The sequence below is a fragment of the Lycium barbarum genome, chromosome 8 (assembly GCF_019175385.1).
Source record: "Lycium barbarum isolate Lr01 chromosome 8, ASM1917538v2, whole genome shotgun sequence".
In the NCBI taxonomy this organism is placed as follows: Eukaryota; Viridiplantae; Streptophyta; class Magnoliopsida; order Solanales; family Solanaceae; genus Lycium; species Lycium barbarum.
The window spans coordinates 130,953,573-131,023,781 of NC_083344.1; the positions used below are offsets into that span (position 1 = coordinate 130,953,573).

At 37.2% G+C, this 70,209-nt stretch overlaps 2 protein-coding genes, 1 long non-coding RNA gene and 1 other non-coding gene across 4 annotated transcripts; 3 read left to right on the forward strand and 1 right to left on the reverse strand.

The window, feature by feature from the left end:
- The first annotated feature begins 7,314 nt into the window (after positions 1-7,314).
- LOC132608522 (small nucleolar RNA R71) lies at positions 7,315-7,420 on the forward strand. Its single transcript, XR_009570435.1, has one exon. It is a non-coding gene; the product is annotated as a small nucleolar RNA R71 (small nucleolar RNA).
- Positions 7,421-28,731: 21,311 nt separating this feature from the next.
- LOC132607471 (uncharacterized) lies at positions 28,732-30,094 on the forward strand. The gene is made up of 2 exons (XR_009570293.1): positions 28,732-28,859; positions 29,249-30,094. It is a non-coding gene; the product is annotated as an uncharacterized LOC132607471 (long non-coding RNA).
- Positions 30,095-32,242: 2,148 nt separating this feature from the next.
- Positions 32,243-41,085, forward strand: LOC132605499 (villin-2-like). Its single transcript, XM_060318632.1, has 22 exons — positions 32,243-32,427; positions 32,625-32,724; positions 32,820-32,888; positions 32,972-33,208; positions 33,308-33,485; positions 34,090-34,222; positions 34,531-34,690; positions 34,765-34,912; positions 34,996-35,096; positions 35,186-35,344; positions 35,475-35,543; positions 35,622-35,690; positions 35,785-35,922; positions 36,537-36,665; positions 37,128-37,275; positions 37,379-37,389; positions 37,472-37,612; positions 37,701-37,826; positions 38,690-38,752; positions 39,470-39,716; positions 40,350-40,534; positions 40,620-41,085. Exons 1-22 carry the CDS (start codon positions 32,372-32,374, stop codon positions 40,731-40,733), a joined length of 2,781 nt encoding a protein of 926 aa, XP_060174615.1. The 5' UTR covers positions 32,243-32,371; the 3' UTR covers positions 40,734-41,085.
- Positions 41,086-44,684: 3,599 nt separating this feature from the next.
- Positions 44,685-46,495, reverse strand: LOC132607472 (uncharacterized). Its single transcript, XM_060321447.1, has one exon. The coding sequence runs from the start codon at positions 46,230-46,232 to the stop codon at positions 44,889-44,891; it is 1,344 nt and encodes a 447-aa protein (XP_060177430.1). The 5' UTR covers positions 46,233-46,495; the 3' UTR covers positions 44,685-44,888.
- Between the last annotated feature and the right edge of the window lie 23,714 nt (positions 46,496-70,209).

Genomic DNA, 70,209 nt, shown 5'->3' on the forward strand with positions numbered 1-70,209 from the left:
GCCCTTTTTTCACTGAGTTGAATACAGCAGCCCCATATGAAGCGTAAAATTCCCTAACAAAAACTGGGATGTAAGACCCAACGGGGTTTTTCAAAAACTCCAGCTTGTGGAATCGGATAGTATCACGAATGCCTGGATATCCCTCTATACCATCAAAGAGGACGTTCCGTTCCTCGAAAATACTCCACCTTGGGTCCGTTCCCTCACCTTTTACCAGCTCACACCCCTTGTTGTACAAATCTTCAGATCTCTCCACTGAAAATCGGAGGATCTTCTCAGTCATAGCTTGCAGTCGAATGTCAAGTTCTCTCCTTTCCTGTTCACGCTCTTTTTTGCGCTCCTCCGCAGTAGGCTGTCTAATGAGTGGTTGAGGTCGGTGTGGTGGTGTGATAGCCCGCTGGGGTTCACTTTGGCTCGACAAACTCGACGAGCTTGACTCTCTGTACTCCTCAGCCGATGAGGAACTTTCTGATTGTGGGTATGGCTCGCTGGGTTCGACTGGTGGGGCTGGCTTGCTAGGTGCGACTGGCCTCTTTGTAGGCCTGGCGTTCTTGATTAGATCGTCGTCGCGCAGCCGTGAGGTTACTTTGCTTGCAGCACGACCTTTTCCTTTTTCCGCCACCTTAGGTGAAGCCTTCTTTGATTGACGTGGTTTACCCATACCTGTGGAAGGCAAAGTTAGATATGATGTATAAGAAATTGTTCAATTAGACACGTTATGGATGGAAGTGAAAGACTTCATTAACTGAGCTACTGTAACATAGTCGACGGACCGTAACTCATGTTACAGTCCGTAACACCTCACCGTAACATGACCCAAATTTCCAGAAATGTTACTGGAATTTTGAGAAGTGTTACGGTCTACTGTTACGGTCCGTAATTAGTGTTATGGCCCATAACACCTCACCGTAACATGACCCAAATTTCCAAAAAAGTTACTGGAAATTTGAGAGATGTTACGGTCTGAGGTTACGGTCCGTAACATCCCATCGTATCATCAGCCAAATTTCCAGAAAATTGACTGAATATTTGATAGTTGTTACGGTCTGAGGTTACGGTCCGTAACACCAATTACGGCCCGTAACACAGAACGACGGACAACGTATTCTCTTACAAACTTGTTGGCCAAATTTTCTCGTTTCAAGCACGAGCCAAAATTTTCAACTTTATTCTCCATGGGTATGGTGTAAAACAACATTTTATCCCCTCACTTACCTCGGGTTACTCAGACTTCACCCAATTTTACTAAAGTTTTCATTGAGCACTTTTATCGAACAGTTGGTGGGCAAACCGATTTAGTAATTTTACGAATAAAACTTTCAATCGAATTTGCCCTCCAATTCATTGGGAAGCAATTGCTTGTGCCCACGAATATTTTAAACATCAACAATACCAATCCCAACCCCCAACCATTGTCAAATCCCCCTTAAATTATCAATTGAAATTCAAATTAAATCAACACTGGCCAAAACACGAATTTCAACACATATTATACGAAATTACTCATGAACATCATAGAACTCGCATTGATTGCTAAAAGAAAGGAGTCAAGACATGTAATACATGATTTCTGGAGATTGTTAGGATGAAACTGGAACTAAAAAATTTTATTTTGATAAGAAAACAGTAGTGAGACTTTAGAGAAAAATTAAGGAGAATGGGAGATGTAGAGATGGGAGATGAAGAGAAAAAGAGAGCAGTTATGAGGGATAGGGAATTATGAGAGGGAGAGGGAATTAAAACGTGAAAGAGGCGGTGGTTTGACTTTAAAAAATTTTTTAACCATCGAGTTATGTATTTAAACATAACCGACGGTTACGTTTCCTGTTACGAACCATAACACAGGATACGGTCCGTATCACGTGTTACGGTCTACCAAACGACCCCGTTTTACTTTATTCATTAATGACCTGGCATACAGCCTACGGACCGTAATCTGTATTACGGTCCGTATCACATGGCGTAACATGGTCAAAATTTCCAGTGAATGCCCAGATTTTGTATCAAAGTTACGACCATGTATTACGGTCCGTAACCTATACGACAGTCCGTAACTCAGACCGTAACACTATGCCTCCATCCTTCAGTGATTTCTGGGTTTCGTCTAGCCTGTTACGCTAAGTGATACGGGCTGTAACATGAGTTACGGTCCGTAACATGGAGCGTGTCGTGCTGGAAACATTCAGTAGGTAATCTGCCTCTTCAGTGCTCCAAATCCTACCACATTAGAACCTCAAAAACACACAAGAACAAAGAAAATACAAACTTTAAACTACTTACAAAGCAGTAAATGTGGGTTGCCTCCCACACAGCGCTTGGTTTAGCGTCACAGCTCGACGTGGTACCTCATTTTCGAGTTCAGGAGCCATATTTCAAACGATACCTATCCACGACCTTACCATCATCAATACACCAATGGTAATGCTTAACTCTTTGTGCATTCACCTTAAAAGTCCGAGTGCCATCCTCGGATTTCACCTCAATGACGCTTCCATTTGGTGATACACTTACAATTTCAAAAGGGCCAGACCACCGAGATTTTAACTTGCCCGGAAAGAACTTTAGGCGCGAATTGTACAACAAGACCAAATCATTTGGCTGAAAATCCTTTTTTAGGATCTTTGAGTCATGATAGTATTTCATCTTTTCCTTGTACAGTGTTGCACTTTCGTACGCATTGTACCTAAATTCATCCATCTCGATGATTTGAAACAACCGCAGCTTAGTTGCTTCATGCCAATCCATATTCAGCTTTTTCGATGCCCATAAGGCTTTATGCTCAAGCTCAATAGGCAAATGACATGCCTTCCCGAATACCAACTTATATGGTGAAGTCCCTATAGGCGTTTTGAATGCCGTGCGATATGCCCATAAAGCATCATCCAACTTTTTAGACCAGTCCGTGCGATTCACATTGACCGTTTTTGCCAAGATGCTTTTTATTTCTCTGTTTGAGACCTTAACCTGACCACTCGTCTGAGGATGATATGGAGTGGCAACCCTGTGATGCACGCCATATTTTTCAAGAAGATTATCAAATGATTTATTGCAGAAATGAGAGCCACCATCACTAATAATAGCTCTAGGAGTGCCAAATCTGGTAAAGATGTTCTTTTTGAGGAACGCATTGACTCGCCTACCATCATTGTTAGGCAAGGCCACCGCCTCCACCCATTTGGAGACATAATCCACCGCGACAAGAATGTATTTCAGGCCATAGGAGCTTACGAAGGGCCCCATAAAATCAATTCCCCATACATCAAATAGTTCCACCTCAAGCACAAAATTCATCGGAGTTTCATGCCTCTGACCTATTGTGCCCTGGCGTTGACATTTATCACAAAAACGTGCCAACATATTTGCATCACGATATATGGATGGCCAGTAGTATCCACACTCTAGCACCTTGGATGCGGTTCGATTTCCACTGTGATGTCCACCAACCGGAGAATCATGGCAAGCCTTCAAAATATCCATCACCTCAGATTCCTCCACACATCTCCGGATCATGTTGTCCACACACGTTCTGAACAAGTAAGGCTCATCCCAACAATACTGTCGACAGTCTCTCAAGAACTTCTTCTTTTGATATGTCTTCAACTCTTTAGGAACGATGTCAGTTACTAAATAATTGGCAATATCGGCATACCATGGTGCCACATCATTGGAGATTACCAAGACTCTTTCATCCGGAAAAGTGTCATCAATATCCAGCACATCACTCGATCTCCCTGGTGCTTCAAGTCTGGAAAGATAGTCAGCTACTTGATTTTCTGACCCTTTTCGGTCTTTGACTTCAAAGTCAAATTCCTGTAGCAACAACACCCATCTTATCAACCGAGGCTTAACATCCTTTTTCTCCATCAAATAGCGCAATGCAGCATGGTCAGTGTGAACCACTACCTTGGAACCCAACAAATAAGCCCTGAACTTTTCAAAAGTATAAACAATAGCAAGTAATTCTTGCTCTGTTACTGTATAGTTCAGCTGGGCTCCATTCAATGTTTTGCTGGCATAATAAATTTGGTGCAGGATTTTGTTTAGCCGCTGACCAAGCACAACACCAATTGCAATACCACTGGCGTCACACATTAATTCAAAGGGAAGTGACCAGTCTGGGGACACAACAATAGGTGCGGAGGTTAATTTCAGCTTCAACTCATCAAACGCCTTAATGCACTTCTTATCAAAATTGAATTTGGAATATTTTTCCAAGAGTTTGCACATTGGATTTGCAATTTTGGAGAAGTCTTTGATAAACCTTCTATAGAATCCGGCATATCCCAGGAAACTCCGAACTCCTTTTACTGAAACGGACGGAGGGAGTTGTGAAATCACATCAATTTTAGCTTGATCAACCTCGATTTCTCTTTCTGAGATTTTATGGCCAAGGACAATGCCCTCCTTGACCATGAAATGACATTTCTCCCAGTTGAGCACAAGGTTGGTTTCCTCACACCGTTGTAGCACCCGATCAAGATGAATCAAACATTCATCGAATGAGTCTCCCACCACAGAGAAATCATCCATGAAGACTTCAAGAAAGTTTTCAACCATATCAGAGAATATGGACATCATGCATCGTTGGAAGGTAGCTGGGGCATTGCAAAGACCAAATGGCATCCGGCTGAAAGCGAATGTCCCACAGGGACAAGTGAAAGTAGTCTTTTCTTGGTCTTCCAATGCGATATTGGTTTGGTTGTACCCTGAGTACCCGTCCAAGAAACAGTAATAAGATCTTCCAGCTAGCCGATCAAGCATTTGATTAATAAAAGGCATAGGGAAGTGATCCTTGCAGGATGCGGTATTCAACTTCGGATAGTCCATACACACTGTCCACCCGATGACAGTCCTTGTTGGAATCAACTCATTTTTAGAGTTAGGGACAACAGTGATACCCCCTTTCTTTGGCACACACTGGACTGGGCTTACCCATTGACTGTTGGCAATGGGGTAAACCACCCCAGCATCTAGCCACTTAATAATCTCCTTCTTCACCACCTCTTGCATCGGTGGATTTAATCTTCGCTGATGTTCAACACTTGACGAACTTTCCTCCTCCAACTGTATGCGGTGCTCACAAATTCCGGAGGGAATCCCCCGGATGTCGGCAATAGTCCAACCCAAAGCTCTTAAATGCTTTCTCAATACTGCGATAAGTATGTGGATTTGGCCCTCATTCAGAAGTGATGACACAATAACTGGGAGGGTGGCATCAGCTCCAAGAAACACATATTTAAGATGGGATGGAAGTTGTTTGAGGTCCAACTTCGGTGGTTCAATAATTGATGGTTTTGCTGGAGGAGTTGTTCATTTCTCTAAATCAAGAGACAACTTCTTGGGCTCATAAGAGTAAGACCCTAGACCGATGAGTGCATTCACTGTCTCAGTATATCCCTCCATTTGTTCAGTATTAAAATTCACCAAGATGGCCGATAGTGCGTCACTCAAGCATTCTTCCTCCATTTTGAATTCCACAGCTTCATCCACCTCATCAACATAATTGATGACTGAAATACTTTGATAAGGACTAGGTAATTTCATACCTCTGCTTGCGTGAAAAGTCACCTCCTCATCGTTCACCCGGAACTTTATTTCATACTTCTCGGAATCCATAAGAGCCCTCCCTGTGGCAAGAAAAGGTATTCCCAGAATAATAGGAATTTCTTGATCAATAGCACAATCAAGAATCACGAAATCTACCGGCAGTAGAAATTTCCCTATTTGAACCAGCACATCATCAACTACCCCCACTGGCCTCTTTATAGATCTGTCAGCCATCTGCAACCTTATGGTAGTTGGCCTTGGCATAGCTAGCCCCGATCTCTTGAAAATTTCCAGGGGCATAAGATTTATGCTAGCCCCGTTATCACACAAAGCCCTGGCAAAATTTTGCTGCCCTATGGTGCATGGAATTGTGAATGCTCCAGGATCTTCCCTCTTTTGCACTGTGGTCTTGGAAAGAATGGCACTAACACGGTGAGTGATACCCACAGTGTCGTGTTTCAATGGCTTTTTCTTCTTTGTTAAGAGATCCTTCAAATACTTAGCAAAGCCAGGCATTTCTTGGACAACATCCATGAAAGGAATATTCATCGTCAACTGCTTTAGTTGATCATAAAACCGTAAGCATTTCTCATCTTCTGTTTTTCTCACTAGCCTTTGAGGGAAAGGCGGTGAATATTTGAATAATTGGCTCAAAGGGCGAAGAGCACCGAAAAGTTTTCCGCCTGTGCCTTGGGGTTATCAATATTCTGCTCTTCTTTGGCTACAATAGAGACTTATTCCCCTGCTTCTTCCTCCACAATATCATCCAATACATCAGGCTGTGCTTCTTTTTCAACAATTTGTTCCTGATCAATCACCTTTTTATTAGCACCATGGAGTATTTTTCCACTTCTGGTGCTAATAGCAAGTACATTCTCCAACGAGTTCACTCCATTACCTTTTGGATTAGGAACTGTATCACTCGGTAATTGTCCCCGTTGAGGAGTATGCACTTCTCGGGAAAGGTCTCTTAATTGTGCTTCAAGCTTTTGAATGGAAGCTGAATGCGATAGTTGGACCTGAGACATTCCCTTGATCGTGCTTTTTGTTCTGTCTTGATTCATCAGCATTTTCTGCATCATACTCTTCAGTTCCGAAGAATCATTAGACGTGTTGCCAACAGAGTTATTAGCTGAATTGTCTCTCCATGGTTGGGAATTGGATGCTTGCCCCCTAGGTGGAATGTAGGGGTTGGAGATCTTGTTGCCATAAGTATAGTTATTGTAATTCCCTTGATTGGGAATGCCCTGATCATTTCTTCCATAATTATTCCCTTGGAATTGTTGTTAAGGCCTTTGCCATGGGTGATTACCGGGACCTTGATAGTTTTGTTGTTGATAACCCCCTTGCGAGTTATTGACATAATTCGCATCCTCATATTGAGGCTGCCCCTCTAGATAAGTATCATCAGAAACTTGGTACATTCCGGGAGCATGAGGTGGCATCTCGTCAACAACATTCACACCTTTTGCTTCTTTCTCCATAAGCCTTTTCGATAATAAATCCACTGTGGTTTGCAATTGAGCGAATGCATGATCTCGCTCATGATTTTCTTTGGCCACCGCGTCTATAGAGGGACTACCATATGATAGGATTTCGCTATCACTTGAATGTCAGGCTTGATTGTGGGTAGTAAGCTTTTCAAGCAACCTGGTGATGTTGACAAAGGATTTGTCCATGAAACATCCCCCAGCTGCAGTGTTGACAGTAATTTGATTCATGGTGTCTAGCCCTTTGTAAAACTTCTCAGTGAGGATTGTATCTGGAAATCCATGAGTCAGGGATTGAGCTAGACAATATTTAAAACTCTCCCACGCTGCATATAGTTGTTCCCCCGGAAGTTGTTTAAACCTAAAAATCTTGTCCTGAAGCTCAGCCTTTTTCCTTGGTGGGAACCATTTCTTTAGAAATATATTGGCCAACTCGTTCCAAGTGTGAATGGTATTGCTCGGGAGCTTTTCATACCATTCCCTTGCTTGGCCAGCCAAGGAGTATTTAAAAACCCACAGCCGCAGTGCATCAGCAGGAACAACACCTTGGGATTGTTGAGAGCATACATGCAGGAAGTTCCACAGGTGTCGGAGTGGACAATCCTTCGAAGAATTTCGAAAATAGCCTTCAAGTTTCAATAGCTGATAGATAGAACTATCAATTTTGAAATTTGCATTTCCTGTTCTAGGCGAAAATACAGCTGAAGCATAATCAGCTTCGTCGATGAATTCCGCAAATACATTCTCATCCTCCTCTTCTTCTGGTGCATGATGGTTTACTTGGATTCCCCCTTGGTTTACTTGGTTGCGTCGGTGTCTTCCTTCCATGTTCACCTGGTTCACTAACACAGCAAACAAGGTATGATGGAATAGAAGAAGTTTTAAAGAATAGTGCACAGCAATTAGTAATTTCTGAACCGTATTCCCCGACAACGGCGCCAAAATTTGATATGCTCAAATTACACCTATTAATGGCGTAAAGCGGACGTTGTCAAATATAGGAACCCAACGAGGTTGGGGTCGAATCCCACAGGGAATATGGAGAGAAGAGAGTACTAATCGTATGCGATACCGGTCTTTAAATGCTTTAATTCTATTCCGGATAGTTTGAATTGATTGTTGAATAATGTAATTTAATACTTTGAATTAAAATGTAATTAATGTGAGAGAAAGACTAAGGTTGTGTTCCCCAATTTGATTAGATATTATGCTTCAGGTTTCAAAGTGATATACTTCTAATGGTTGTTCTATGAATATGCACTTGGTCTCTTAAAGACTTCTTAATGTTTCCTAACAGTTAAGCAGTATTTCTTCTTTATGATTCTTCCAAATATAAAAGAGTTACAATCGAAGAGCGACCAATAATGCCAATTTAGACTTATTCTTATTCCTAAGTTAGTCTATTAAACGAGGGTTAACGCCTCGAGTCATTGTTATTCAATCTTACCAATATTGACTCTCTTTCCCAAGAAAAGTCAATACAATGGATTCGGCTAATGCTTGCAATCATTACCAAACGTTACAACTCAAAGATAGAATAAATAACAACAACCATTATGCATGTATCAAAAATAGAAACCCATTCACATAATACCCATCATGGGATTCACAACCTTAGAATTGAAATTAGCTACTCATAATGTTTCTTGACAGAAAAAACTTAAAGATTAACATAATACACTTACAATGCTAATACAAGATGGAATGAGAGTGAAGTTGTTGCCTTAAATGCTCCAACTATTTCAAGATTAAATACCTAGGGTTTTGCCTCTAAAATAAAATCTGAATAATGAAATAAAAACCCTACATTAAGTATTTATAGAGCCAAAAATCGCGCCAAGTTTCTGGACAAAAATGCCCTTACGCTGCATTGTTACGGACCGTAACCTGTGTTACGGTCCGTCCTTCAATTCGTCATTTGTCAGCTTTGATGTTACGGCCACCATGCGACGGACCGTACCCTGTGTTACGGTCCGTCCTTCTGAAGCGTAAGTGGTGACAATTACTTGGCAACTCTCTGGAATTTTGGCTGATGTTACGGTGAGGTGTTACGGATCATAACATGAGTTACGGACCGTAACACTGAAGGTTTTATTGAAACTCTCTGGAAATTTAGCTCATGTTACGGTGATATGTTACGGACCGTAACTCCAATTTGTCCGTTTTTCAGCATTACTTCTCATTTCTGATCCTTTAGTAAATCAACCCTATAAAACACAAAAATAACATAAGAAACAATGTAAAAACACTTAAAATCAAGCAATATTTCTAGTTACAACGGCATAAAATGTGCTAAAATTCGCGGCACATCAACCGGCGCCCGAGTTGAGCACCCAAACGTACCTATCCATATCGAATCACATACAAATAGCATATACGGCCATAAATACTATATCCCATCTCAAACTATATCAAACTATTTCAAACACATCTTAACGTAACCGTATGTGGATATATATATATATATATCAAAAGCTGACAAGGCTATCAAATGGCACAACGACCCCAAAACATATACGAATGCACGCCAACAAGGCTGCCATAGCGAATAGGATCATAAAAACACATCTGAACAGAAGTAGGCACACACACCCACAAATATGTCTACAGACCTCTAAATAGACCAACAGAACATATGGCAAGATAGGGCCCCGCCGTACCCCTGAACAAATATGTACATACACAACGAACAAAATGTATACCAAAATATGTGCTCTGAAATGAGAAAAGCACTCCAACGGCAGAAGGGGTGTCCTAGACTGGAGGATCACGAAACTGTGCGTCTGTACCTGCGGGCATGAAACGCAGCCCCCGAAGAAAGGGGGTCAGTACGAAATATGTACTGAGTATGCAAAGCAGAATGTACAGAAAGCAAATCTGAGATATGAACGAAATAGAAGTATCAAACATAAGTGCAAATCCAACATATCAAAATTTGTTTACTTTCAAAAACATGTAAGTCATGCATCGGGTACAGAAGAATATGGTCGCCCACCCGTCGATGGCGCCATAACACAGCATAACACCAGAAAGTCTCAAATCTCCGTATCCCCATCGCATATCACATCACAACATAACGCCATACATAGCATAACACCAAATATGGGTGGAACCCGACCCTCTTTTGTGAGTAGCTCGGTGAACCATAAACACAGGATAACTCCGGAGTATATCAAAATGCGCACGATAACAGAACCGACCCGGAAATCGGCGAACGATATAACAAAATGCACGAGTAGAGTCATGAGTAACCATATGCATAAAATCATTATCACAGACTCAAATATAAGTAAATGACCATACTTGAATTTCAAAATGATAATCATACCAAATTCTTTCAAAAGTCGTCCGAATTACATAAAAAAAAGTCGCGGGACCACGGACGGGTATTGACCCGAATCGGGCCCGCCTATGGAAAACATACTCATTATACATCATACGAACTCCTATAAAAATATTGGAGCAATCCGAGCCTTTATGCAAAAGATATGGCATTCAAAAATTACGAAATTCTTTAAAGTGAAACCTTTCTATGCAAAGTTCGGAAAGCGATTATTTCAAAGACATAATGGTTCATATTTCATCGAATCATACATAAGAGTGCCAAGGAATATATAAGGATCATAACGTGCTCGGATTTCGAATCTTAGAATTTTCCTCAAGGCTTATGATCTAGCCTATCGAAAACTAAGGCATGCCAAAAGAAAGAAGGATTGGGCTTTACATACCTCGTACGCACTCCAAGATAGCCAATCTAAAGTAAATTCCAATCTACGCCTCGGGCTCCCCAAGGTCTACAAATACGCCAACGAATACTAAACATTAGCTAAGGGCACTTAAGTCATTCATTCCAACTATTCATTAAATTCTACAGAAAATTCGGCAGCATTTCCCCTGTAAATAGGCCATCCCGAGAATTTAACTCGCTCAAAATCAACAACAACAACCACAATAACCAACCTAGCAACATCGATAATCAATTCGAAAGGCAAAATAATAATAGCATCTCTCTTTTACACCATTCAACAACTTTCCAAATATTCAGTTTAACGGCTTACATTCAAGCCACAATATCGCTCACACATTCAATTATCAACCCGAATCCTTACCAAAAATATTCAAGAACATCCAAAACAATTCACATAATTTTTTTTTCCAACAATCCAATAATTTTCCCAAGTTGGCTGAAAACAATCCCAACCGTGAGCAGCCCCCAACTATAACATAACGATGCCCGAAATTCTTACGAACACTTACAATACACTAAGCAGCCCATATACACTTCTTATACATTAGTTCATGCAATCTTTTCAGTAAATTTAATGAAATACTACAGCAGCTATACCACAACTACATCATCTATCCATATGCAAGTAAACCACATTATTATCATTATAATCCCTATAACAACCCACAACAAATTTAACTCCAACTCTAACCATTACATTCCTTCATTCTCATCACATAATCCATGATAACAACAATAATAATCATATGAACATAATCATGCCCTTAATCCTTTCAATTCAGCAAGGATAACAACATGTCCATAAAACAACACAACTTTAAATTTAACCATTTAATTCCTCCATAATGCTACTAAAATCAATTCATCATTCTTAGTCAAAACATCCCCCTTGCACGGCTCAATTTATAATTCAAAATCAATACACATAACCTTTTACTTTTAACACATAATTCACAACAATAATAACAACAACCACAATAAAACCAATTTCTAACTTAAACAACTTGAATTCTGTCCATTTCAACACCAACACTTAATCATGAAATTTTCTTACTTCCAATTCCACTTCATACAATTTTAATCCTTCAATTTCCACTCCATTAATCCAACTATGTCATAAAGTGAGAAGATCTTACCTTAATTTAATCGGAGCAAATTCTACACTCGCTTGCACCAATTACACCGCCTCTTCTTTCTTTAATTTAAATCCTAACTTGCCGCTTCCTTTGGGACATTTAAATCACCTTGGAGGTTTAATAATTTTTTTTTAACAGTGGCGGCCATGAACAGTGCGCCGTCGTGAACAGTGCGCCCTGAACTTCTCTCTCTCCTTAAGCTTGAGTGCTCCTCTCTCTATCTCTAGGGTTTAATGTTGTGGAGAAGATGAAATGGTTTATGACTATGTAATTAGTCATCCATTATACTTATATATGTTTCATTATAGAGTGACACATGTCCCACTTATAGCATGGGCTAATCAAATTTGGCCATGCCATGGGTGGGGCCCACGACCACTAACACTTATTTCATGACTAATTAAACTTTTAATACCATTTAATAAACTAATCATGGTATATTAATCCCAACTTTCCATTAATATTTTTACACTAAGTAAAATTTATAAACAATTCATGTTCTCATAAAAACCGGGAATTAAAGATTTCTACTTCGTGCCCGAAAATGATCTCGTATTTAACTTGAGTCGATTCTTTTGCGAATAAATCGACCTATAAAATTACGGGATATAACATCCTCCCCCCTTAAGAACATTCGTCCTCGAATGTTAAATTAGCCTTATAGGATCTCACAAACATTTCGAGGGAGTTTCCTTGTTATGAGTAGCATGTATCAATTTCTTACCAATCAATGTAATGAATTTAGAAATTAAAATCACCTGTAAACACACCTGGTGGCGCCTCCTGGTCCTGTCGGCTGGCCAGCGCATATATGCGGTTCGAAGGATCGTTAGAATCTGAAACACTGCCATGACCTCGACCGCGGCCCGCCGGTGCTGGCATACCCCGCCGTGCAGGGTGCATAGCTGAGGGAGTAGAAGATGAACCTGAGGCTGATCCCATCGGCTGAATTGTACTACCAGAACCACTCGGCATCGGACAATCACGCATAACATGTCCCTGACGGCCACAAGAAAAACAGGCTCCGGTAGCTCGATAGTACTCCCCTGGGTGCGATTTTCCACAATAAGAACAATGGGCCTCGGTGGTTTGGACTGGCTGGGACCTCTGGCTGTCTGTGGACCCGATGCTCAAGAACTCTGACCAGCTCCTAAGTATCTGACACTATCAAATCTCTCTCCGATAAACCGCGAGAGTGTACTCTGCGCCGGCTGAGAAGACTGTCTAACATACTGTAGAGGCTGCCCGCCTTGGGACTCCCCGGAATACCCAGCTGACCTGGCCCGCTTGGGTGGCCTCCTATCACGATCTCTGCCCGACTGGTCCTCTCTGTGCCGGCCCTCCATACCCTGCGCGTAGGGCTGTAACCGGGCGATATCCATATCAGTCTGTGCTACCATCGACATACAACTGTCAATCAAGTAGCGGTCCAATCCTATCACGTACCGGTGCATCCGGTCAGCCATGTCATCCACTATCGCAGGTGCATATCGAGCCAGAGAATCAAACTCCAAATTATAATCATGAACACTCCGACCTCTCTGCTGCAGCTGTAGAAATCTGTCAACCCGTGCTCGCCGTAACTCCGGGGGCAAAAAGTGGCAGAGAAAAGCAGTCACAAACTCATCCCAAGTAGCTAGGGAATCACTCTCACCCCTGGATAGCTCCCAAGACTCATACCAATTGGCAGCAACATCCCGTAATCTGTGTGAGGCTAACTCAACGAACTCGGTCTCTGAAGCCTTGACCAGATCTAATGAGGGCCGCATCCCCCGAATAAAGTCATGGGGGTCCTCCTCGGGCTTAGACCCGAAAAACTCTAGGGGACCACATGTCAAAAAGTCACGAACCCTCAGGCTATCACGCCTGTCATCATCATCATCATCTCTTAGCCCGCATCTGCGAACCTGTCCCGCTACCAAGGTAGTCAATAGTTGTACTTCCTCCCTCAACGTTCTATCCTCCGCCCCTGGCTGAGGAACTGGAGGTGTGGCCGTTGGAGCCTATGGAGCTAACGGTGAAGCCGCCCCCTGACCCCTAGTGGCAGCGTCTGGTGCTCCCGACTCCTCTGATAATGAAGACGTAGCAGAGTCTGTTGGCCGGGGCGCAATATCACGCATCATCTGAGCAAGGGTCCGAGTACCTTTCTGAGCCCGGATAGTCTCTCCTACTATCGCCTTTTTCTTCTGGGCAACCGTTGCCTTTTTCGGAGGTATCACTGAAAAACACAACAACGACTCAAAACAGAATCATCCTAATAGCACAGCTCTATCGCACGATCTAAGATTCAAAGAAAGGAAACACCCTAAATGTCCTATAGCCTCCTGTTTATAGATGTGGTGCACAACACACCGATAAACAAGACCCTACTAGACACGGTCTGTAGACATTCTGAGGACAAACCGCTCTGATACCACTTCTGTCACGACCCAACCCCGTAGGCCGTGACTGGCGCCCGAGTTGAGCACCCAAACATACCTATCCATATCGAATCATATACAAATAGCATATACGGCCATAAATACTATATGCCGTCTCAAACTATATCAAAATATTTCAAACACATCTCAACGCAACCATATGCGGATATATATATATATATATATATATATATATCAAAAGCCGACAAGGCTATCAAATGGCACAACGGCCCCAAAACATATACGAATGCACGCCAACAAGGCTGCCATAGCGAATAGGATCATAAAAACACATCTGAACAGAAGTAGGCACACACACCCACAAATATGTCTACAGACCTCTAAACAGACCAACAGAACATATGGCGGGACAGGGCCCCACCGTACCCCTGAACAAATATGTACATACACAACGAACAAAATGTATACCAAAATATGTGCTCTGAAATGAGAAGAGCACTCCAACGGCAGAAGGGGTGTCCTAGACTGGAGGATCACCAAACTGTACGTCTGTACCTACGGGCATGAAACGCAGCCCCCGAAGAAAGAGGGTCAGTACGAATTACGTACTGAGTATGCAAAGCAGAATGTACAGAAAGCAAATCTGAGATATAAATGAAATAGAAGTATCAAACATAAGTGCAAATCCAACATATCAAATTGTTTACTTTCAAAAACATGTAAGTCATGCATCGGGTACAGAAGAATATGGTCGCCCACCCGTCGATGGCGCCATAACACAGTATAACACCAGAAAGTCTCAAATCTCCGTATCCCCGTCGCATATCACATCACAACATAACGCCGTACACAGCATAACACCAAATATGGGTGGAACCCGACCCTCTTTTGTGAGTAGCTCGGTGAACCATAAACACAGCATAACTCCGGAGTATATCAAAATGCGCAAGATAACAGAACCAGCCCGGAAATCGGCGAACGATATAACAGAACGCACGAGTAGAGTCATGAGTAACCATATGCATAAAATCATTATCATAGACTCAAATATAATTAAATGACCATACTTGAATTTCGAAATGATAATCATACCAAATTCTTTCAAAAGTCGTCCGAATTACATAAAAAAAAGTCGCGGGACCACGGATGGGTATCGACCCGAGTCGGGCCTGCCTATGGAAAACATACTCATTATACATCATACGAACTCCTATAAAAATATTAGAGCAATCCGAACCTTTATACAAAAGATATGGCATTCAAAAATTATGAAATTCTTTAAAGTGAAACCTTTCTATGCAAAGTTCGGAAAGCGATTATTTCAAAGACATAATGGTTCATATTTCATCGAATCATACATAAGAGTGCCAAGGAATATATAAGGATCATAACATGCTCGGATTTCGAATCTTAGAATTTTCCTCAAGGCTTATGATCTAGCCTATCGAAAACTAAGGCATGCCAAAAGAAAGAAGGATTGGGCTTTACATACCTCGTACGCACTCCAAGATAGCCAATCTAAAGTAAATTCCAATCGACGCCTCGGGATCCCCAAGGTCTACAAATACGCCAACGAATACCAAACATTAGCTAAGGGCACTTAAGCCATTCATTCCAACTATTCATTAAATTCTACAGAAAATTCGGCAGCATTTCCCCTGTAAATAGGCCATCCCGAGAATTTAACTCGCTCAAAATCAACAACAACAACCACAATAACCAACCTAGCAACATCGATAATCAATTCGAAAGGCAAAATAATAATAGCAGCTCTCTTTTACACCATTCAACAACTTTTCAAATATTCAGTTTAACGGCTTACATTCAAGCCACAATATCGCTCACACATTCAATTATCAACCCGAATCCTTTCCAACAATATTCAAGAACATCCAAAACAATTCACATAATTTTTTTTCCAACAATCCAATAATTTTCCCAAGTTGGCCGATAACAGTCCCAACCGTGAGCAGCCCCCAACTATAACATAACGATGCCCGAAATTCTTACGAACACTTACAATACACCAAGCAGCCCATATACACTTCTTATACCTTATTTCATGCAATCTTTTCAGTAAATTTAATGGAATACTACAACAGCTACACCACAACTACATCATCTATCCATATGCAAGTAAACCACATTTTTATCATTATAGTCCCTATAACAACCCACCAAAAAATTTAACTCCAACTCTAACCATTAAATTCCTTCATTCTCATCACATAATCCATGATAACAACAACAATAATCATATGAACATAATCATGCCCTTAATCCTTTCAATTCAGCAAGGATATCAACATGTCCATAAAACAACACAACTTTAAATTTAACCATTTAATTCCTCCATAATGCTACTAAAATCAATTCATCATTCTTAGTCAAAACATCCCCCTTACACGGATCAATTTATAATTCAACATCAATACACATAACCTTTACTTTTAACACCTAATTCACAACAATAATAACAACAACCACAATAAAACCAATTTCTAACTTAAACAACTTGAATTCTGTCCATTTCAACACCAACACTTAATCATGAAATTTTCTTACTTCCAATTCCACTTCATACAATTTTAATCTTTCCATTTCCACACCATTAATCCAACTATGTCATAAAGTGAGAACATCTTACCTTAATTTAATCGGAGCAAATTCTACACGCGCTTGCACCAATTACACCGCCTCTTCTTTCGTCAGTTTAAATCCTAACTTGCCGCTTCCTTTGGGACATTTAAATCACCTTGGATATTTAATCAATTTTTTTTAACAGTGGCGGCCTTGAACAGTGGCGCCGTCGTGAACAGTGCACCATGAACTTCTCTCTCTCCGTAAGCTTGAGAGCTCCTCTCTCTATCTCTAGGGTTTAATGTTGTGGAGAAGATGAAATGGATTATGACTATGTAATTAGTAATCCATTATACTTATATAAGATGCCTTATAGAGTGACAAATGTCCCACTTATAGCATGGGCCAATCAAATTTGGCCATGCCATGGGTGGGGCCCACGACCACTAACACTTAATTCATGACTAATTAAACTTTTAATCCCATTTAATAATCTAATCATGGTATATTAATCCCAACTTTTCATTAATATTTTTACACTAAGTAAAATTTATAAACAATTCATGTTCTCATAAAAATTGGGAATAAAAGATTTCTACTTCGTGCCCGAAAATGATCTCGTCTCTAACTTGAGTCGATTCTTTTGCGAATAAATCGACCTATAAAATTACGGGATATAACATCCTCCCCCCCCCCCCCCCTTAAGTACATTTGTCCTCGAATATTAAATTAGCCTTATAGGGTCTCACAAACATTTCGGGGGAGTTTCCTTGTTATGAGTAGCATGTATCAATTTCTTACCAATCAATGTAACGAATTTAGAAATTCAAATCACCTGTAAACACACCTGGTGGAGCCTCCTGGTCCTGTCGGTTGGCCAGCGCATATATGCGGTTCGAAGGACCGCTAGAATCTGAAATACCGCCACGGCCTCGACCGCGGCCCGCCGGTGCCGGCATACCCAGCCCTGCAGGGTGCATAACTGAGGGAGTAGAAGATGAACCTGGGGCTGATCCCATCAGCTGAACTGTACTACCAGAACCACTCGCCATCAGACAATCACGCATAACATGGCCCTGACGGCTGCAAGAAAATTAGGCTCCGGTAGCTCGATAGCACTCCCCTGGGTGTGATTTCCCGCAATAAGAACAATGGGCCTGGGTGGTCTGGACTGGCTGGGACCTCTGGCTGTCTGTGGACCCGATGCTCTAGAACTCTGGCCGGCTCCTGAATATCTGACACTATCAAATCCCTCCCCGATATACCGCGGGAGTGCACTCTGCGCCGGCTGAGAAGACTGTCTAACATACTGTTGAGGCTGCCCGCCTTGGGACTCCCCAGAATACCTAGCTGACCTGGCCCGCTCTGGCGGTCTCCTATCACGATCTCTGTTCGACTGGTCCTCTCTGTGCCGGTCCTACATACCCTGCGCGTAGGCCTGTAACCGGGCGATATCCATATCAGTCTGTGCTACAATCGACATACAGCTATCAATCAAGTGGCGGTCCAATCCTATCACGTTCCGGTGCATCCGGTCAGCCATGTCAGCCACTGTAGAAATCTATCAACCCGTGCTCGCCGTAACTCCGGGGGCAAAAAGTGGCGGAGAAAAGCAGTCACAAACTCATCCCAAGTAGCTGGGGGAGCACTCTCACCCCTAGATAGCTCCCAAGACTCATACCAATTGGCAGCAACATCCCGTAATCTGTGCGAGGCCAACTCAACGGACTCGGTCTCTGAAGCCTTGACCAGATCTAATGAGCGCCGCATACCCCGAATAAAGTCATGGGGTTCCTCCTCGGGCTTAGACTCGAAAAACTCTAGTGGACCACATGTCAGAAAGTCACGAACCCTCAGGCTATCACGTCTATCATCATCATCATCATCTCTCAGCCCGCATCTGCGAACCTGTCCCGCTACTAAGGTAGTCAATAGCTGTACTGCCTCCCTTAACGTCCTATCCTCAGCCCCTGGCTGAAGAGCTGGAGGCGTGGCCGCTGGAGCCTCTAGAGCTAATGGTGAAGCCGCCGCCTGACCCCTAGTGGCAGCGTCTGGTGCTCCCGAATCCTCTGATGATGAAGACATAGCAGAGTCTGTTGGCCGGAGCGCAATATCACGCATCATCTGAGCAAGGGTCCGAGTATATACAAATAGCATATACGGCCATAAATACTATATACCGTCTCAAACTATATCAAAATATTTCAAACACATCTCAACGCAACCGTATGCGGATATATATATATATATATCAAAAGCCGACAAGGCTATCAAATGGCACAACGACCCCAAAACATATACGAATGCACGCCAACAAGGTTGCCATAGCGAATAGGATCATAAAAACACATCTGAACAGAAGTAGGCACACACACACACAAATATGTCTACAGACCTCTAAACAGACCAACAGAACATATGGCGGGATAGGGCCCCGCCGTACCCCTGAACAAATATGTACATACACAACGAACAAAATGTATACCAAAATATGTGCTTTGAAATGAAAAGAGCACTCCAACGGCAGAAGGGGTGTCCTAGACTGGAGGATCACTAAAATGGGGTCTGTACCTGCGGGCATGAAACGCAGCCCCCGAAGAAAGGGGGTCAGTACGAAATATGTACTGAGTATGCAAAGCAGAATGTACAGAAGGAAAATCTGAGATATAAACGAAATAGAAGTATCAAACATAAGTGCAAATCCAACATATCAAAATTTGTTTACTTTCAAAAACATGTAAGTCATGCATCAGGTACAGAAGAATATGGTCGCCTACCCGTCGATGGCGCCATAACACAGCATAACACCAGAAAGTCTCAAATCTCCGTATCCCCATCGCATAGCACATCACAACACAATGCCATACATAGCATAACACCAAATATGGGTGAAACCCGACCCTCTTTTGTGAGTAGCTCGGTGAACCATAAACACAGCATAACTCCGGAGTATATCAAAATGCGCACGATAACAGAACCGACCCGGAAACCGGCGAACGATATAACAGAACGCACGAGTAGAGTCATGAGTAACCATATGCATAAAATCATTATGATAGACTCAAATATAAGTAAATGACCATACTTGAATTTCGAAATGATAATCATACCAAATTGTTTCAAAAGTCGTCCGAATTACATAAAGAAAAGTCGCGGGACCACGGACGGGTATTGACCCAAGTCGGGTCCGCCCATGGAAAACATACTCATTATACATCATACGAACTCCTATAAAAATATTGGAGCAATCCAAACCTTTATGCAAAAGATATGGCATTCAAAAATTACGAAATTCTTTAAAGTGAAACCTTGCTATGCAAAGTTCGGAAAGCGATTATTTCAAAGACATAATGGTTCATATTTCATCGAATCATACATAAGAGTGCCAAGGAATATATAAGGATCATAACGTGCTCGGATTTCGAATCTTAGAATTTTCCTCAAGGCTTATAATCTAGTCTATCGAAAACTAAGGCATGCCAAAAGAAAGAAGGATTGAGATTTACATACCTCGTACGCACTCCAAGATAGTCAATCTAAAGTAAATCCCAATATACGCCTCGGGCTCCCCAAGGTCTACAAATACACCAACGAATACCAAACATTAGCTAAGGGCACTTAAGCCATTCATTCCAACTATTCATTAAATTCTATAGAAAATTCGGCAGCATTTTCCCTGTAAATAGGCCATCCCGAGAATTTAACTCGCTCAAAATCAACAACAACAACCACAATAACCAACCTAGCAACATCGATAATCAATTCGAAAGGCAAAATAATAATAGCAGCTCTCTTTTACACCATTCAACAACTTTCCAAATATTCAGTTTAACGGCTTACATTCAAGCCACAATATCGCTCACACATTCAATTATCAACCCGAATCCTTACCAATAATTTTCAAGAACATCCAAAACAATTCACATAATTTTTTTTTCCAACAATCCAATAATTTTCCCAAGTTGGCCGAAAACAGTCCCAACCGTGAGCAGCCCCCAACTATAACATAACGATGCCCGAAATTCTTACGAACACTTACAATACACCAAGCAGCCCATATACACTTCTTATACCTTATTTCATGCAATCTGTTTAGCAAATTTAATGAAATACTACAGCAGCTACACCACAACTACATCATCTATCCATATGCAAGTAAACCACATTATTATCATTATAATACCTATAACAACCCACAACAAATTTTACTTCAACTCTAACCATTAAATTCCTTCATTCTCATCACATAATCCATGATAACAACAATAATAATCATATGAACATAATCATACCCTTAATCCTGTAACACCCCGCATCTTGGAACTGAATTAAGCTCATATCATTAGAGTTCTAGTGGAAACACTAAAGGTTTGAGCGTTTACGAAAATGGTTGATAGGCCTATTTCGGGCAGCGATAACTTCTTGATCCGTTGCGAATCTGGAAGAACTTCCTTGATAAAATTTGTAGCCCGATTAAATATCTTTCCAACGGTATATTATAGGGATTAAACGGACAACTGTGCAAAGAGCTATACCCAATTGATTGAAGCCTGTTCGCTGGAAAATTCGTCTGCGTTACGGTGACGTTACGGACCGTAACTCGTGTTATGGGCCGTAACAGTGAGCTGTAACACAGATTAAATTTCCAGAACCTTACTGAAAATTTCCTCCAAGATGCGGTACCGAGATACGGTCCGTCCTTTGTGTTACGGGCCGTACTTCGTGTTACGGACTGTAACAGTAAACCGTAGCACAGGGAAAATTTCCAGAAACTCACTTGAAATTTCCTCCAAGATACGGTCCGTCCTTCGTGTTACGGGTCGTACTTCGTGTAACGGACCATAACACAGGGAAAATTTCCAGAAACTTTACTAGAAATTTTCACCAAGGTACGACACTAAGTTACGGTCCGTCCTTTGTGTTACGGGACCGTAACATGGGGCGTATCTTGGTCCGCAATTACGTTTCGGGTCACCTGACTTCGGGAGGCCATAACCCTATCATAACTTGGAAATTTGGGAAAACTCAAAGAAATAAAGTTGTAGATAATTGAAATACCTTTCCAACCATAGTTTGTGGGTTCATAGGAGATATCGGGACAGGGAGATATGGACTTTTTAAGATAGAAAGGTCCCAACCCATTTTCAAGTTGGGTCAAACCTATTTCCCCTTGGTACATAAGGGAAATGAAAACCTTAGCAGCCTCCATTTCCCACAAATTTCAGATTTTTAGAGAGATAAAGTGAGAGAGAGGAGATCTAAAGAGAAAGTAGAGAATCAACCAAGTTTAAGGCCCCGAATCCCGAAACTCGTGAAGGATAAAGTGTAGTACAAGTTGTTGCCGTCATTTTAAGCTAAAGATTGGAATTGGGGGTGTTGATTTCGTGGTGACTACCCAAAAAGGTAATGTTTCTACTCCCTAATCATTTATAGTTGTGGATTGATGAATTTTTGGGAGAATAGTAATTGGGTTTGATGAAGAGAATTATATGAATTTCGCTAGAGTTGTTGGATTGTTAACATGGGATTGTTGTATTCATATGGATGATAAGGAATGATGTTAATGACATCTAATTGAGATTGTAGAATTAGCTAGAAGTAAAAGAATGGGTATTGGGTGAAGAAAACACCATTAATGAGGGTTATAGAGCTTCATGCCCACTAAGTGTTTGATAAAATGCTTAGATGAACAAAACATGGATATTGTTGCTAATATAGAATCCCTATGACTTGTATTGCTATAGATTGAAGTTGAAGGGATTGAAGAACATTGTGATACGCTCAAAAGCAGGAAGTTAAGGTATGTAGAACTTCCATCCACATGTGGGAATCTCTACGTTCTTCCCTATGATCCGTTTCGTAAAATCTATGAAGTTTAAATCCTAGGGCATTAAACCCAACATATTGGTAGCCCGTAATTATGTATGTATGTATATGAATTTTGTATCTATGTTCGTTATTGTATTCCTAATATTTCATTACGGATATTAGGAATCCTAGCTTAATCCATGAATCATGAATTCTTCCTCATGTGTTCTCATTATGTTCATATGAAACTGTATGACTTTATTTTGCAAGTTACAAGCATGTTTTCAAGTCAATTACAAATATATGATTATGAACTATTATAATACCCATAAATCAAGAACATGTTTACAAGCTATTTCGTGAAATCATGATTTCAAGACAAGTACAAGTTAATTCACGAAAGTTATGGGCTTCTTAGCCAACTATATTATTTTCATATTCGGGAGTTGTATTAATACCGAAAAGGATCAGATAGCCTGAAACTACGTATGCCAACGTAGGATAAGGATCGCTCCTCCCAGATAGGACGATTCCTTCATATTTTCTCCATTGAGGGATTTTGGATCCATTTATGTCAGATTCATGTATCGTGCCCCGGCAAGGTACGAGATAGCTTAGCTGATCGGGCAGAGATCAGACTCCACGTTTCTCCCCGTGGTGGATCATGTCGGTATTACAGATTATCTCATGCTTACAGTACTCATGTTTATGTCCAGTTCCAGTACTCAGTTTCAGTTTCAATTTCATGTTTATGTACTCATACTCATGTTCATGTCCAGGTTTTCAGTTTCAGTTCTTATCATGTTATTTCACGTCCCATGTTATTCCATTCAGTTGTTTTATATACCAGTACATTCAATGTGCTGACCTCCCCTTTTTATTGCCCGGGGGCCTGCATTTCACGATGCAGGTACTAATATACAGGACGACACATCTACTCAGTAGGACAACATTCGTATCAGCCTATTGGTGAGCCCCATCTCATTCGGGGTTTAGTCAACTTTTGTTTTATGATTAATTATGCATCTAAAGGTATGCTGGGGGCCTTGTCCCAGTAAGTATGTTTTCCAGTCAGACTCATGATAGAGGTTTCCTAGACTAGACAAGTCAGTTATGTCATGCCAGACATTTGGAGTCGTATAGCCATTTTGGCTCACTCATGTTTAAACAAGTATTTTTATTAAGTATTATCACTTACCATGTTTTATAAAGGCTCATTATGCATTTATGTTATATTCCGCTTACGTTATGTATCATGATGATTCAGCAAGCCATGTCGTTCGCTCGGTCACATGCAGTCAGGTACCGAGTGCCGTGTTACATCCAGGCCATGGTTCGGGGCGTGACAAATCCTTTCAATTCAGCAAGGATAACAACATGTCCATAAAACAACACAACTTTAAATTTAACCATTTAATTCCTCCATAATGCTACTAAAATCAATTCACCATTCTTACTCAAAACATCCCTCTTACACGACTCAATTTATAATTCAACATCAATACACATAACCTTTTACTTTTAACACATAATTCACAATAATAATAACAACAACCACAATCAAACCAATTTCTAACTTAAACAACTTCAATTCTGTCCATTTCAACACCAACACTTAATCATGAAATTTTCTTACTTCCAATTCCACTTTATACAATTTTAATCTTTCCATTTTCACATCATTAATCCAACTATGTCATAAAGTGAGAAGATCTTACCTTAATTTAATCGGAGCAAATTCTACACTCGCTTGCACCAATTGCACCGCCTCTTCTTTCTTCAATTTAAATCCTAACTTGTCGCTTCCTTTGGGACATTTAAATCACCTTGGAGATTTAATCAATTTTTTTTTAACAGTGGCGGCCGTGAACAGTGCGCTACCATGAATAGTGGCGCCGTGAACAGTGGCGCCGCCGTGAACTTCTCTCTCCTTAAGCTTGAGAGCTCCTCTCTCTATCTCTAGGGTTTAATGTTGTGGAGAAGATGAAATGGATTATGACTATCTAATTAGTCATCCATTATACTTATATATGTTGTCTTATAGAGTGACACATGTCCCACTTATAGCATGGGCCAATCAAATTTAGCCATGCCATGAGTGGGGCCCACGACCACTAACACTTAATTCATGACTAATTAAACTTTTAATCCCATTTAATAATCTAATCATGGTATATTAATCCCAACTTTCCATTAATATTTTTACACTAAGTAAAATTTATAAACAATTCATGTTCTCATAAAAATCGGGAATTAAAGATTTCTACTTCGTGCCCGAAAATGATCTCATCTTTCACTTGAGTTGATTCTTTTGCGAATAACTCGACCTATAAAATTACGGGATATGTTAGAACCTGTATTTTTGTACAGTGGAATAATCTGGATTTATTACGATAAGTTAAGGACAAAAAATTATTTCGGGATACAAAGTCGGGATTCTTGACCTTCGATTTTATTTTGATATATATGTGGTGCATGAATTTATTGGTATGGAACAATTAGAAAAATTTGGGACCAAAAGTGATAAAAATTGGAAGATAAAAATTATCCAAAATTTCCATGGTTGGCTCACACAAATGGTGTTCAATTTTAATTGGTCCACCACATTGTGTGGGCCACAAACAATAAGAGATATTGTGGGGAATTAAAAAGATGACCTTAAGTCATCTCCTCACCATTCTATACTTAGTAAAAAAAAAAAGTGGAAGAACCAAGGGGGGGCTCATGGCTAGGAGCAAGAAAACCAACACCCATTTCTTTGCCTTCAAAAATTAATTTCTTGGTGTTAACCCACTATATTGAAGTCCCTAAGTAGCGTGGAAGAGTTGTTTGGGTCATCTAACCATTCATTGTATCCAATTGCAAACCCTAGGCTATTGTAAAGTTGAAGAAGAAAAGGTAAGATTTGATTTTGTTTTTGTGTTATGAAGGTTATATCCATGTTGTAGTATGTTATAATGGAGGAAAATCATGAAATATGAAATGTTGGAGGTGAGTTGTGTATGTGGAGCTTGAGCCGTGTAAATGGGTGTTGTTGTGTTGTGATTGAAATTATGAATTAATGCCTAGTTAGTTGATTATGATCATTGTAAGGTGAAGAACAATTGAGAATCATCCATATATGTATATGTGTAGTGTTAGCCGAAAATGGGTCACCTTATGTGCCAAGAATTGAATTAGTATCGCTTATTGTTTAGCCGTCGTCGCCATGAATTCTATGTTGGAAATGAAAGTTTATTGACTCAAATTGATGTTGTAAATATTGCGGACTGATTTGGAGGTTGTTGTACATTTAATGTAAATTGTGTATTGATGAAAATAGCATTGTTAGAATGTAAATTGTAGATACAAACCATGATTTGGAAATGAAGAAAAAGTTAGGGGGGCTGTCTCGGTTAGGGGCTGTTTCGGGTAGCTTGGGAAAATTTATGGATTGTTGGAAAAATTGTATAAATTGCTTAGAATGTCTTGAAATGTTTTTGGTATGGGTTCGGGTTAGTATGTGAGCGTATAAGCGTCGATTTTGGCTTGAAGGTAAGTCGTCGAATTGAATTTATGAAAGTTGATGAATGATGGAAAAGAGAGCTATTATTGTTGTATTACCTTTTGGATTGATTATTAATGTTGTTAGGTTGGTTGTTGTTGTTGATTGATATGGCCGAGTTAAATTCTCGGGGTAGCCTATTTACAGGGGAAATGCTGCCTAAATTTCTGTAGAATTAAGGGCGAAATTGGAATTTAATGCCCAAAAAGTCTTTAGCTAATGTTTGGCATTTTATGGCTTGTTTATAGATCGTGGGCAGCCCGAATCATAGGTTGGATTTAGCTTGAGTTTGGATCGTATTGGAGAGCGTTTGAGGTATGTAAAGTAATCTTCCTTCTTCGGCATGCCTTAGTTAAAATAGGCTATGATATAAGCCTCGAGGAAACTCTATTGTCACAATCCGAGCATGTTTATGAATCGCATTTGTTCTTTGGCATCCTTGCCTTGTCATGGCAAAACATTGATCCTTATGTTCTTGGAATCCATAATTTGTAAAGATTACATGAAAGCTGATTTTTGTTTTAAAGTTCATTCTTTAGCGATTCCAAAACTTCAAACGCCCATAATTTCCTCAGAAAAGCTCGGATTGCTTTGAAATTTTCGTAGGAGTTTGTATGATATAAAATGAGTATGTTTTTCATAGGCGGGCTCAGTTCGGGTTTATACTCGTCCGTGGGTCCCGCGACGCCCTTTTATGTAAATTCGACAACTTTGAAATAAAAAGTGATAATTATTATTCCGATTTCGAATATGACTATTTTACTTATCCTTCGGATTTATAGTAATGATTTTATGCATATGATTCCTCACTACTCCGCTCGTGCCTAATATGATATCATTCGCCGGTTCCCGAGCCAGTTCTGTTGTCGTGCGCTTTGTGATACATTCCGGTGTTATGCTGTGTTTATGGTTCACCGTGCTCCTCGCTCGAGGGCCGGGTTCCACTTATGTTTGGCGTTATGCTGTGCTTGGCGTTATGCTGTGTTGTGATGTGTGACGGGGATTCGGAGATTTGAAATTTTCTGGTGTTATGTTGTGTTGTGGCGCCATCGACAGGCGGGCGACCACATTTTCCTGTGCCCTATGCATAATTTATACTTTGGAAATAAACATTTTTGATATTTTTTTATATGTATTATTTTCTATATATCTGATTCGATTATTGTTCAGATCTATTTCTGTACCTTCTGCTTTGCATACTCAGTACATATTTCGTACTGACCCCCTTCTCCCGGGGCTGCGTTTCATGCCCGCAGGTACGGACGCACAGCCTGGTGATCCACCTGTTTAGGACACCCCCTTCTGTTAGTCGGAGTGCTCCTCTCATTCCGGAGTTTATATTTTTGGTATAAAATTGTTAGTGCATTTGTATATATTCGGTCATGGGTACGGCGGGGCCCTGTCCCGTCATATGATTCTATCTGTCTGTTTAGAGGTCTGTGGACATGGTTGTGGGTTGTGCCTACCTCAGTTTAGTTGTGTTTGTATACATTGTGTTTGGGCGACCCTATTCGCCGCGGCGGCCGGCCCGCATATGTATATCTGTTGTGTGGTTGGCCCTGTGTGGCCTTTGTTGGTATTTTCTGCGTGCAGGATTATTTTGGATAGTCAGTAAAACAAAGGAAACTCTGCCGAATTTTTTTTGGAAATTATCCAATTTGAAATATAGCCTTGCCGGCTTCTGCTATATACTTGAATGCGTTTGTCATGATTTGAGATAGCGTTTGATAGATGTGTTTGGGTGCCATATCGAGCACTAGTCACGGCCTACGGGGTTGGGCCGTGACAGGATATAACAACAGGTAGACGGCGCAGACCTCTAGGAGTTATTAGCAGAGTTACAAGAGCACTCCACTATTTCGGAGGTGCCAGTCGGACTATGCTTTTGTGTATATATGTATATGTCTAGTTCTCCAGTAGAGGCTCGTAGATACGTACGTGTGGGTAACATGGTCTCACGATATTACTATGGTGTATATGTTATTATTTTGATAGCCGAAGGGCGAATGTATATAAAGCAATTATGTTTCTTTACAAAGTATGATTTTCATATATTTCGTCTATAAATTCGAAAAGAGTGTTTACTGAGTAAAATAAGCATTAAAGGGAGCGGTGCTCGGCGGTTAGCCCCGGGTACCCGTCGCGGCCCCTAGCTGGGTCGTGACAAGCCCAAAATCGTTAAAATAAGATCGAAAGATTCAACTAAAGAAGAGGAAACTATGGAAAGGAAAAATTTACTTGAATTGGCTTATATTGGAAGTATTAGCTTACAATTGGGGTTGGCTTGACTTGGTTACAAATGACTAAGGTCACCCCTATTTATACTTGTCTAGGGATGCTTCTAGATAAATCCATAAGAAAAATCTAATCATCTTTATCTCTACTACTCTAGAATATCTAAATTTTTCTTTAGAATAATTATCCAAGATCATATACTAGACTATTCTAGATAATTCTATCATCAATTATATATATATATATATATATATATATATATACACTTTATTTTTTCACTCTGTTCCATTTTCTTTGTGTTTTCGAAGCAACCCTTTGCACAAGGATAGCGTCAAAGCTCTTTTCGTTTGTCACTTACCGGACTGCTCAAATCCATCTTGCCCCTACCTGGTACTTGTCCAAGTTTCACAGGTTTCAACTTTCAATTCATATGTATCACTGTTGGTTTTTAGTAGGAAACCCTATATCCCGTTCTGCTAGTTCCTCTGATACTTTGACTTGATACTTCGAGGATTATATGCCCTCTAATGTCTAGATCCTTCCTTATAAAGAAAAAAGTCTAGATCCTTTGATATGTCAAATTTTGTTGTGCTGAAGATCTTGTATGGTCTAGAACATGTTTGTTTTTGAGTTTTTGGATCTATATAGATGTTACAGTATAACGGGCTACGGGTTATATATGCTTTTGGCTATTGAAGATTGGTTTTTGAAGTCATTATGAAATCCAAGCGTTGCTATGAATTATGATCTCACTCTCCCTGCTGTGATTCACTATATAGGTATCCCGATTGAGTAATAAGCGTGGTGATGAAGTGTTTTGATGAGATTATCTAAATTCTTCAGTTGCTGAAAACCTTGTCAGGTGGTGTTTTGATGGGTTGGGGCATATGGCAGTAACCGGCGTATGCTGAAGCAAGTGAGGCTTGAGACTTGACCAAGCGCGTTCAACATTGTTACATGTTGAGCTTCTTTCTGTATCTCTAAGTAATGTGAAATCAATGACCATCATCGTTACCAATTTTATAGAGATCGCCATAAAATGTGTGGCGATGGAAATTCTTTTGAAAGTTTTCATTATATGCTATTTACGTATGGAACATTACCTGGTCTTGATATTGATTTGCTTTAATGGCATCTACGGCAGAATTTAAGTACTTTGGTAGTATCACATGATTATGCAGCTATTGGCTCTCATGCTGTTTTGCTCGGACTTCGATGGCATCCCATTTCAGGTCAAATTTCTGTAATGTTAAAGCCGGGAAATCTGAAGTTGTGGTTTCAATTCCTTTGATAAGCACTTGGATGCATGCTAAGGAACTTACAAGATATACCTTAGCACACTTTGCTTCCTAGTTGTGTCGTATATTCAGGTAGTTGGCTGATGATTTTCAATTCTAGACATGTCACAAGTTCGAGCAGAAGAACTAAATAGCTGTCAAGTGTTTGAAGTTTTTACTTTATTTGCTTCAAATTGGGCCAAGAGGATGTATAAAAGATTAATGAGTTGATCTTTACATGAACTAAAGTTTGTTTTCTAGTACGTTTTACTTTGCAGAACGTTATTCGTTTAAGTGTAATGGTGTAATTATTGTTTAATTATTTGATTCGATTCATTGATGGTGTTAGTTTTAGGCAGACACAGCGCCAGTGGCTGAATTTTTCTCGTCTGTCTGGATGTTTCTTTGACGATCTCCTATCAGTATGAAACACTCATCTCTATCCATTTTTACATTAAATCATTTTGTCTCAACTTTAAGAGGAGTACTAGTCACAAATTGAGACATTAATATTCATGATAAGTACTGTAATACAAATATAGATCACACACACATTATGTATTTTTTGGTGGTTAGAACATCTTCAAATTACATCACTTGCTCTAGTAAAGAAGTACTCTAAATGGTTATGAGCCTGTTTGAATGGGCCTAACAAAGCAGCTTATAAGTTGTTTTAGATAAGCTAAGTCAATTAGCTTATAAGTTGTTTTAGATAAGCTAAGCTAAATGGATTCAATTATTTTTTTGAGCTTATTTTAAGCTCAAAATGGCTTATAAGCTAGCTAGCCAAACACTCAAAAAAACTAAGCTGTTTTCAGCAACTTATAAGTTAATCCAAACGGGCTCTATATCATGATTTTTGTGTTGATGAACAATGTAGTACAACATTTAGTTAAAGATTTCTCAAACCATTCTATTTACTCAACATTTAGTAAGTTCCTCACATATTTTCTCTATAGCAACTCAAATCTATTACTGTTTCGATTCATATAGACTTTTGTGATTAGTTAGAAAGGTCAATATAGTTTCAAACACTTTCAAATCCCAGCGAAGGCAGAGACGAATTTAGGATTTGAAGTTATGAGTTTCTAGTAATCTCAAATTGATTTACAATAATAATTGGGTTTACAATCAAATATTTATTAATAAATTTTTCAATACATATATCGGGTCCCTTAAGTAATGTAGGTCCGGTGTAAACAAGTTGGCTCGGACACCATAGTTTTAAAAATAACAAAAAAAAAATATTGGAACACTAAGATTTGAGCAAATCCAAAATAAAAGGGACTTTGATGTCATGATACTTGCATCATGCATGGATATAAATAGTTTGATCCGAAGAAAAAGAAAATGGGGAAACAAACATTAGATGGAGAAGTTGTCTCATGAATCAGATGGTTTGGTGCTCTGTATTCTCATAATCGCCACTATCATTATTTCTCTCTCTAATCTGTATGCCTAAAAATTATATGTACATTATATCATCATCATCATCATCATCATCATCATAATCTTATTTCGTCTAAACTATATGCTGAAAAATTATTTAATCTTTTTAAGTCAAATCTGAAAGAGCTCGAAAAGTTACGAAAGAGGAAGAAAATGGCCGAAATTCTCGTCTTCTTATAGGAAATTTTACTTAAAGATCACAAGGAGGTGTGTTGATCAGGTTTCATCAATTATGTTTGGTGATTGTTTACGTATGGATCTCTTGTTGGTCGAATGTGAAATTAATTTCTACATTTTGATTATGTTGTTTGTATGAAGGAAAACTTAGCGTTAATTGCTGAAAATAATTTCCTTCTAGAAATGGGATAGAACGGATTTACAAATACTTTTAACTGTTTGGAGTATTTCATGTAACTACTTGCTGAAATTAACACTTTGATATTTTTTGTCAACTCTAAATACCCAAAAATACCATCAAAATAATGTATCATTCCCTGTCATACACCTTGTCAAATTAGAATATGTAACATGCTGTCACAGTTACCCAAAAACATACTGAGGATTGGTTTCAGAAAGTTGTCATGTATTACAAATGATTGTTGAATATTTTAATCAACATCACCAGGAAATGAAGCAAAATGTCACTTATAAACTACCAGTTAAAACAAGCTCTTAAATTGCATACCACTTGCTCCCTCCCAATTTAAGTATCTTAGTTTGACTGAGTACAAATTTTAATGAATACAAGTTTTGATTCTTGTGGTCATAAATTAAAGATGTGTGTAATATACTAAAATGTCCTTTCAATTTTCTAGTTTTAAACTTGCCATGTAAGATGTTTGAATTGTCAACTTGTTAAAGACATGCTAAAAAGGAAAGCAAGACGCTTAAATTGGGACGGCGGGAGTACTAATTATGATGTCAAAAAAAAAATTCTCTGTGAAGATTGACTAGTTATTTTTTCGCAATGTGTAACTTATGCATATGTTAATGAAGTCCATAATTTGTTGCACATTTCTTAATGGAATAATTTTCTGTACTTAATGCCACACTTTCTCATGTTTCTTTTGTCTGTGCAGTTGCTTTGTTTGGAAGTTTGAGCTGAAGTTTGGAACTTCAACATTCCAGTTCTCTTTTCTTTTCTGAAAGAAGCCGTAACAGGAAAGATCTTGCGCAATGTCTATTTCTGTGAAAGATTTGGAACCTGCATTTCAGTGTGCAGGCCAAAAACCGTATCCTTGGTTCCGGAAAATCTATTATTTTGATATTTCATGACTTCATGCCACTGAATGATTAAATGAAAGGAAGTTGAAATGAGTATAAACCAGTAAATTTTTATCATGTTAGTATGTTTTTTGTTTCCATGTTAAATGTTTCTGTCCAGAACTTGGCAATGAAATTTCATAAAATTTAACTTAACTCTATTTAGAGGGACCGAAATTTGGAGAATTGAGAACTTCCAACCAGTTCCTGTGCCAAAATCTGAACATGGTAAATTCTACTCAGGTGATTCATACATCATCTTGCAGGTACATGTTGGGAGAAAAGTTCTTTGCTCGTTGAATTTCTTTCAAGTGTTTTGACTACAATTCTGCTTCTATCTTATGTCCGCCTATAATTGCAGACAACTTCTGGCAGAGGAGGCGCTTATTGGCATGATATACACTTCTGGCTTGGAAAAGACACTAGTCAGGTATGAATCATTTAGTAATCTTAGCAGCAGCTCAACCATATTGTCCCCTTTTTCATTTTCTAGAAGTTTGGGTACTGTGCTAGGATGAAGCAGGAACTGCAGCTATCAAAACAGTTGAGCTTGATGCAATTCTTGGAGGGCGAGCTGTACAGCATAGGGAAATCCAAGGTCATGAGTCAGACAAGTTCTTGTCATACTTTAAGCCATGCATCATACCATTAGAAGGAGGTGTTTCATCTGGATTCAAGAAACCGGAGGAGGAAGTATTTGAAACGAGGTTGTATATCTGCAAGGGTAAACGAGTTGTCAGGATGAAGCAGGTAGAGGAGCATAAAAAACTTACTACATGAGCTCATTTGGGACTACGTATCTTCTTCAGCTGTGATTGAAGATAATATTGATCTTAGATTTTTTTTCAGGTCCCTTTTGCTCGGTCATCACTAAATCATGATGATGTGTTCATTCTAGACACTGAAGACAAAGTATATCAGTTTAATGGTGCAAATTCCAATATCCAGGAGAGGGCCAAAGCATTAGAAGTTATTCAGTTATTGAAGGAGAAGTATCATGACGGGGTGTGTGATGTTGCAATTATTGGTAAGCCGAAGCCACAGAGTAAAATACGAAAAGTGTGCAAGGCCACAGCGTAAAATACAAGAAGTGTACAATTCATCTATTTTTGCTGTTCCTGTTATCAGTCATATAGTACCTGAAAACTAGGGTCTATACTACTTTGACATCTGAGAGTAATAGGAGTATGATTTTCCGACATCGATCAATACCATGTTTAATCATTCCATGGATATGTAAGATTCATGAAACAAAAAATTCCATGGATTTGTATGTATCTTGTGACACCCAATTGATGTAAAAATATAGGAGATATTTGTTCAACTATAACGGGGAAAGAGGACATTTGACAATAACTGCATATTTCTGTGGGGGAGTTATGTGAGAACTTATATATTGAACAGAATTACTTGCACTTGGGCAATAGCTTTGATTAATTAAACAGGAGACACGCTATTTTAAACTGAATCTTACGTAATTAGAAGAAGATATATCTAAATTGATGTTATCATCCATGTAAATAATTCTTTGGACGGAATTGTTATGTACTCTATCATGTGATATGTGATATTTATTGAAGTAACTCACTCTTTTGATGCTTCCAAAAATATGACTCTATTGCATGCCCCAGATGATGGGAATCTACAAGCTGAGTCAGATTCTGGAACTTTTTGGGTTCTCTTTGGTGGCTTTGCTCCAATTAGCAAAAAGGTTGCTACCGAAGATGATATTATTCCTGAGAGAACTACTGCTAAACTTTATAGGTAATGTTGAATCCTTTAACTTTGTAATTATGCTGAAATTAGTAAAGCAGCTATATACTTGTACAACAACAATAACAACCCAGTGAAATCCCACATCGTGGGGTCTGGGGAAAGCAGCTATATACCTGTAAAAAAAAATATAAATAAAAAGTGAAGAGTTATTAACTTATTATACTCCTTTACGTTAATTCAGTTTATGTTGATCTTCTTCTCATTTTTAGCACTTGGGGTTGAAACTTGTTACTGATCTTGTATGTCAACCATTTGCTGTTGTAGGTGCTAAAGTTGAATTATTTCCTCTTTTGCAGCATTATTGATGGCCAGGTCAGTCCTTTGGATGGTGAACTTACAAAATCCATCCTGGAAAATGATAAATGCTATATTTTGGATTGTGGTTCTGAGGTTTTCACTTGGGTAGGCCGTCATACCCAACTAGAGGAGAGGAAAAGTACCATTAAAGCAGCAGAGGTAGAATATTAGCAGTTCGTTTGTGTTCTTGTGTGGTATAATTTCTCATATCTTAGTGACTTAATAACTCCCAGGAATACCTTGCCAATCAAAATAGACCTAAGTCAACGCGTATAACCCGGCTTGTTCAAGGGTATGAGACACATTCTTTTAAGTCCAATTTCGACTCTTGGCCATCAGGATCAACACCCGCCCCCGAGGACGGACGAGGAAAAGTAGCAGGTAGATTTATTACAAGCTTGTGAAGAATTTGTGCATGGCTGGTTTGAATTATTTTTAACTTTCTCCATGTTGCATCCTTTCAGCTTTGGTGAAGCAACAAGGTGCTGCCGTCAAAACTGCAAACAAAAGTACTTCTGTCCATGAGGAAGTTCCCCCTTTGCTTGAAGGAGGTGGAAAGATAGAGGTCTGATCATCAGAATGTTTTCCATGTCATAATAATTTATCTGCTGATTTAGCCAGCTCATTCTTCACTGAAAATGTATAATTTGTTAGGTTTGGCGCATCGATGGCAGTGCAAAGACTCTGATACCCAAAGAAGACATTGGTAAATTCTACAGCGGAGATTGCTACATGGTTCTCTACACATACCATTCTCATGAAAGGAAAGAAGATTATTACTTATGCTGGTGGATTGGAAAGGATAGCATCGAGGTACGGATGTCCTTGCATATAAGGGTGAAATACATATTTATAGAATTTTCTGTCATTGCATTGAAATAGTGACAAGGAATACACTCTAATTATTGTTCAGTCCATGAATTAAATCATTGTTTGGATTCAGGAGGATCAAGAGATGGCTGCACAATTGGCCAGCACAATGTGCAATTCACTTAAAGGGAGACCTGTGCTGGTATTACTTCTTTCTCTTACTCTTTTCCGGTCAAAAACTCAAAATGAGGTTTTATAATGTGACATTTACGTTGTCCAGGGTCGGGTATACCAAGGGAAAGAACCACCACAATTTGTTGCAATATTCCAGCCCATGCTGGTTCTTAAGGTACCTCTCAATATATCATGATAGAGGCTATTGATGTCATTTTAACATATAGAATAGAATAACCATGACAGGTTTCTTCCTTTTTTTTTTTCAGGGTGGATTAAGCTCTGGCTATAAAAGTTATATTGCAGACAATGACTTGAATGATGAAACCTATGCTTCTGATACTGTTGCCCTTATAAGGATATCTGGAACTTCTGCTCATAACAAGAAAGCAGTTCAAGTCGATGTTGTATGCTTATTGACCCTTAAAGTTTTTCCTTTTTGGGCTATTAAGCGGTCTATCGCTGATAATCTTGTTCTTGCTCCGCACTATGTATCCCTATTTACTCTTGCTGTAGAAGCTACTTTGTCAGACCCTTCTTGTCGTCACTTGGACATGTTCTCAAACTATGTCTAGATAGATAAGTAGCTTGCGTTCTATGTTGATTGAATATTTCTTGCCAAACAAATACCTTTTCTGGATAGAGTCTCCATATATCAGAAAGTTGTTTTCTTGGATTACGTAAACATCTGTCCAGGGAGGTACTTTAGGATTTATTTTGATATATGTTGAAGCTGTCCTTATTTTCATGCTAATGCATACTCATTGAGAGTGAGATTTTAGTGATCTAAAAAACAGTCCAATAGAAAATGAAAATGCTACATTTTTCATTGAAAATTTATGTTAACTTTGTTCTTGTGCATAGTTTCCAATTCCCATATTGCCTTAGACAAGGACTCTCTACTGTCACGACAAAGTTTATATTGTTGTTTAACCTACTATGAACTGTGTTGTAAACTTGCCAAAATAAAATTTTAAAACCTGGATTTCTAAATTTATTCCCTGTTTCTGAACCCTGGTAGGCGGCAAGTTCACTGAACACCTATGAGTGTCTTCTTCTGCAATCTAGCTCTTCGGTATTCATTTGGCATGGAAAGCAGAGTACCCAAGAGCAACAGCAGTTAGCAGCAAAGGTTGTGGAATTCTTGAAGGTGAGCCTTGTCTTTAAATAGGAAAACGTTTTTCTTTGTCATTGTTGTCTTTCCAAGTAGAAGGGCTTGATCATTTTAAGTAGATTAGTACTAGGTGCTCATAATTTCACTTGGACACATATATGAAGTCTTAGAGAACTTTAATCTATGAAATCTCTTCAGATACCAAATACAATTAGAAGAACGATTTTACATAGTACGACTTTTTTAAGAAAAAGCCCCTAATTTTCTTTCCATATTGTGCTAAGAATAGAACCTAGTAAGTAAGATATATATGGTTTTCTAGCCTATAGCATACGAAAACAGGTTGCTCTTATTGATTTCTTTAATAGGCGGTTATTGGAGGTATCACATGCACATTATCATATTTGGTAAAATTGTGAAAAGAATATCTCCAACTAACTGTGTTTGTCCTTGTTTATGCTGTTAATTCTTTTGAGTTTGTTTTATTCACGAAATCAGCCAGGAGTGACTGTAAAACATACCAAGGAAGGAACGGAGAGCTCAAATTTTTGGAATGGTCTTGGAGAAAAAAAAGATTATACCAGCAGTAAATTAGCTCCTGAAGTCACCAGGGAACCTCACTTGTTCTCATGTTCTGTTAACAAAGGTTCATCCCTCATCCTTTAATTTGCAGATTTTTGTTCATGAGGAAATTTTTTTCTGCTAACTCTCTTGCTGAAATGATTTCATGCTAACTCGTGGATGTCCAGGAAAATTTGAGGTAATATGCCAGAGAATTGAGTTAAACCTTTCAATTTCTGTTTGTTTAGGAAATAGGTTAATACTTTCTATTTAAATGACAGGTTGAAGAAATCTACAATTTTTCTCAAGATGATTTGTTGACTGAGGATGTCATGGTTCTAGACACGCTTGCTGAAGTTTTTGTTTGGGTTGGTCAATCAGCAGACTCCAAAGAAAAGCAAAGTGCTTTTGAAATTGGACAGGTAATACTTAGTGTCCTATGTATCTCATATCTTGAAAGTGCTTGTCCATTTTCATTTATGCTCAAGTAACCGAAGAAGTTGATCACAGAAATATGTAGATTTGGCTGCATCTTTGGAAGGGTTATCCTCTGATGTTCCATTGTATAAAGTCACAGAAGGAAATGAGCCATGCTTCTTTACAAGTTTTTTCTCATGGGATCCTATAAAAGCTACCGTAAGTGACCAAAGTTATACTAAAGTTATGTCCCTCTCTCTATTGTTATGAGAATTTTCTGGTTTTAATTTTGGCATGGAACTTGCAGACGAGATCTAAAATGAATAGAAAATTTGCCTTTGTCATCCTTCTTAAAAAAAATTATGGCTGGGAGATTCAAGAGCTAATAGAAACTACAAAACACTAGAGACATACCAAAACAATAGTAAGTGAAACTCATTAGTCGTTTCAGCAACTTTTTCATGGAGTTCAGATTGAGAAGGTGACACTTGAAAGTTCATAAGTTATGATTTAAATTGCTTATGCTGCTACGATATGGGAAATGAAAGAGAAATATTACGTCTAATATCACACCCTCATGGATGGAGTAATGGTAAAATAGGCTGATGCTTACACAGTAGTAGGGTTTGATGGAAAAATTCAATTTGTATTGATATCTAACATGATGCAGAAAATTCTTTCCTTCTTATCTTTCCCTTTTTGTAATTTGTTAGTAGTAAGGATCACTTGAAAGAAGCATGAACTACAAAACTATGAAAAGATGGGGAAAAAAAAAAACTTGAAATAAGGCTGTCAACTGGTAGTTGGAGGCTATTTATGTCTCTATCATATTGTAATTTCTAATATCATGTGTAAAAAGAGAAAGAAAAGAGAGATTTTTTGCTGAACTTGGTGGTTAACCACATAGGAGAGAACCCCTTCTGTAAATGTTTTGAGTCACATGGAATAAGGAAAATTTCCTAGTTCTTGGTTCTAGATTATTATGGTATTACAATTTGCTTTGAAGGCAAACTATTCAATTATCTCGATGATATTTTCTCCACTTCTGTACCATCTTCACTCTGACTTACCTGTTTAACCAGGCACATGGAAACTCATTCCAAAAGAAGGTTATGATACTCTTTGGATTTGGTCATGCTTCAACGGTAAATCTTTCTTTATGTATAATTTTTTTATGCTTTTTCGGGGATTTTTTGCATTACTATAATCTCAAATTATCTAAGTTCCATGAATCACACAATTAGTTATTTGTTTCATGAACCAAATCTACGGGTTGGTTGAAAACAAGTTATTCCCGGATAACTTAACCCGGAATTAGTTATTCCACCCTCCAACAGGGATAAAATAACATTACAATCTCGGGATAACTAATCCCGAGATTAGTTATACTGCGAATTTATCTCAACCAAACATGGGATAAACTCATCTCCAATGTAATCCCGGGATTATTTATCCTTATCCCTCGTACCAAATGAGCCCAGGTTTTTATTTGATTATTCTTACTTCCAAATTAAGCTGGCTAAACAAGAAACCTCTTCAAGAAAACTAATTCCCTTTTCAATTAGCTAGCCTATCGCATTCCATAGTTTCATAATAATATATCACTTCTTAGAAACCATTAATGCTTGTAAAAGATTAAATAATATGATTAAGTTTTTAGTAATTAACTTCTAGATTTTGCAACTGAGAACAATTTTACTTGCGAAAGAAAATGCACAAGAATGATACTAATTGTTTTCCATGTCATGTATTAATTGATTGACAGTTGCTTTTCGTATTATCAACTGAATTTCATAAACAGGACTTTAAGTATTCAAAAAGTTTCCTTAGACGTGCTATAGACCTTCTATTCTATATTTCAGAATCAAAGGACAAATCAAGATGGGCCAACCCAAAGAGCCTCAGCTTTAGCTGCTTTAAACTCCGCATTTAATTCGTCATCTGCTGCAAAAACTAGTTCTGTGCCAAAGCCTCCAGGAGCAAGTCAGAGTTCACAAAGAGCAGCTGCAGTAGCTGCATTGTCTACTGTTCTTACAGCCGAAATGAAGCAGTCAAGTTCGCGTGGATCTTCTCTCCAATCAAGTAGAAGTCCATCAATTAGCCCCCCTGGTACAAAATTTTACTGGCATATTATGTTTTGGCATTTCTAGGTCCATTCTCTTCCCTTTCCGCTATTGTCTCATGAACTCCTATGTTCATCAACAAATCCTATATGTAGTAGGAGCCCGTTTGGATTAGCTTGTAAGTTTCTTATAAGTTGTTTTCAGCTTTTTTAAGTGTTTGGCTAGCCAGCTTAAAGTCATTTTGTGCTTAAAATAAGCCAAAAAAATTAATTGAGCCCGTTTGGCTAAATTTATCTAAAGCAGCTTATAAGCCCAAAAAAATAAGTTGGCCTACCTCAACTTATTTTTTTTTTTGCTTATAAGTTGTTTCCAGCTTATAAGCTGCTTTTTTTAAGCCCATCCAAACGGGCTCTAGGAAACGTTTTACTCTTCACTTTTTATTTCAGACATACAGAAAATCTTATGCTATTATGTTTTGCGCCTGTCAATAATGTAGTATGTTTATTGTTCTTGAAGTGTTAGCATAAGATTTGATATCTTAGCTTTCAGTTAATATTTACTTAATGGATACCGGAAAGGGAAATCAACATTTATTCACACGACGGCATTAGAAGTGAAATCAACATATTCTCAACTTGGCGTTGATGGCTTCACGTTACGCCCTTTGATGTTTTTTCAGGTGGAGCAAAGAATGCTCAGTTTAAAGAATTAGAAGAACCTTCAGAAGAGAGCGAGGCAGTTGAGCCTGCAGAGACTAATGAGGAGAACTCGGAACTGAAACCACCAGAAGAGGTATTCAGTTATGAGCAGCTGAAGGCTAAATCTGAGAATCCTGCCACTGGCATTGATACTAAACGGAGAGAGGTTCGTGGCTCAAGTATTGTTCACATTTCTTATATTCGGATGAATATATGTTCTTTTTTCTCATCGCCAATGATAAAACTTTCAGGCTTATCTTTCAGACGAGGAATTTGAATCTGTGCTGGGAATGACAAGAGAAGCATTCTACAAGATGCCTAAATGGAAGCAAGATGTGCACAAAAAGAAGGTTGATCTCTTTTAGTACCTGAACTAGTAATCACACTCTCCTTTTCTCAAATTAATTCTGCTAGGCAATCACCCGGCAAGATCCGACTAAGCCAATCTCAATTCTCTCTGAATGCTTACAACAACATTTTTTCACACGATTTCTCGCCAGAGCAACCTACTTCTAGGTACATGTTGCCTGAATTTACACATATATATAGCTTTTTGCTCAATGCTTCACACAATCACCATAATTTTTTGTAGTAGTTTTGCTTTCTTGATCCCTGTGCAGAGAGTGATATTCCCTGTTTGTAGTTAAAAGTCAGTGCTCAGACTAATTCTTTGATTTACTAAATATGTATCTCATTTTTATTCTTTGATTTACTAAATATGTATCTCATTTTTTCCAATCATTTGTTTGTTAACTAAAGGGTGTAATGCATTCTTTAAATTTATTGTAACTGAGTTGATACTTGAAAGCTTTTGCAAGTTAATTGAGTGTTTGGCCCTAATGTGTCAAAGGCCATTTGCAAATGTCCGTAGAAGCTTGTTTTATATACAAGTTTCAATAGTTTTTTTTTTCTTTCTTAAACTTTGTTTCCAGTCAGATACACATAAATTGGGACAAAGGAGTAGTTGGCTTGAAATCCAAAAAAAATGCCTCAAAATTAAAAAACACGGTAAACACTTGCTTGCATTGGTGTTTACACTAAAGCTAATAGATACATGACATGTACTATTTGCACGTAAACTTTTACTAGTACTTAATCATGTTAATTAATATGAATTCTCACCTAATTAAATCGCTTCACTATAATAAATTTATATAATTTGGTATAATAATCCGGTGTGAGTAAAAATTTACTTTCAAAAGCCCCATAGTTGGCAAATTTGAAAAAAAAAATGGATATGGAGTCGGATCCATTTGAATATTGTAAAGAGATCTATAGATTGGTGTGCCATGATCAGTGTTAAGATTTGCCAGTCATTAATGTTCTACTGCTATTAACAAAGAGTGGTCAACTATTTGTAATTTTAAAAAACATGACATTGTTTGGCCAAGCTCTGAATAATACTATGAAATAGCACGGTACTATTTAATTTTCCAGAACGTAAACAAAGGGGAAGATACATATATATGCGCATCAACTTAATCAATAAGTAATAAGATGTAATATAAAAATAGTTTGCGTATAAATGGATTATCCTTTTGCGCATCTCAACATCTGAACTTAAAAAATAAAGTATTCAGATCGTTCAAGGAAAGGTCAACCATCAAGGGTTGAAGTATCTACTGTGTCAATCTATATTAGTATATTAATAGCAAGGAGATCAGCAAATCAGCAATAGTACGTAAACTATGGTCCGATTTTCTCATATGTATTAACCCCCTGTTGGATTTTAATTGTTTTCTCCCTCTCTTTTGGCATTGAAAGAACTTTTTAAAAAATTCAAAAAAAACATATATTATACCCAAAACTCAATATTTGAAATTTCTTTTGTGCAAAGGCCGATTCAGACTTGTAATTTATGAATCACAAATAATTTTTTTGCACGTATTAAGTGAACTTTTAACTCAAATATAAGATTTTGGTCAAAATTACTCAATTTTGCAGCCAGAACTTTGGCATTGCCCCTAGGTGTGTGTATTTGTGTTTTTATTGTAGAAACTGTGCGACGGAATACGTAACAAGAAAATAGAGCATCTAGCTTGCATTGAGATTATTATTATTGTTTGTAAGGTTAATATTACACTTTAATTTTCGTGCATGAAGTCATACCATAAAAAATTTTGACACTTTATTAGTAATCCTCGAAGGGGTCGTTTTTGGTATGCGGATAAGATGGGATATTCTAGGATTAAGTTTGGTATTAATTTTATACTATGTTTAGTACAAGGTATAAATTTATCTTGGGATAATAAATTTATACCTTGTATCAAATAGTGTATAAAATGAAGCCCAAAACTAATCCTGGGATATCTCACCTTATTTCATCATAATTGGGATTATTTTATCTCACCTTTCATATACGATAAATTAGTCCCGGACTATAATTCCAAAATTAAAATACCGTGATAATTTAGTCTGCGGACCCTAAGGCATAGTATCCTTTCTTTTTTTTCCCCTTTACTTCCCTTACTCGATTCTTAAATGTCAAACGACACTTGCATGCTTGGCTGGCTGGAAAAAAGCTGGCAAGAATAAGTTAATTATATGATGAAATGAAATGCACAAGAATGAAATGATCACGTTACTTTCCTCATCCCTCATATCACTGCTGCTTTTATGGAGTTTGTCAAAAGGGGCTGAAACACGCGGTGGAAATTTGATAAGTATCACATGATGGTTCCAATTAAATACTAGTAGTTAGTATTCTTGCTTTTGCTTTTGTGTTATATTCTGAGGAAAATGTCCAAATTAATTTGCTTATATGTAATTTGAAATTGCTAAAAATTTGTCCGATTACACTTCCGGTCCATATATAGTATTGTCGTTAGTAAGCTATCTCGTATTTGTTATTGTCATTAATGGAGTTCCAGTATAAAATAAGTACAATCTACGTGTCCAAATTCATCATTAGAAGTCCAAATTTACTTCTGATAATAGTTTAAAAGCATCCTAATGTTGGAACTTTTCAAGGACAAACGCGACACTGTTTCTTAATAATGAGAGTAATACTAGATCAAGAATTTAACCGAGGACAAAACTGATTAATTTCGAATAGTACACAAGCAAATTTGTCCCATGATCACTCCAACAATTTCTTTATTTTTAAATCCTCCTAATTTTCAATAATTAGTCACTTCAATGGCATTCAATGGTTAACTTGTAACCAAAGACAAACTAGATGAATGTTATCCCTACTATTCTTTTAGTCCCAAGCCTGCAAAGTGAAGGATTTGACTTAAAACAGAGTTTGTTTTCATAATGTGTGTGTGAGATATGTCTCTCTTTTTCACTTTCACTTTTCATTGAATTGTAATATAGAAACAGGCAAACAGCTATAGCTCATATATAATGGCTGGTATTTATATTAGGTACATGTGAATAGTTAAATCCTTAATTGGTGCGTGATGCCCCTGTAGGTTTATGTAAAAAAAATTATCAAAATAAAAGATATATGTGTACTGTGTAGTAAATATTATGATCAATGCAGACCAAAAGAGTGAAAACATTTATGAAAATTAAAGTTCTCCCTTGGAGTTGGACCGTCACAGTTGTCAAATATGAAAATCGATAAAGTAATACTCCTTTTGTTTGACTTTGCTACTGATTGCTCATCATCAATTGACACACACCAACCTGATTGGCTGTCACCTTTAAGAATGACATTGGTATCACTGGGGTTGTGGAATCAGAATTTTTCCAATACGGCAATGTGACTTATGATTTATCATTAAGAACGTTGATAAATTCATCAATTTTGAAACAAGTTAGGATGGCATATGCTCTGATAAGATTCATCACTTAGCATCAAATTAAATCACAAGTTTCACCATTTTTACGGACCCTTGTCAATTGCTTTAAATTTCTTTCTGTAAACATATTCTTCAAGCAAGATACTTAATATGCTAGTTACAGTATTACAGGTGTCGTTACGCATAGTGTCGTTGCTTAGCGCTATATTCATCAAAGAGATTCATCATTTACAATATGTGAACGCATTATCTTACTAGCAAACCTTGATCTGCGCTATTTTGAAGTCATATCCATTCGAAGTTTACCTTGATTTGATATAGTTGTGGTGGCTCACATCCAAATAGTATTGTACTGCCTTTAGATGTCTAGTCAATTGTTGTATCTTAACAAATCTTGAGGAGAATTAGCTAGCTCTAGATTTAAATACTCCTAACCACAACTCATCCGTTGATTCTTGTGAGACCTCCACTTAATTTCAAATGAACTCTTCCGCCCCTCCAGACATACATAACTTTTCACAAACAACCCATATAACATTTACTATTACGTCATTATTCCGTGCATCATTTGTCTAACAATTCTTTCATTTATTACCTTTGCTACATAAAAATCATGATGGAATAATCATCTCATCAACATGAAAATTACATAACACAATTGTGCAAACTCTGTTTTGAACAAATACTACAAAGTACTATTATAAAATGCCTAAACAGAAAATTAAACATAATCCTATAATTTACCCTTTTTTCCTACTTAATTTAGCTATACTAACAATCACTATAAGCTGTAGATTCCAAAGGAAATGAACACAAATACTTCTTAAAAACAGAACTAATATCCACATTACTATTTCCACGTCTAACCATTGAATATTTCAATAATGACATTACTAAAGAACCTGATTTTTTATCCAACTCAGTGAGTGAACTCAGTTCAACAATTGACTCGCCCGAAATTAACTCAACATTCTTCAATATAAACTCATTTCCAACGAGTTGACTCAACAAAACCGACTCAGTAACCGAGTTCTTCTTCTTACGTTGCATCGATTCTCTAACGATTTCGATTAACATTGCATTCGATAATCTTCGTACCCCTCTTAATCCCCCCATAATAATCGCTGGATTTGCTTGTTTTTTACTATGATTTTTTTCGACGTTTTTTCTACGATGGTTCGACTGAGTTACTGTTGATATAATAACCGAGTCTTGACTCAGATTCTTGACTCGACTCAGTGGGTCACCTAGTAACAATATTTCCTTCACATCAACTAATATTACATGCTTGTAATTCCTTCTGACCCGGCCCAATAACATTGTATAACAAGCCCATCTTCTTAAACTCATTGGAACATGATCCATAAACCCGTTTAATGAATTTTCCGGGTCAAGTTCATCAGCATAAAACCCGATAACCGAGCCATAACTCAACCGAGTTGACTCAATATCATCATTTTCTTCACTGAAATTGCTCATTTTTTTTCGACCCCATATTGATTCTTCACTTTCATTCGCTTTTTTGGGCCGCGTCAAGAAATGGGTCGGGTCAAAAATGGATGTTGAGTTGGTTTTTTTGTATTTACTAAGGATTTTCAAGAATGAGTTGTTTTCTTGAATAATGGTGTTGTCAAAAGGAATGGACTTTGATGGAAATATGAATAAAAGATCAGATTTTGAAGTGATTTTGGACCTTAAAATGAGTCTTGTAAACAATTTGAGTTCTTGTAACGTGACAGATTCACTTACATGAGCTATAATTAAATCATTCATAGATTTTGTACCTTTTCTGTATAAAAAACCCATTTTTTGCAATGCATGTTGTTGAAATGATGATGATTTTGATTTGTGTGGTACTGAATTAGTAGAAAGTTGTATTTTTGATGGTTCAAAAGTGGATATTGTGAAGAGGAGAAGTGTAATGAAGATTAAAAGAACACAAATGGAAATTATAAATTGTGCTTTAGGAAAAAGATGAGTGGAATTTGAAGGCTTGAGTAAAGTGTTAATGGATTTTAATGAAGAAAGATTGGATTTTTGCTTGGTTTTGGTGATAATGGTGGAATCATCATCTGGAAATAAAATGAAGAAGAACCCCATTGTTGTAAATCCCATTTTTTCTCACACAGACACACAGTGGAGAGCTTGTTTTCTTTGCTATATAGGTTTATGTGAGCACTCTGTTTTGGCTTTTTGTAGCTGTGTCTATGTATGGGAAAGATTTAGGATGAAGAGTTTAGAGGAGTGTGTTATTGTTAATCAAGATCACATTTTTTTAAGACCAAAAGAAAAGACCTTTTAAAGTCTATAAAGATGTCGGTTCTCTATGATTAACCAAAAGGAAAAGAAAAAGTAGAGGACTTTTTTAAAAGAGAAAAAAAAAAGGTATAAAGTAAAAGAGGAGATCCTCCAAATTCTAATAGGTTTGGATTTTTTATTTATTTATAATTGGGGCGTTCGAATCATGAGCTTGTCTTAATTAATTGGCTTAACCATATGCAGCCCTCTAAATTTTTTTTTTTTTTTTATTTTGATACCTCAACTAAGTGTTGTTCTTATTGAATACCTGAATTTATCCTTAAGTGTGTGTCTATTAAACTCTCTAAATCTGATTTTTATTAGAAACAAAAATTAAATTGTGGTAATGAAGGTAAGCTATTCTTTAGGTCATGAATGTGTTGGTTTCTGCTGGTTCTACTCTTCCACTGTCAGCTTAATTAAAAGCTTACTCTTTTTTTCCCTCTCAATTGTTGTTAAACTTAGCTAAAAGATGGCATAATTAAATTAGAATATATATTAGCATATTGCTACATTGAAGATAGAATACTATGTAAGTCAGATTGTGTTTGATAGACACACTTGAGGACGAGTTCAGGGGTTCAATAGGAACAACGCTTAGTTAATATGCTAAAATGAAAAAAAGGGACAAGTTCAGGAGGCTGCATATGCATTAAGCCTAATTAATTCCATGGGACCTTTACGATTTCCCCCCACGCGGTCAACTCTGTTCATTAAGCTTGAACATATGAATAGAAATCACCCAATAGGCGTTTGGCCAATAGCTTTCAAATATTTTTTCACTTGGAATTTATGAAGTTAGAGTTGTGTTTGGTTAACTTTTGCAAGAAGAGAAAAGAACACTTTATTTAAAAAAATTGAAGATGGGGTTGAAAAACAGGTTATAAGCTGTTTTTTTAAATTTCGAATCCAACTTCAAGTTAGATTTGAAATTTTCATGGCCAAACATTGATTTGAAATAAATTGAAAAAATTGCCAAAAAATGAATAATTCTCATGGCAAACAGGTCCTGTATTTTTGTATACGCAAAGATTTGAATCTGAGACTTGATTGGTTCTCTTCCACTAAGTATTGACTCCTAAACTACGCCCATTGGTGCAAGTGACTTTGGATACTTGAATTTGTTTTCGGTGATGTTCTTGAAAATCAATTTTAAGAAAAACAAATTAGGGAACATAAAAGATATTGAGCAACTGTTTCATTGAGTTTAACTAAATAACAGGAAGAAAATGAAATAATGTTGTCTTAATATCAGCAAAATAGGACAGCAAAAATGAGAGCGGTGGGTTGATTCTGATAGTCGGTGGTCTGAAGGGGGAGAATTTTAAAATATACAAACTATGTGTATTAATGTGTATGAGTTCAAAAGAAGAGGGAACAAGGACAAACTCTTACAACAAGCAATATACTTCTTTTACAACAAGCAATATACTAGTAGTAGTAATAGTTTTTGTTTGTGCAATCAATCAAAATCATGCAAATAAAGAAATCAAAATTTTTATTTATAGTCTTTCTTATTGTAAAAGAAGTGAGTTTGAGTACGTAATATTGAACTTTATAGTTTATACCAATTATTATATGTTGGAATAACAAATTACGTGCGTAAACAATTTTCCAATTTGGTTTATTCTTATTTGATAATGAGAATCAGAATGATACAAAATGATTCATGTACCATAAATAATACAAGCTAACAACAAGAAGGAAATTGGACTATAGTATTTATGAGCCCGTTTGGATTGGCTTATAAGTTGCCTATAAGCTGTTTTCAGTTTTTTTGAGTGTTTGGTTGGTCAGCTTAAAGCCATTTTGTGCTTAAAATAAGTCCAAAAAATTAATTGGGTTTGTTTGGCTTAACTTATCTAAAGCAGCTTATAAGCTGAAAACAGCTTATAAGTCAAAAACATAAGTTGGACTACACCAACTTTTTTTTTTTTTGGCTTATAAGCTGTTTTCAGCTTATAAGCTGCTTTTTTTAAGCCCATCCAAACAGGCTCTATGTACCAAATTAACATATTGAGACAACGAGGGGGTTTGGGGGAGGGGGGGGGGGGGGGGGGCGCGATTTACCATTATAGTCTTTTTTGTGAGTGTCAAAATGAAATGAACCTCAATTATAGTCTTGTCCCACTATATATGTAGCACTTGTTTTATTCTGTGAAGTAATAAAGGAGAGGAAGGCAGACAATTTCCACACTAGATCTGTTTCGAATTAAATTGGTTGTATCATTAAATGGATCAGACTATGTAGTAATTAGTTTTCCAACTTAACTTGTAGTTGTAGCTAAGCTCTTCGAACCTTCCAAGAGGCTACATAAAATGCTGAGACTAGAACAATTAAGTCACAGGGGTAAAATTCACAAATAATCACTTTTGAGTTCCTATAAATATAATTAAAAAATAGTCATTGTTATAAAGTTTTAGATCCATATGTGAAACTCCATGATAACGTCTTAAAGTTTCACTTGTAAATTTTAAAACTTTATATCAATGGCTATTTTCCAAAGACAGGACTAAGAAGTGGTCAATGAGCACTATTTCAAAGAATTATATTAAGACCAAACTGCTGTCATAAGCACAAAAAGCTTTCGTTTGATCATTTTACATTAGGTTAAGTTAAAAAGATGATCACAAGAAAGCAAACATTTAGTAAAACCTAGAGAATTAAAGGGTCATACTCATGTCCATGTACAATTGATTTTGGCTAATTTCAAGAACAAAGGGACACCAAGTACCAACTGCCAACTAAGATTGAACTGGAAGTATTTGGGCCGTAGGATGAGCTGGGCCATTATATATGGGTTTTGTGGGTTTCAGTCTCTGAGTTGGATGTATGTGGGCCATTCTATGGTTTGGGTAAAAGCTTCGGAAAAATTACTTGGTGTAGCTTCTTTTAAGAGGCGATTATTGATAATAATTATCTTTTGATTTATTTATATTTAGTAGCTAAATTAATTTTCTACATTATCATTGGTAGCTATAACAAAATACATATACCTCTTTCTATTCTCCCTCACCACATATTTTAGATCTTTCATCTTCTTCGAACCATAAAAAACTTTCTCTCTCCTTCCTATTCACTAACACAACAGCTACCGCCCCATTGCCGGAGCTCCAGCGAAGAACCACAATAATAACACTTCTTTCCTCTCCCTCTCCTTCACACGACTGCCGGAGCTCTCTTCCGACGAGCAACCGAAGCTCCGCGAACCACAAGCATCCACCACATCCTACTGATCAGATCCACAATCGGAGGTCCGACGCTATGATTCAATGATCTCAAATCGTTCCATCACATCCCGCCGCTCAGATCCACAACCAGAGATCCCACCTCAACTCGTTCACCAAGTCTAACTCCGTCGTTCCGTCCCATTTAAGATTTAAAGTGCATTTTATATTTTCGCCGGAGATACCAGATTTGAATGTATTCTCCATTTTTAGGGTACATAGAGTGTATTTTTTTTAAAGGATAGAGTGTATTTTTTTTAAAGGATTTGAATGTATTCTTCATTTTTTGGTGTAAATACAGTGGTATTTTGTATTTCGCCTGAGATCCAACTGGTTTTGATTGTATTCTCCCCTTTAAATGCATCTCGTTTAGCTAGAATCCATGGCTTCTTCTCCTTTGTATCTCATATCTGAGTGTATTTCGTCATATGTATCTCATATGTATTTGGCTCAGACGTCTTGTATCTCATATGTCACACCCCAATCTTGGGGGTGTGGCCGGCACTCGGCACTCGAAGGGTCGAGCGAACCAACTGTGATATCTAAACTCTATAACGTGAATCATAGGCCGACGAGGCCGCTGAATAACAATAGTAAGAAGTATATCATAACAACCTGCAAGCAGAAAAGGCCCAACAAAACATATATGTACTACAAGGGCCAACAAGGCCATAACCAAGAAAGACAACCAGTCAGAAGGCTGGCAAGGCCAAACACAATACTTGTACACTGACTGATAGTATGTAAGCCTCTAAGAGCACTAATATGCATCAACTGGTTGGGACAGTGGACCCGACGTACCCATAGCCATACTTTGTATATATATATATATATATATATATATATATATATATATATATATATATATATATATATGCATGCATCCTATTTAATGACTCTGACCAGCAACTCCGGAGAATGGAGTGCGAACATCCCTGCTGAACTTTGGTATCCTACTGAGAAAGGTACAACAATCCGTCTATCGTACCTGTGGGCATGATCACAACGCAAAAAATGCGTCAGTACGAAATATGTATCGAGTATGTAAGGCAGTAAGCATAAACGTAACATAAGCATAAGAGATACAGATAACTTGGGAAAAGATGTAGAGACAACCTGAAACTCTGAACGAGGCCACTGAGGGCGACCATAATCATGATATAGATGTAAATGCATGCCCGTAAAATCATTCCTCATTGTGGAGGCATATATCATATCATATAACAATAATAAATCCCTCTGTGGGGTGAGCTCATCATTATAACATCATCTCTGCCCAATTGATCAGTGGCAATGCACAGCTATGTGCCTACCCGGCCGCCTACAACACGGCTCGGTAAAGAAAGAAACATGTCTAGGTGCACATATAAGTGCCTACCCGGCCGACTATAGCGCGGCTCGGTAATGAAAATAAATACATATATATAAGTGCAATGCAAGACTGACCTCATAAGAGATATCATAAGAAGAGTCGGAGTGACCTATCGTCGTTACCCTTCGACTATCGTTATTGTCGCTACATTCTTTACCTTTCAATTCAAGAGACAACAACATGGAAAATATGTAAGATACTTGGTATGAGTTACACATGAACTAGAGTTCAACTCATTCGGATGGTACATGATCAATCCAAGTTTAGCAGAAACATTCCAATTCGGTGGCCAAAAGAGATATGGAAGCATGAAAGGCGTTTGATGCAATCATATATGAAATAAAGATTAGTCAATCACAAGGAATCGTATTCATCTCATATTTAGTGGAAACATATATCAATGGAAGGTCCGTCATCTTTAAGTGATGGACAAGAAATATAAGAATGCGGGAATACACTTTAATATAAGCTATTTCAGAGAAGAGGTAAGCTTAACCATTTTGGAACGTAATCGACACAAGTTGAACGGAAAGTCTTTTAATCGATAGCCAAAAGGGGATGTGGAACATAATTTGGTACAAGTCATAGATGAAGTATATGTCAGCTCAATTATCATGGAACGCGATCGATCCAAGCTAATGGAACAACTTTTCAATGAAAGGTCATCCGAATTCTAGTCATACCACAAAGAGAATAGAAAGTCCTGTTGACACCTAATTTTGGCTCGACGTGCTTAAAATTAACGTTTTGGGGGGCCCTGATTCGTTAAAGAGCACGAAATACATTTTTACACATTTTTACATTTTTTCAACAATTTATTGATGATCATCCTTATTTTAGGAATTTTCTCAATTTATTGTCATTTTTTTCAAGAATCATTATTTTGCACATGTACAGCGTAATACTATCATTTTTTGTGCAATTAATAATTGTTTCTTAATTTTATAGCAATACATTTTCATATCATAGACATTAATGTTTATATTTTATACTTGCGTTATTATTTATACATGTATTAATTAACTATATTTTAGTACAGTCTGACAGTGTAGAGAAAATCGGAGTAATTAATTTTTTAAACGCAGAGTAAAATCCGATCAAGTTAAGGTTTCATCATTCTTTTTAAAAAAAGAATTAAAGTAAGCATTTAGGAGGCAAAAGAATATGAAATAATAATGGGACGTTTTGTGTGGTGGTGGGTTTGATAATGAATAATGATCATGAATTCTTGAATCATCAACTATGATGCACGCCGGCAGCTTTTCTCACGCCTACTCCCACTCACATATACTTAACTCTTTTCTATGTGTATAAAAAATAATAAAAAAGCTAATCTCGTAAGCTCTTTCTTGGTCTTGACTTTTTGTATTTCTGATATTATTATACATAGCATAGCACTATCTATCTCTTTTGTCAGACAATTTCTATATCCCCAACCAACTTTTCTTTCACACGTCTTCTTCTTCTTACTCATTTTTTCACTTTCTTGGACCCAAAGGAAGAAGAGCATAACTGGTGTTTTCTCTCTTTCTTTCCCTAAATCTCTAGCTAGTAATATTGTCTTCAATCTTTTTCAACTTCTACCAATTCAAGAACATGGGTTTCCAAAACCCCACAGTTTTGCTACCTCTTTTACTTTCGTTTACCCTTCCTTTCTTCCTCCATATTCATTTTTTTTTCTCTCTTTCATCATGAATGGAGCAGCCACCACGCCACCAAACCACCCCCCATGCTCAACACCCCCATTTCGTCTCCCTCTCTCCAAAAACGTCGTCCGTCTCCATCACTGTCGAAACTCCGACGAACAGCCAGCAAGCAAACACCACCACTGTTCTCCACTACTCACCAACACCCCAACCCTCTTTGTACCACCAACACACCCCCACTGCTTTGCATCCATCTCCGACCAACACTACCGCTTGCACACTACCTCATAATTATATTTTTTATTCTCTCTACATTATTTTAGGAAGACTTGTAAACATAAGTAGTTTATTTTTCTCTATATATTTTACATTATCTCTACACTTGTAGATATTAGTCTTTACACTTCCCAATATTTCATTCACATATGTACATACAATTACACTGTCTCATATTTTTCTATGATCACATATACGTTTTTTTTTTCTTTACACATTTTATATGCATTTTAATCACCTGCACACACTAACATTAAATGTACAATTTTTACACTTTACATATATATATATATATATTTCCACACACTTTGTTTACATTTTTACTTACACACGCATATATATACACACTCATTCTTATTAGCATAATAAAACACGCACATACAGAGGCATAAAAGAGGGAGCTTTCACACACAGTTTGGCTTTATTTGTGCCTTCCTTCTGTTTTGGTCAACAAAAAAAAAAAAAAAAGGAAATAGTCTCTCTTTGTCTCTCCCGTAGGAAGAGGAGAAGAGTATCAATTATAGTAGTAGTAGTACATACTCTTTTAATTTTATTCTTTCAACACCTCTTTTTGCAATTTTTGTTTATCACATTAGTTAATTTGTCACCATCGTTTCAAGGATTTTGTTGTTGCTTCGTAGTTGGATATATATAAATTTGCGTATAATAATATTTTGAGTTTGTAGTTATTTTGTGTGATAGATTTAACTGATTTGAGCAAGATGTTATATCTTTGGCCGATGAAGAAATTTCCGTCGATTTCCAAGGCCTTCCATGTACAAAGACGGGTTTTTTATTTTAAGTTTATTCATTATTTTTTTAATTCATCCGATAGTTATTTATTTTCTTACTAACATTTTTATTAAGTCTCATGCAGGTATCCGGAGTTACTTTCTGAAGATGACACTCAAAAGAAGTTTAAATAGCTTCTTAAATTCTCTGTTTATATATATATATATTTTACATTATTAAATTATATAAGCATAAAATATAGTGAAACTTTACTTTTTAGGGTGCAGGTTGATGGTATTTATTTATGATCTGCTTAGGTGATTTAAATTTTATGTGTTTTAGACAAATTAATATTAGGCAGTTATTATTTTTGTAGCTAATATTCTTATAGTTATCATGTTTTGCTAGAGTTTTAATTCAATAGTTTAGCACACTTAAGTAAATAAATAGGGTGATTTGCCTCAATATTTAGGCTTTAGAATGTACTCTCATAATTAATTGATTAGGCGTACATACTTAGCTAGTTAAATTAGTTAACTCACCTTGAGTGCAAAATAATTTCATGTCCATTCCTTATACCCTTTTCACATACCCAAGCTTCTAAGTTGCACATAACTTTTTTTTTAATAATTATTATAACACATATGTATAAAATACGTATTGCATGATTATTTATGTGAATATTCATATTATTCTTTAGTCTAAATTCTATTAATTTTTTGTAAATAATAAAGCCTTTTTACACATCCCTCGTATAGTTAAATTGGTCCAGCCGGGAACCACATTTGTGGATTCTGAAGGATGCCTAACACCTTCCCTTCGGAATAATTTGAACCCTTACCTAGAATCTCACTTATTTTCGTAGATCATGTTAAGCTGCATATATTAATAATTTATAGGTACCCTAGTATACCTTAAATGCTAGGTGGCGACTCTGTACATAATTAACTATTTCAGAGCTCCATAAGTTGTGCTTTGTTTAGCCTTTGGTAAAAATGGGGTGCAACAACATGGCGACTCTGCTGGGGACACTTAGGTTCTAACCATATGGACTCAATTTGTTATTCGAGGTATGTTATCTTTATTTGAGTCTTTGTTTATTATTTTACTTGCCTGTATTTATTCGTCATGTATATCCTTTCCCTTGTTTCCTTATTTGTTTACGTACATATCTGCTTTTAATTTCATACACTGTATTATTGTCTTTATTTTACTAACAAGTTTTATTTACCATATCCATTTTTTACTTTATTGTAAATTATGCATCTTGCTTTTACTGTTTTTTTTAATTTCTATCTTTTTGTGGTTTTATATTAATATTCATATGTGTTATCGGTTTATATAAAATGGCATTCCGTTCATATTTCCTCCACTCCTGGAAAATTCACACAAATTCACACACTTAAAGCGGTTTCGCGGTTCGCGGCCGTGCACTACTAAATTACCCTTTTAGTTGGATCGATCTTGTGGATTTAGTCGATCGGCGGTGCAGTCGACGGCCACGGACTTTCCACTCCCAAGTTGTCCGCTTAGGGGAGCCTTGTGTCATAGGAAACCAACTCTTAGAATTCCTAGGTTACTGTACATTCCATTTTGCAATTGTTTTTAGCTAGGTTGAATTTTATCCTTTATTTCGAACATTCTTTTTATTTTTTCACATATTCTTTATTTGTTACATGTTTTTGTTTTTAAATAAATATTGTTGTTATTTGCTTTGTACTACCTTAGCACTTTATCTAACTATTTTAGTTGACTTGTGTTGAACCCTGCATTTTGTAAAATATTTTTTCTTCAATCATGCATTTTATACCCTATCTGCAAGAACTACGCACACCTGATTCTCTTCTTTGATGAGATACGTAGGCAGCCCTTTTGGGTTCGGTATTATTATTCAAAAAATCACAAAAAAAAAAAAAAAAATCTTTATTTTGAAAATAAATCACAAAATATTTTATTTCTTTCTACCTCTCTGCAAGAACTACGCACACCTGATTCTCTTCTTTGATGAGATACGTAGGCAGCCCTTTTGGGTTCGGTATTCATTATTCAAAAATCACAAAAAAAAATCATTTATTTTGAAAAATCACAAAAATATTTTATTTCTTCTATCCTATTTGAACGAACTACGCGCACCTGATTCTCATCTAAGATGAGATACGTAGGCAATCCTTCTCGGGTTCGGTACTCCTTATTCAAAAATTTAAAAAAAAATACAAAAATATTTTTTAGTTTCGTATCTTTGATTTGGTTGGTACCAACATAGTTAGGGTTGTGCATATGAAAAAAACAAGTGATAATCAATATAATGGAGAGGACTGACTTTGTGGTAAAACTATAGATTCTTTTGGTACCTCTCATTCACACTTTAAGGGACACTTGAAAAATTCTCTTGCATGCTTGTAAGACAAGAACAAAACCAACCTCATTGTTTCATGTGCATTGTGTGGTGAGCTTTATATAACGTTCAATTGCATTGCATTGTGATCTAGAACTTGGCCTGAATGTCTGTTGAGGCGAAATTATGAGTAACATTCAGCATAGAAAAGGATCGTAGGCCTTCTTTGATCCGTTTGAGCCTTTCTAGCCTACCAAATGACGTTATCCCTAGCATTCCCCCTTTGATCCTAAAGCCTTTTCTTTGACAACCACATCATAAACCTATACCGTTTTTTAGTGCTTACATGCACTATCTCTCTCTTGGCCCAACCTCCCTGAGCGCACTAAAAACATGCAACCGCGGATAAAGATCTGAGCTGAAGCTTCAAAAAAAAAAAAAAAGGGATTCGACCGTCCCAGAAAAACAAAGGCTAAGAACGACCTCCAAAGCAAGAAAGAGCCCACACAAAAAAAAAAAAAAAAAAACTTAGTCATTCAGAATCTCGGACATACAACCCGTTATTTTTTTTTTTTTTTTTTTTTCACACTCAAGCATACAACCTGGAATTACTATCAAGACCTCGGGCATGCAACCCAGGTCAATTCCCTTAATCCCCACATAGTTTCGGGCATGCAACCCTAAACTCAAAAAAAAAAAAAAAAAAAACGAAAAAAGGGCTTTAACTTGCAAAAGAGGTCGCACAAGTACAAAAGAAAGGGACAATAAAACAAAGTGTCAGAGCACACAAATACTGAGCACAGACATAGTGCAACGCTTAGGGAAGGATTAGTCACTCCTTACCCAAATAATATCCTACCCTTTTCCCAAGTCTACATTACAACACCATAACAAGCCCTACGTGATTCTATGCTAAGGTTTCTCTCATTAGTGGATACTTACATGACGGCCAAGCTTATGGTATTACAATTGCAAGCATTGAACATCTTTCTGAGTATGAGTGTACTTCTCTAGACATCCCAAAGTTAAATAAAAGAATATATATTGAATATGTGTGAAAAAGGGACTTTCTTTCTGGTGAGGGCACTTGAAACATGAGGATAGGTATAGTTCATAATCCTTGTTTGAAGCAAAATGAACCAATCTTGTCGATCTTTAGGTATGTCTGAGGTACCACTTGAAGCTATAGGAATTACCAATAAGTCGATCTTGGTTTGTTGGACGATAAATAATGGTGAATTCTTATGCACAATACTAATTGTTGGTACCAACTAAAGTCGGGGCATGTTATATCAATCATTGTTATTATTAAAAAAAAAACAATTTTGCTGGATTTTGCTTTCGTGATTTTTTTTTTCTTTCTTAATTTTGTTTTTTATCGTTGCACAGTAAATATAGTTCAATGTTGTTGTGTTGTTACTAACTCTACGAGGTATCGACATCTGGTCTTACCATGAAAAATCCTCGTATTTCTCCGCTGAAGCATGAAATTGGGAGAACATTTTTGAGTAGCTTAAAAAAAAATAATAATAATAATAATTAAAAAAAAAAAAAAGCAAGTGCACGTCACTTTCCGCTGGAAGTATGCGAATTTTTGTTTGTTTAAACTGGGACAGAATTTTTGAGGGGGCCCTCAAAAATTCCACCAATAGCACATTTTGAGAGAAAAGGCACGGGCTCATCCGGCCCCACAGTAGGACACTGCATTGGCTCGTCCAGCCCCACAACAGGACATCGAGGGCGTCATTGTCTAAAGGCATCATTCTCATCGCCTAAAGGCACCATTTCATGGCCCAAGGACCTTACCTTCTGCACTTCATTCGCGCCGAAGCAAAGGCGTTACCCTCCACACCAGCATTGCTTTATCACTTTCAAATGCCTCTGCGTATGCTCGCAGCCGCATTGCATTGCACCTGCATTGCTCACCGCCTTTTATTACTGCCTGGGCCATGCACCGCCCTTTTAAATTTCTGCATAAGGCTGTGCACCGCCTTTCATATGATGCATGGGCTGCGCACCGCCCTTTGCATCGCTTTCATATATTACATGGGCCATGCACCGCCCTTTGTAATTTTTGCATAAGGCTGAGCACCGCCTTTCATGTTGTATGGGCTGCGCACCGCCCATTTAAATTTCTGCATAAGGTTGCTCACCGCCTTTCATATGTTACATGGGCCATGCACCGCCCTTTGTAATTTCTGCATAAGGCTGAGCACCGCCTTTCATATGATGCATGGGCTGCGCACCGCCCTTTGCATCACTTTCATACGTTAGATGGGCCATGCACCGCCCTTTGTAATTTCTGCATAAGGCTGAGCGCCGCCTTTCATACGATGCATGGGCTGCGCACCGCCCTTTGCATCGCTTTCATATGTTACATGGGCCATGCACCGCCCTTTGTAATTTCTGCATAAGGCTGAGCACCGCCTTTCATACGATGCATGGGCTGCGCACCGCCCTTTGCATCGCTTTCATATGTTACATGGGCCATGCACCGCCCTTTGTAATTTCTGCATAAGGCTGAGCACCGCCTTTCATACGATGCATGGGCTGCGCACCGCCCTTTGCATCGCTTTCATATGTTACATGGGCCATGCACCGCCCTTTGTAATTTCTGCATAAGGCTGAGCACCGCCTTTCATATGATGCATGGGCTGCGCACCGCCCTTTGCATCGCTTTCATATGTTACATGGGCCATGCACCGCCCTTTGTAATTTCTGCATAAGGCTGAGCACCGCCTTTCATGTTGCATGGGCTGCGCACCGCCCATTTAAATTTCTGCATAAGGCTGAGCACCGCCTTTCATATGTTACATGGGCCATGCACCGCCCTTTGTAATTTCTGCATAAGGCTGAGCACCGCCTTTCATGTTGCATGGGCTGCGCATCGCCCATTTAAATTTCTGCATAAGGCTGAGGCACCGCCTTTCATATGTTACATTGGCCATGCACCGCCCTTTTGTAATTTTTGCATGGGCTGCGCACCGCCCTTTTGTAATTTCTGCATAAGGCTGAGCACCGCCTTTTATATGTTGCACGGTCCGCGCATCGCCCTTTGAAAATTTCTGCATAAGACATCGCACCGCATCTGCCTTGTTTTATTATTATTTTCAAATGCTCTGCGTATGCTCGCAGACGCATTGCTCTGCACCTGCATTCTACGCCAAAGCAAAGGCATCATCTTCTGCACCTGCATTCTTCGCCGAAGCAAAGGCGTTACATAGCATGACATCCCGAACTACAGTCGGTCTGACTCCCATCCCAGGGATATGTAGGTAGCTCAAATTTGAGCACGACCGTTCTTCATCCTACACTTGCTAGGAGCATTCTAACAACACTGGGGCAAAATTTTGATTGGACGATCAAAATTTGCCACAACATCCATTAGTTATCACCTTTCGAACTACATTGACCTGATTCTCGTGATTGACGAGATATGTAGGAAGCTCTATGCAGAGTTCGGTCACATCAGGGCGATAATCATTCTTTCCCCAGCAAGTACACAATCTTGCACCTTCCCAGTATCTCGTGGCTCGATACTGGGGCAATTTTGAAAGAGACGACGTGGGTATGTGAACATTTTTTTTCGGCCCTGAACAATCCTTCCCGTTTTATCATTTTTCTTTTCATTGCAACCCTACCTACAGACTGAGAGTATTATCAAAGCTCTACCAACGTCTGACCTCTTTCTCCGTACATATCCTTCTAACAATTCTTTGTCGAGCCAAAATAGGCTACATGTCAACGTCTTCGTCCGAAAACTCTTTCATCGTCTCCGGTCGAAGAGGGACAAGTTGTTGACACCTAATTTTGGCTCGACGTGCTTAAAATTAACGTTTTGGGGGGCCCTGATTCGTTAAAGAGCACGAAATACATTTTTACACATTTTTACATTTTTTCAACAATTTATTGATGATCATCCTTATTTTAGGAATTTTCTCAATTTATTGTCATTTTTTTCAAGAATCATTATTTTGCACATGTACAGCGTAATACTATCATTTTTTGTGCAATTAATAATTGTTTCTTAATTTTATAGCAATACATTTTCATATCATAGACATTAATGTTTATATTTTATACTTGCGTTATTATTTATACATGTATTAATTAACTATATTTTAGTACAGTCTGACAGTGTAGAGAAAATCGGAGTAATTAATTTTTTAAACGCAGAGTAAAATCCGATCAAGTTAAGGTTTCATCATTCTTTTTAAAAAAAGAATTAAAGTAAGCATTTAGGAGGCAAAAGAATATGAAATAATAATGGGACGTTTTGTGTGGTGGTGGGTTTGATAATGAATAATGATCATGAATTCTTGAATCATCAACTATGATGCACGCCGGCAGCTTTTCTCACGCCTACTCCCACTCACATATACTTAACTCTTTTCTATGTGTATAAAAAATAATAAAAAAGCTAATCTCGTAAGCTCTTTCTTGGTCTTGACTTTTTGTATTTCTGATATTATTATACATAGCATAGCACTATCTATCTCTTTTGTCAGACAATTTCTATATCCCCAACCAACTTTTCTTTCACACGTCTTCTTCTTCTTACTCATTTTTTCACTTTCTTGGACCCAAAGGAAGAAGAGCATAACTGGTGTTTTCTCTCTTTCTTTCCCTAAATCTCTAGCTAGTAATATTGTCTTCAATCTTTTTCAACTTCTACCAATTCAAGAACATGGGTTTCCAAAACCCCACAGTTTTGCTACCTCTTTTACTTTCGTTTACCCTTCCTTTCTTCCTCCATATTCATTTTTTTTTCTCTCTTTCATCATGAATGGAGCAGCCACCACGCCACCAAACCACCCCCCATGCTCAACACCCCCATTTCGTCTCCCTCTCTCCAAAAACGTCGTCCGTCTCCATCACTGTCGAAACTCCGACGAACAGCCAGCAAGCAAACACCACCACTGTTCTCCACTACTCACCAACACCCCAACCCTCTTTGTACCACCAACACACCCCCACTGCTTTGCATCCATCTCCGACCAACACTACCGCTTGCACACTACCTCATAATTATATTTTTTATTCTCTCTACATTATTTTAGGAAGACTTGTAAACATAAGTAGTTTATTTTTCTCTATATATTTTACATTATCTCTACACTTGTAGATATTAGTCTTTACACTTCCCAATATTTCATTCACATATGTACATACAATTACACTGTCTCATATTTTTCTATGATCACATATACGTTTTTTTTTTCTTTACACATTTTATATGCATTTTAATCACCTGCACACACTAACATTAAATGTACAATTTTTACACTTTACATATATATATATATATATATTTCCACACACTTTGTTTACATTTTTACTTACACACGCATATATAAACACACTCATTCTTATTAGCATAATAAAACACGCACATACAGAGGCATAAAAGAGGGAGCTTTCACACACAGTTTGGCTTTATTTGTGCCTTCCTTCTGTTTTGGTCAACAAAAAAAAAAAAAAAGGAAATAGTCTCTCTTTGTCTCTCCCGTAGGAAGAGGAGAAGAGTATCAATTATAGTAGTAGTAGTACATACTCTTTTAATTTTATTCTTTCAACACCTCTTTTTGCAATTTTTGTTTATCACATTAGTTAATTTGTCACCATCGTTTCAAGGATTTTGTTGTTGCTTCGTAGTTGGATATATATAAATTTGCGTATAATAATATTTTGAGTTTGTAGTTATTTTGTGTGATAGATTCAACTGATTTGAGCAAGATGTTATATCTTTGGCCGATGAAGAAATTTCCGTCGATTTCCAAGGCCTTCCATGTACAAAGACGGGTTTTTTATTTTAAGTTTATTCATTATTTTTTTAATTCATCCGATAGTTATTTATTTTCTTACTAACATTTTTATTAAGTCTCATGCAGGTATCCGGAGTTACTTTCTGAAGATGACACTCAAAAGAAGTTTAAATAACTTCTTAAATTCTCTGTTTATATATATATATATTTTACATTATTAAATTATATAAGCATAAAATATAGTGAAACTTTACTTTTTAGGGTGCAGGTTGATGGTATTTATTTATGATCTGCTTAGGTGATTTAAATTTTATGTGTTTTAGACAAATTAATATTAGGCAATTATTATTTTTGTAGCTAATATTCTTATAGTTATCATGTTTTGCTAGAGTTTTAATTCAATAGTTTAGCACACTTAAGTAAATAAATAGGGTGATTTGCCTCAATATTTAGGCTTTAGAATGTACTCTCATAATTAATTGATTAGGCGTACATACTTAGCTAGTTAAATTAGTTAACTCACCTTGAGTGCAAAATAATTTCATGTCCATTCCTTATACCCTTTTCACATACCCAAGCTTCTAAGTTGCACATAACTTTTTTTTTAATAATTATTATAACACATATGTATAAAATACGTATTGCATGATTATTTATGTGAATATTCATATTATTCTTTAGTCTAAATTCTATTAATTTTTTGTAAATAATAAAGCCTTTTTACACATCCCTCGTATAGTTAAATTGGTCCAGCCGGGAACCACATTTGTGGATTCTGAAGGATGCCTAACACCTTCCCTTCGGAATAATTTGAACCCTTACCTAGAATCTCACTTATTTTCGTAGATCATGTTAAGCTGCATATATTAATAATTTATAGGTACCCTAGTATACCTTAAATGCTAGGTGGCGACTCTGTACATAATTAACTATTTCAGAGCTCCATAAGTTGTGCTTTGTTTAGCCTTTGGTAAAAATGGGGTGCAACAAGTCCCACATACCTCGTCGATGGAGTTATATATGTTTCCTGAGTCCTTGAATGCCTTACGATCGATTTCCTACATCATATGGACTATTCAAGATCAAAACCAAGGTCATAGTTTATAGAAATCTTCAATTAGACATTTAATCGAGCAACTTATGGGCATGCATTTATAGGTCCTTTTTGTAGCGAAATTTTCCCGTAAAACGCTACCAAATTCTACTTTTCTACTTCTCCTCTTCAATATGATCCCATCCATATCACCATAACTCCAAACAACACAACAAAACCATATAAAACAGCCCAACAAATAAGCTAAGTTCATGAAAGTTTCATAAGAATATAGAAGAGCTCGTTCTATGGGGGTTTTCACCAATTTCTATGATCAATTACTTGTAGAAGTTCAAAAAGATCAAAAGAAAGTTAAATATACCTTAGATCATGAAAATCACTTCAAACCCCAAGTTACTTAAAAGCAAGGTTTTCCTCCGAAAGGTGAAATAGTAAAGAAATCACAATTTCGAAGTTGCCATGTTGTTCTTCATGTTAAGGTTGATATATTTGCTCTTGGTTTGGATTGAGATTGATGGAGGATTAATTAGAGAGGGTTTGAGGGTTTTCTAGGTTGGGGATGGTGAGAAAATGGAAGAAAAATGCGTGCAAGGGCCTATATATACTTGGGCAATTTAAAGCAGCAAACTGTTCCCGTGACAGTTTATGTTCCTGGACGGAAACGCGAATATCTCTCTACTCCAATGTTGTATCGATAAACAGTAAAATGACCTGGAAACTAGACTCGTAGACCTTCGATTTGGTAGGTGGATCACCCCGTAAATCCAAGTAGATTGAGAGAAAAGCTCCGATACATCTGACCCAAATTTCAGTGAAATTTACAAACTTAACTTGTGACTCCCTTTGTCGACTTTTGTATTACAACTCGTTTGACTTCCAAACTCAACAAACGACCATTATACGATTAAAAACTTTATATTATTATTTTCTTAGCATGTGAAGCACTCCTAATCTCACCCAAAAGTACAAGTTATCATATTCCCAACTTGCCGACTTTTGACGAAATTCATGCTTCTTTGATTCATACACCCTCCAAATCTTCGCCACTTACTAATATTATTTATTGACTCTTGCAACCATTTATATTAATAAGCTCAATCCCTTTTAACTTCAAGATAATTTCTTTTTGAACTTGCGGCGACTAACTCATGATGCGACTTTAACGTGCGAAAATCTGAGGTGTAACATCATATATATTTGGCTCATCTGTCTTATATCTCATATGTATTTAGCTTCTTGTCTTGTATCTAAATGTATTTGGCTTCATATGTATTTTGAATGTACACAGCGTATTTTGAAATTTTGTTGAAATACATTCAAATACAGTGAATACATTCAACTTCGCGGCAACTCGAATACATTCAAATATAGTCAAATACATGTGACATCAGATAAGGTTAGATACAACTGAACAGTGTATTCAGATACAATCAAATACAACGAAAATGTCTAATTGTAGCTTCGAATGTAAATATGAAAAAGGTAGTTACGGATGGTTAATTGCTCCTAAAAGGTAGTTATATATGTAAGTTGCCCAAAAGTTTATTCACATCCATGTTTATGTCAAATCAATAGATTAATGACATATGTTTGCACATAGATTTTTAGCATTTAATCATGATTAGTTAATATGCATCTTCACAGAATTAAATCACTTAACTAGTTATAATAAGATTACATGGTTTTGTGTAAATATTCAGTATGGATAAGTATTTCCTGTAGTATGCTATATAGTTCGAATAAGGATAGAGTTTATATAAAATAAAGTAGTAATCGATTTAAAGTTCCAAATATTAAAATAATAAATAAATTAGAATTTTGTCCAATATGAACACTATTTGCATGGCGACTAACACACTTCTAAAAGTAGAATCATTTTCCTTTTAATATTTTTACAGGTCATTGATAGAATGTTTTTCTTTCATGTTCCAGCCGCCTTGAAGTTTCTTGTTTCGACTTTAATTCTTAAAATTCTACAATCTTTATTATTGCCGCACTGCTATTGATGCTTACAGACAACGTCTCTTTCTTCTTTTTGGTGTGTTTAAAATGTCAAATCTGCATCAATTTTGGACTAATTTATAAGACAGCGTCTTTAAGCTTTTGATGCTTCCAAGTGTTTATTTGATGAGAAAATTATATGAAACATATTTAGTACTCCCATCTAGAAGCCCGCTCATTTTTATATCACTTAATTAAAAATAGGAACCATATCTATTGTATAATTCAAACTTGGCCTGTTTCATGTCACGTTCCTTTATTTCTTGTGCACATAATAAAGCTGATTTTGTTATGAAATATATTATGGATGTCCAATACACAAATATAATTCTTCTCCTCCACCATCTTAATGGTTCCTCCATTTTCCTCCACCATCTTAATGGTTCCTCCATTTTCTCATATATTGAATGCATATGTAGCACTATAAATAGAGGCATAAGTTTTCATATGAAATATACTTGTAACACATTTTAGAAGAATAGTAAAAATCTCTCCTCTTTTGTCATTCTATTTCGATGGTTTTCATCCTTTAATAGTGTGACTCTTTTAGCTTCATTTTATAACACGTTATCAGCACGAGACTCTACCTTGAACAAATATTTTGAAACGATCAAAGCGCATTGGTTTAAAGATTCGTAGAGCGGTGAGAGTACCATTCTCAAACCAATTTCCAGGTAAGTAATTATGGTCGAATTTGAATTCGTGTCTTTAAGCTGAATGATGAATGATATATCAAAACAGGTGGGATATATATCATCACCCATTAGTTGATGGTGATAATCTCTGTGTTACTTATTTTGTTGATTCTAGTGGTGTTAACAATAAGTAGATCTCAGTGGTATTGAAAGAAAAGGTATTGATACCTTGGAAATATTAATAAGCTACAGACATAGAATTCTTGGATATTACTCCTCGTTTGATGTTCATTGAAAATTTTGTTGCCATAATCTCCATAGTTGTTGGACATTAATTTTATGGTTCTTTGGTTGCCTTCGAGTATCAGCAGAATTCGTCACTTTCAAAGGTAATTTTTGTTATCCATTTAGTATTACCTTGTTAAGTTTATGATCACCAGAAGGGACAATATTTTCTATGCATTACTCTGGCTACAGTTGAAGATGTGTTAGAGAAAAGTTTCTACATCATATATATGCCTCGATTTACTCCTGAAGTAGCAATATTTTGAAAGAAGCTCTAACCTATTACGGTTTGATATACTTAAGACACGTTCAAATGATTGTGTTCTATTCCTGAAGAATGAGAACTTTTGATAAAAGCTAAAAATACAGATTCATTCCCTGAAGTGAATGTGATAATATTTAGTAAAGCTTATCAATACAGACGTGCTCTTGGTTGTGAAGAAATCACGACTCAACTCCAGAAGAGGTAGAATAATTGAGAAGAAATATTTTGAATATTCTATGCTTTACTCACGAAGTAGTAAACTCATAAATTTGCTCCCGAAGTAGCAAACTTTGAACTCTACTCCGAATGTTGTAACCTCCGAGCTCTACTCCTCAAGTAGTAGAATTCTGAAATTTACTCTTGAAGTAGTAAATAACTCTGAGATCTACTCCTGAAGTAGTAAGACCTTAAAATTTACTCTCGAAGTAGTAAACATTTAAACTTTACTCCCGAAGTGGTAAAACTTTAAACTTTACTCATGAAGCAGAAAGAATCGGTAAAATATATGAGAAATATTCTGAAGCAATATCTTCTTGTGCTTGAGGAAAATAACGAGTTATTGATAAATGTCGTATAACAAGCACATTTGAATAATCAGGATTCATTTCCTGAAGTGAATGAAGAAATACCACAACCTATCTCTTAGAGAGATAAAATACAAGGAATATACATTTTATTTGTGTGGTATGAAATTAAGGCATTGCAACACATACCTGTCGTATATAGAAACATCTTGAATAATTTTATTAAAGTATCATTTTAAAGAAAAAGGAAGCAGAGTAAAGTGCTTTCTACTATAACCACATTGATAAATTATGGTTAGTTGTTATTGATTTCCTTGAAGGAAATAAACATTGGTGTATCCCTTTCCTGAAGGGTGTGATTACTATGTGGTTGCTGCTTTGATACAAAATATTCAGATGTTAATGGCTAGTCTCCTTGAAGGAGATATTTGAAATACTGAAGTTAGAACTTAATGTTTACTTTTCGTAATTTACAATTTATAATGTCCATTTAATTACTGTTTCTTTCATGACACCATTAGTGTCTAACCAATTTTTTTCCCATGATACTAGCAGTATCTACGCAATATTTGGTGATACAAAAATCAAGGACTCTAGAAGAGATAATTGTTTGTTTACGAGTATCATGACACCAACAGTGTTCAAATAATATCTGATTATGAAAAATAAATTAAAGTCTCTTGAAGAGGTTATACATGATTGCACCATTTATCTCAGATCGTAATTGTTATAAATCGTAGTAAACCTAAAGTTTACTAGCAATAAAATTGGTTATCACATTGGGACTACAAATGATTGGAAAATTGAATATTTTTAAGTTACTACGGGTAAGAAATATGTATATGAAACGTTACCCGAGTATGATGGATGACATGTCACAATAAACCAGAAGTTTATGACATAAAATCTCATGCAATATTAAACCAGAATTTTACTAAAATAAATAGCACTCGTCATGGTAAACTTAAGTTTTACGGATATAGATAATTTTATTAGTTGGAAATACCATTTTGGTTGTCCTGATTTAAATCTGATGTGCTAATTGAGTATTAAAAACATATTGAAGAACTAGAAGATTCTTCAAAAATTTGTTTGTGTTGCTTGTTCTCATGATAAGTTGATTACACCAGCTAATGTTGGGACTGAATCCCCAAAATTCTGAAAAATATAAAAGGTGAATGTGGGCCCCTTCACCTGCAATGTGATGTCTTAAATAGATGCATCTATGAGACGGTCACATGTATGTTTATTGTCAACTGGCAGTTTGACATTTACGAAGTTGCTTGCTCAAAATGATTGAGTTGGAAGCACAATTTTCAGAATACGTAATCAAGACCATCATCTTGATAATGCTGGTTTATATCTAAGTTGGTTTGGCATTAGATGCTTCCATAATACAGCTAAACCATTGCTTATGAGAACAGAGTTTCAGATGTTGGTCTGAGATATGATATATTGCATACAACAACATTTGTATGCTTCAGATCAATAAATTTTGATAAATTCTCCCCTCATATTTGGTTCAGGGTCAGGAACTAGATATTTCCATCTTTTAGCATTTGATGTGCGGTACATAATTAATGGATATACCATGATGCACATAGATGGATTTTCCCAAAGAAAATGGGGACATATGTCACTAAAATAAGGGGGAGAGAATAAGCAGCTAAGAAATATGTTGTGAATTATCATCAGTATGATCCTCAGATAATTCAAGTAAAATGCTGGAAGCATTTGCTGACCCAACTATTTCATATTTCATCTGCAAAATGCTACTAATGTCCCTGAAGGACAGAGTCTACAACATGCATGGAGCATGGTAGACCAATCGGTTCTAAATATAATAATCCTTGAAAAAGGGAGGAGCAAATGATCATAATAAGGAGGCAAAATGCTCTTGAAGAGCCGACGACATAACACTTCATGAAACCTTATGCGAGGTTCAGGTACCTGAAAATGATGAAGTGATGAGATCTCAGTAAGTTATGTCGAATTGCGAACCGATACAAAATGATATCTTGTCGACGATATCTTTGATACAATATGGCGCGCAATATTGTATAAGATTGTGAGGATCTGAGTACTACGCCTCTTAAAGCATGTTGATGTAGAAATAATTACCAAGTAAAATAATGCATCTTGATAAACGTAATGTTTATTGGACCAGTAGTCCAAACATCAGAAAATGTCACATTATTTATACTGATGGATGCTGTCACAGCCTATGTGGCTTACTTGATAAAATTTATATGAAAATTCCTGAAGGATATAAAATGCCTGAAGCATTTGGTTTAAAGTCTCGGGAAATGTATTCAATCAGATTACAAACCTGATGGTTTAAAACAATCAGGGCGCATGTGGTACAATCGCCTCAGTGAGTACTTGGTAAAAGAAGGTTATATAAATGATGTCATTTGTCCATGTGTTTTTATTAAGAAAACAAAATCAGAGTTCGTTATAATCGTTGTTTATGTTGATTACATAAACCTAATTGGAACTCCAGAAGAGCTCCAAAAGGCGATTGAATATTTAAAGAAAGAATTTGAGATGAAAGATCTGGGAAAAGCAAAACTTTGTCTTGGTTTGCAGATTGAACATTTGACAGATGGGATCTTTATCCATCAATCTGCTTATACCGAAAAGGTTTTAAAACGATTTTACATGGACAATGTGCATCCTTTAAGTACTCCAATGGTTGTTCGCTCACTTGAAGTGAGTAAAGATCTGTTCCGACCTCAAGAAGAAAATGAAGAGCTTCTTGGTCCTGAAGTACCATATCTTAGTGCAATTGGTGCACTTATGTATCTTGCTAACGCTACAAGACCTGACATAGCGATCTCTGTTAATTTGCTAGCAAGATATAGCTCTTCTCCTACACGAAGACATTGGAACGGAGTTAAGCATATATTGCGATATCTGAAAGGAACTAGCGATATGGGTCTGTTTTATACTAACAAATGTAGTACAGATCTTGTTGGTTATGCAGATGCAGGTTATTTATCTAATCCACATAAAGCTCGATCTCAAACAGGCTATCTGTTTATATGCGGAGGTACTGCTATATCATGGCGATCCACAAAGCAGTCCATTGTTGCTACTTCTTCGAATCATGCTGAGATAATAGCTATTCATGAAGCAAGTAGAGAATGTGTGTGGTTGAGATCAGTGATACATTTCATCAGAGAAAGATGTGGCTTGAAGTGTGATACAAAAATACCCACAATATTATATGAAGATAATGTTGCATGCATAGCTCAATTAAAAGGAGGATTTATAAAAGGAGATAGAACGAAGCACATTTCACCAAAGTTATTTTTCACACATGATCTCCAGAAGAATGGTGATCTTGATGTGCAACAAATTCGTTTAAGTGACAATCCTGCAGATTTGTTCACCAAATCTTTGCCAACTTCAACTCTTGAGAAAATGATATTCAAAATTGGAATGCGAAGACTCCGACATCTGAATATTGGTCTTCGTCAGGGGGAGTGAAATACGTGTTGTACTCTTTTTTCCTTAACCAAGTTTTGTCCCATTGGGTTTTCTTGGTAAGGTTTTTAATAAGGCAACTCTCAAAGCGTATTACTAGATATGTGTACTCTTTTTCCTTCATTGAGGCTTTTTCCCACAGGGTTTTTCCCAATAAGGTTTTTAACGATGCACATCATCTATGGAC

What these genes read in the sequence shown, in the direction of transcription:
- LOC132605499 (XM_060318632.1), top strand. Translation starts at nt 32,372, where the DNA reads ATGTCTATTTCTGTGAAAGATTTGGAACCTGCATTTCAGTGTGCAGGC. An exon ending in CAGTGTGCAGGCCAAAAACC is followed by an intron (nt 32,428 to 32,624) that starts GTATCCTTGGTT and finishes AACTCTATTTAG; the next exon opens with AGGGACCGAAATTTGGAGAA. An exon ending in TTGGAAAAGACACTAGTCAG is followed by an intron (nt 32,889 to 32,971) that starts GTATGAATCATT and finishes GTACTGTGCTAG; the next exon opens with GATGAAGCAGGAACTGCAGC.
- LOC132607472 (XM_060321447.1), bottom strand. Translation starts at nt 46,232, where the DNA reads ATGGGATTTACAACAATGGGGTTCTTCTTCATTTTATTTCCAGATGAT.